Genomic DNA, 69,684 nt, shown 5'->3' on the forward strand with positions numbered 1-69,684 from the left:
GTGAAGCTAGTACTGGTTTTGGAACAAGTGAAAAAGCACAGCTTTATCCATCTCCCTGCTACCCAAAACTTCTCTGCAGAGAACCCAGCGGTTTCGTTCCCAGTTGAACCCAAACAACCCTTACAAGAAAAAGTTTGGGGACCCCTGCTATAGACCAACAGCTGTAGTAGTAATGCTGTTTTCTCCTTCTGGATGGAGTCATCCAGCAGTTTTCTGCTTGTGACGACATACTTTACCTGGATGTTGCATGTATGAGGCCCAGGTGAGTTAATTCTCAATTCAGTTCAAACATGGTTTTCAACAGGTACAGGACGGAAGAAGGGCTTTAACAATCAGGTGTCATCTTAAATGAGTTATGTATTTGTTTATATGCACTATGTTTATTTTCGGTACTTCCGTTTTTGTAAATATGTGTGTTTAATTTATTCATTTTCTGTTTTTGTAAATATTTATGTCTATATACAGTATGACAGAGATTATTAATTGTTATTTAAGTATTTGAAAAGGGGTAGATTTAAATAAACATATGCTTCACCCTGCTCCTTTTTGGACGTGTGGGAGTCATTGCTCTGACTATTGTTATTGTTGTTCTGTCTACTTTCAATGATCTTGTTTGTTTTGCTGTTCAGTCTATTTTGTTGTTTTTACTTCCACATGTAAAAAATAAAAAAGCAGTCTTTCAGATCTTTGTGAAAATCATGGGTAGAAGTGAAACAACGAATATCACAACAATCACAACAGGGACACACAATTACAAAACAGTCAAAAGTATGCAACAATTGAAAAAAACATAATAAGAACTCTTGGGAAAGAGAGAAAACACCACTATAAAGCAGAAATTGCAACGATCAAACATAAACATTAGCTATAAAACAGAAAACATGATGACCTGCAATTAACAAAGATCATCAATGATTATAGTGAGCTCTGACTGTCTTTTTAAGATATGTGTCATAACCTTCTACAAGTATTGTGCTCATCATTTTTTTGTTAATTTGATTTCAAATTTCTAGTTCTGTTTAGTGAATTGCTGTGGTGTTCTGTGAGTTTTTGTGTTAAGTTAGTTTAATTTTTGAGGTGTCCTATTTGTCTTTGTGATTTACTTTTCAGGACCACTGAATAAAACACATTCAGAACTTTGACTCCAGTGAAAAAGTGAATGTGAATGTTATTATTCAAAATGCAAATGATGCTTGTCTGTGACATTTTATGATATTTTAGCAGAATACAATTGCTTTTTCTTTAAGTTTTAAGCGCCATTTTAATGGTATGTGCTGGCAGAAAAGGGTTTTTACTTTATTATTAATATATTAATATAACTTTATTTTAAGACGACTGGGTCATTCAACCTGTAGCTAAAGCTATTGTTGTAGATTAAAAGGAGATGTTGTCTTTTAAATCAGTAGATATTAGATAAACTGCATAAATATGAGCTGTTAGATAATCCATAGTTAAATATAATTAACAAGTGTAGAAAAATACAAATGACAAGTGTGTGCAGTATTTGAGAACATCCTCCTACTTATTACAAATTCCACTATGACATAGTTAAAGAGCAAAATGAGTTGCCGTCAAAATCACTGAAGATAATGTTTCACCCGGTGTTGATGTCATGCCAGATCTCTAAAGACACGCAGGCAGAGCACGTTTGTGCCTAATAGGTTTATCCCACCACAGAGCTGGTCATCCATTGTTCCCAAGATTGGCAGCTCGATTCCTGCTCCCGCCCTGTCACCCCAGGTTGAGCACCACCATGGCACCCTTGAGCAAGGTGTTGTCCCCCTTTACAAGTTGCTCATTTGTTGCAGGAGCTGCTCGCCACTCTACCTCCCATTGCATGCTTACAGGCTCCTTGTGTGTGTGTGTGTGTGTGTGTGTGTGTGTGTGTGTGTGTGTGTGTGTGTGTGTGTGTGTGTGTGTGTGTGTTTGTGTGTGTGTGTGTGTGTGTGTGTGTGTGTGTGTGTGTGTGTGTGTGTTACAGGGGCCTGTACACAACATACATATGTATGTGTGTGACTTACTAACACTAGAGTGTACTCTTAATTTCCCCAAAGGGATCATTCCAGTATATAAAATGAAAGAAAATAAATAACGGACAAAGATTGATAAAAATCATTCAGAGGAACATGCAGTGGTCAGATCACATACTCACGATTGTCAAGTATCAGTAGCTCAGCATTCTGGTCCTTATGCAGGGAATATGGCCAAACATATTTTTATGATAAAATTAAAGATTTTTTCAATTCATTATACAACTCTTAATAAAAAATTTCCTTCATTGGTTTTGCCTTTATTTAATGGATGAAAGTGAGGTTAAAGGTATATGAACAGAGCTGATTGTCATTATTAGCACAAATGAAACTCTACAGTCATCACAAAATCTCATTTCATTCAATTCCATTTCAAAATATGAAAAGAAAAAAAAGACAAAGGTTTCATCTCTTTGCAGTTCAGCAGTACTGTAATTAAGCTAGTTGACTTCGTCTTTTAACTGAGAAGTTTCTCTTTTTCCCCAGTCACTCTCTCCCTGAAGGTTTAAAAAAGCCTTTGCAAATTCACAGTTATAATATTTCTTAACAAATGGATATGCATTTGTTCTGCTCAATTTCACAAAATAATAAAATTTGGTATTTTAGTATATCGGTGCCAAATGTGGACTAAATAGTGTGGGGAAATTAGCAGATAGAGAAAAAAAACATTTGAATAAACTACTGACCTGCATCAAAGGTTATTAATATAATTAAGGGTTTGGCGCAGTACATCACATTGTTCACAGAAACATTGAAAGTAATCTGTAGTAATTTTACAAATACAGACAGTAGACTTAATATATAAATTCTATGCATTATATTTCTCTGAAACAAACAGTGGCACAAATGCCCCACAGAGAAAGAAAGAGATTGAGAGATATGGAGAAAGAGAGAAATTTTTCATTTATTTTCATTTAGGGTTTTAAATGAATGTATTTAGGTAATGGCCCTCCTACACCTTCCTCAAGCTTTATCATCCCTCTGTCTGTTTCTCACGCACCCATAAACAAATCTCAATCTCACTGTCTCTCTTTCTTTCTCTGTAGTTTCAAAAAAGGACACAAATGCAGGTCAATCTGATCCAAAATAAATGAGAAAGGAAGATCCTAGTGATGGAAACATTTTTTCCAAAGACTGATTTCCAAGTGAGGCTTGGTTTGTGTGAAAATGTTTTTTGTTCTTTCTCTCTCTCAAATCAAAGCTTCTGCAGTCCTCAAGTTCATATTTAGTGTACTGTACGAAGGACTTCAGACAGTTGGACTTCAGATGGGCCAGTTCAATTTCCCCAGAGTGTTCATAACTCTAGTTAAGCAGGGAAAAGAACAAAGTGTCAGAGACTGCAAAGGAAATGGACAGCTGAAAGAGGTGGAGGAGGGACTTTGATTACCTATGAGCTCTGAGACATTAAGGACATGATGAGACTGTAAGATGGTTGTGAGAGTGTTGTGAGGTGTGATCTTGAAATGTATGTGCACACATTTGTGTACCCTATTAATTGCTAACTGCATGCTCAAGGCCTTAACTGACAATTGGACTTCAGATATAGGATGAGTGATGAAAACTTGTTGAATCAGAGCAGGAGTTTTGACTCTTTGCTGAGCCACTAGTTGCATGAGTCTGAACACACAACATATTTTCGTGGAACCATCGATATTTGAAATGCGTAATCTTCACACAGAATGGCCCAAAGGGATGTGGTGATGCATAAGCGAATGAATATCTAAAGTAACTGACCTTCGTGATCATCATCGTCATCATCGTCGTCATCATCATCGTCATCATCGTCGTCATCATCGTCATCATCATCGTCATCATCATCATCGTCGTCATCGTCGTCGTCATCGTCGTCATCATCGTCATCATCATCATCATCATCATCGTCGTCATCGTCGTCATCATCATCATCGTCATCATCATCATCATCGTCGTCGTCATCATCATCGTCATCATCGTCGTCATCGTCGTCATCATCGTCGTCATCATCATCGTCATCATCGTCATCATCGTCGTCATCGTCATCGTCATCATCGTCATCATCGTCATCATCGTCGTCATCATCGTCATCATCGTCGTCATCATCGTCATCATCATCATCATCATCATCATCATCATCATCATCATCATCGTCATCGTCGTCGTCGTCGTCATCATCATCGTCATCGTCATCGTCATCATCATCGTCATCATCATCATCATCATCATCATCATCATCAGCCACAAGACCTTGCTCGGAATGGAATGGCAGATCCTGTGCCTTGGCAGTGGGAGCCAATGGGGTATGGAAGGAGCAGAGCAGCGCCAGCAAAAGCCCAAGAATTAAACTTCTCAGCGATGCCATGTTGACAGTCAGGAGCACCCAGCTAATGAGGAATTAACCTGGAGTCACTGCAGGAGTCCAGCACTGCAGGTTTTTGCCTATTTGTCCCTCACACAACTTACAAATTCAAAAAGAAACTAAAGACGCTTTAGTTAGCTATTACTGACAATTATAATGGGATCCAATAGCCAAGGTCCAGTGCAGAGAAGATATTCCAAGCTAAGATCCAGATAATTGCTCCCAAGCCTGGTAAAAATGATCCTTAAAAAAGCATGTAACCCTCCCTTTGAATTTCAGACCACAAAAACTTGCAGTCCAGCGTAAGATTTGTGTGATCAGTTAAGACTGCAATAAGAAGCTGGGAGGAGAGCCGTCAGTAACTGGTCAACACTGGAGACACAGACCTGACTAATGGGCAAGCGACAGAAAAAGAGTTTGATCAACCTATGGGGTAAGCTAAGAGGAAGCGGGGGGGCAGTCAGGTTGAATGACAGGGGCAAATGCTGGTGGGTAGGCCTGCACTATGCATAAGCTATTCAGAACAGGGGAGTGATTAGAGAGTGGTATATGGAATGAGTGGAGCATATTTGCTTTTCCAACATCATCAAATGTTCATGTTTAACTTTAGATCAAGGGTTCAACGTTTAAGTGTGGAGAGGACCACAGTAAAAAGATGAGCATTCTCTGTACATTCATATGTACGTACTCAGAAAGGTGGAGAACTGCTTGGTGTAAGGCTGGACACTTTGTATGCAGTGGTACCCTGTACAAATTATATTTGTTACATCTAATTTTTGGAGCAAATATTCAAATGTGCTTTTTGTACAAATATTTTTGTCATTAGCAGCAACGCCCAGTGATCATAAAGTTGGTTGAAGTTAGGTTCCTGGTTTACCAGACGCTGTGTAAGGTATCTCACTGAGACCATGACATGTGGTATGCATATTTGTGCTCACAGAGGATGATTATTAATTATTTTAATAATAATTTTCTTCTTGAGGATATCTACGCAAGCTTTTCTTAGATCAGCCCTCTAATCCAAGGTGATGTCTCCTGGAACACTTCTGGATTTTGAAACATTTCCATGAATAGTCAGTGTTGAAAATATTTATTTATGTGAAATTAAGACTAATATGTTTGGTGATCACTGATTTTTACACCATGGTGTTGTAGAATGAGCACCTTCAATATCTCAGTCATTCAAATAATGACAGCCTACTTATATTATCAGATGGGCTCCAAATTATAATATACACTCCAGACAAGACGACCACTTACCTAAAAAATTCTTTTCCATAAAAGCCACAAAAATATTTGGGTAATAGAAAAGTCAAAATGTCGGTTAAGGTGTGATTCATGAACGGTGAAGCATTATGATGTTAAAGAGGATGTACAATGTCAACAATTTTTTTTCATAATTCTATCAGAATAAATTCTGAAGATATGGTCAGTATTGTAAGTAACAGTTAGGTATGGTCAGTAACAATAACCTTTGGACTGTAATTTTGAAAGGAGCTCATCCTAATGTCTAAGTGCAAATTTTATGGCAGATAAGATATCATATATCACCCAAGTCTAATTGGTTCGTCGTTGAGTCTAAGTGACACACTCAATGTAAAAAATATTCCCGTCTATATACATGGAGCATCGAATTAGGAGAGACACAAGTCATGGTGATCACCATGTGGAGGTAAAGAACAGTTCTTCAAAGGGTGCTCCTTTTCCTCATCCATCTTCTAACACCTGGCAGATTTTCAGTTTAGGAAAGTGGTGCAAATTATTGGAGATAGAACTGGGCCTTCTGCCCTCTGGTGGCCCCCCGGAATGTTTTTGTGTATTGTCTGCCAATGTGAACAAAGACTGTCTACTTTACATGAAGGTTCCGCTAGGTCCTCAAGGCATCAGTAATATCATCATCATCATCATCATCATCATCATCATCATCATCCTCATCATCAAAATGGAACTAAACTGAGATATTATCTGAAATTTACTGGGCCCTAATGGTCACAAAATGATGAATTTTCAATGATACTGGGAATTTTGCAGCCCACTGTTTAAACATTTGTACCACTGGGCATTTCTTGATCATTATTTGAGAGTAAAGGGCATATCGGCATGTTTGGGGCCAGCTTGGGTCTTTATAATCAGTATATCTGATGCCAGTTGTATATTTGAATAAACATGGTTACCCAAATTATTACTTATCCAGCTCCTATATAACCCATTGCTGAGTATTTGCACACTATGGTACAAACAAACCCAGCTACTGACCTCAAGCCCATCTTCTTGTCTGTTCAGCCCCCTACACACTCCACCCAAAATAGACAGATTTGTGCAGTGAGGAGTTGACATGCCCTCTATTTAAAGCTTCACACTGCCAGAGTCAGTGTAATAGGAGCTTCTCTGCTCTTTCTGTGTGGGACTGCACACACAGTCAGTTTAATTATGTGCACACTGCAGTAATGCTAGTGATAGTGTTCTCCTTCCATTGACCTCATTTTATACATGCAAAATGATGCTTGAGACTGTTCAAGCCAAATAAATGCCGTGTTTGAATGTTTATAGATTTTTTGAGTCCCATTTTGGTTACATAAATAGTTTTGGTCAGTCGAACATCTACGTTATGTAGGACTCACTAATCTTACTTTTAAAAATAGTCATGTTTGATTGACTTTTATGTGGAGCGCCATGTCAATACATCATTTGTACTTGCTTGTATCTTTACATTTCCAGTCAGCCCAGACACAAGAACATAAGAATAAAGTGAAACCTTCTGAGTCACCTGAGATTATTCTTAAATGAAATAAAACTTTAGACTACAGTTTATCTTTGATTCATCAGAATGGGATTTAGAATAAGTTTATAATGAAGTTTAAAATGTCATTGAACTAATGGTAGTAAAGAAACAGCTGAGTGGGAGAGACCAAAGTACAGAATGAAGGAAGAGATCTGATCAAGATGAAGACTGCGAAGTGGCTGAAAGTGGAGATGAACTAAGACATGCCAAAGACATATCTTGTCTCTTAGTTTGGACCACTGACTGCCTCCATTGACCCACTTGACCCAGTTAGCTAACTACAGCTACTTTTTTTATTCCTCTTCTCTATGTATTATTAAAGGAGACATGCTTGTTATTAGTGTAGAATATCAGATGATTCATGTGTCATTTGTGTGTCTGCTTTCTTTTAGGGCAGACCTTAACACAGGCCCTCACTGAAACCCATTTTGTCAGGGTAAAAATAAAAGGAATGTATGTTATTTAAACTATTGAACAGAGTATTGTGGGGTGAAAAGATGACAGCAAATGTGCTGCATCAGCCGATTCATCAACTGGATTTGACATTTGCCAGCAGGATTCATTTGCCTTCTTGAATATGATACTGCATTGCAACCAACCCCAGCTCTTTCCATGTAAGGGCAGGCTAAAGTGGGAAATCACTTTCCATGATAAAGTTGCCTACAGGGACTGATGTGTAAGTGACTTTGAAGATTTCATTTAAAGGTATAACATTGTCTTGGTTGTTCTTTGTTTCATCCTAGTGAGTACATTTTTTCCTTATTAAAAATGAGATGTGGTGGGGTTCTTTTTTTAAAAATTTATAGATTGAAATTGCCCGCAGTGTGTGAGTGTGAGCGTGCATGGTTGTCTGTCTTTGTATGGCTCTCTGGTGCACTGGCGTCGTGCCCGGAGTTTGCCCCCACCTCACGCCCTAGGACAGCTTGGAAAGGTTCCAGCTACCTGTGACCCACTACGCCGGATGAAGTGGTTATGAAGATGAATGAATGAAGGACAAGTGAATTGAATTGAATGCGGAGCTACAGCCCAGGCAGTTGTGAACTAAGAGGGACACCCTTGGAAAGGGTTAACATTTTCACTATTACTCCAGAGAGTACAGCCAAGATCACCTCTCCAGCCTTTCCACCTATTAATTTGTGGAAATCATTATTTCAGAAATTATGGGTTTGGGTTATGGGTACGGGGGATTCCAGTCAATCTCTCTGGGAAAAGTCACCGAGGTAGTTAAACAACTTCACGGTGGCAAAGCCCCGGGTATTGATGAGATTTGCCTGGAAATGCTGAAGGCTCTGGGTGTTGAGGGGCTGTCATGGATGACATTGCGTGGAAGTCTGGGACAGTGCTGAAAGAGTGGCAGACTAGGGTGGTGGTTCCTCTTTTTAAAAAGGGGGACCAGAGGGTGTGTGCCAACTACAGGGGCATCACACTGCTCAGCCTCCCTAAGAAAGTTTACTCCAAGGTGCTGGAAAGGAGGGTCCGGCTGATTGTCGAACCTCAGATTGAGGAGTGACAATGTGGATTCTGTCCTGGTCGTAGAACAACGGACCAGCTTTTCGCTCTCACATGGATCCTAGAGGGGGCATGGGTATATGCCCATCCAGTCTACATGTGTTTTGTCTACTTGGACAAGGCATATGATCGGGTCCCCAGGGATATATTGTGGGAGGTACTGCGGGAGTATGGGGTGAGGGGGCCTCTCCTCAGGGCCATCCAATCCCTGTACGCCCAAAGTGAAAGCTGCGTTCGGGTTCTCGGCAGTAAGTCGGACTTTTTCCGAGTGGCTGTTGGCCATCGCCAGGGCTGCGCTTTATCACCAATTCTGTTTGTGATTTTCATGGACAGGATATCGAGGCATAGTCGTGGTGAAGAGGGGTTACATTACAGTGGGCTGAGGATTGCATCGCTGCTTTTTGCAGATGATGTGGTCCTCTTTGCGTCATCGGCCTGTGAACTGCAGTGCTCACTGGTCCAGTTTGCAGCTGACTGTGAAGCGGCGGGGATGAGGATCAGCACCTCCAAATCTGAGGTCATGGTCCTCAGCAGGAAGCCGGTGTACTGCCTTCTCCAAGTGGGGAATGAGGTCTTTACACAAGTGAAGGAGTTTAAGTATCTTGGGGTCCTGTTAACGAGTGAGGGAACAATGGAGCGTGAGATTGGACGGACAATTGGGGCAGCAGGAGCGGTATTGCAGTCGCTTTACCGCACTGTTGTCACAAAGAGGGAGCTAAGCCGAGAGGCAAAGCTCTCCATCTACCATTCAATCTTCATTCCTACCCTCACCTATGGTCATGTGCGATGGGTCATGACCAAAAGAACAACATTGTAGATACAAGCGGCGAAAATGGGCTTTCTCGGGTGAATAGCTGATGTCTCCCATAGAGATAAGGTGAGACACACTGCTGTTCACAAGGGGCTCAGAATAGAGCCGCTGCTCCTTAGTGTGGAAAGGAGTCAGCTGAGATGGTTTGGGCATCTGGTGCAGACGCTTTCGGGGCGCCACCCTAGGGAGGTTTTCCTGGCATGTCACACTGGGAGGAGACCTCAGGGCAGACCCAGGACCACGTGGAGGGACTATATTTTAACACTGGCCTAGGAACGCCTTGGGATCACCCAGTCAGAACTGGTGGATGTGGCCGGGGAAAGGGAAGTTAGGGGCTCCTTGTTGAAGCTGCTGCCCAGCAACCCGATTCCGGATAAGCGGTGGAAGATGGATGGATGGACAGATAAAATAGTTTTTTTTGTACTAACGCGGAATTTGCTAATCGCGTGTGGTTCCTGGAATGCATTACTCGCGAGGAACGAGGGCACACTATAACCATTTTCCAAATCTACATACTAAATACACATATACAGTAATGTTTTCATTTTATTTTTTTATATGTCTGGTTGGTTAGCCAGGAGCTGTTTGTCAGTCTGGAAGCTGGAGTCCCACAAGATATGGGTCTGCAACCTGTGGCTCTGGAGATGCATGCGGCTCTTTAGTGGCTCCCTAGAGATTAATCACAAAATTAAAAAATAATACTTAACAGAAAACAATAGAAAGATATTCTACTTATTGCTAAAACATTTAAAAAACAAAACTTATTGTTGTAAATTTTCTGCGCTTTATTATGTTATCATCGATATCGTGTTGTTTAAAAATTTAGTCAGGCTCCTTTTAGGACAGCTCAGATGCACTCTGGGGTCCTAAGCTGTTGTTGCCCTGTCTTTAGAAAGCAGTGGTGATGGTTGGCAGCACAGTGGGTGGGTGGTGAGTGATGTGACATGAGTCCTGACCAATCGGGTGAGACTCCCGGTGTCTCTGGCCACCTGAGGGTGGATCTACCCGGGTCTAGTCCTTGCCGTCAGCTGCAGCACTACCACTCTGTCCTGGAGGACTGCCGGACCATGTCAGGTTGAGAGAGAGTCACGAGGATTCCACATTGTATTTAATAAAGGACAGCAGCGCTGCGGCCATTCAGTGGTGGGTGGAGGAGGGCCGCTGCTTGTCGGTACAGATACATGTGCATATATATGAGTTCATACAGATTAGACGGGAATTGAAAGTCACGCTAGCCACGCTAATCATGCTAGCCAGTTGCCAGAAATCAACTGTTCCCTGTGTGGTGCCTGCTCTCTGACCCAAGTTACCGCTGTGGATAAGGTGGTTCCAACACACAAACAGTCCCCCAGATTATATGTCCAATAGGTGGTGATTACATGAAGGACTCATTAAAATAATGAAAACAAAACAATACAGAAAGTTATACATGCTTCTCTCTGCAAAGACAGTGAAGGAAAGAAGATGCAATATCACCAGTCAGCAAATCCAGGACATTAATTCAACTCCAGCATTATCAATTAAATGTGATGAGTCGTGTGATGTGATCGAAATTGAACAGACAGCGCTGTTGTGTAGGTATGTAAACTCCAACAAGCCGAAAGAAGAAATGATAGTTAATAGCACTGCTTGTTTAGAACACGTACCTAAACATGCTCAATAAAAGTCTCCAGGAGCGGAAACACTGTCATTGGAGCTGAAGCTGACTATTCATCAGGGATGAACAGCAAGGCTTCCGCCCTCCCTCCCTGAAAAAGTCCAGAAACGTTCATCACCATAACACACTTGATATGTGAGCTGCATTTGGGAGCACATTTAACAAGTTCATCAATCCAACAAAACATAATACAGTAATATAGTAATGGAAGGTAAAGCACCAAATATGGTACAACAGAGTAGTCACATGGTGTGTCATTCCAGGATGCGCTGCATGGAAAATAATGAATCTGATGATGCATTAACTATGACTAGTTAATCAATTTGATAGTAGGCTAATATAGCTAATTTACTGTAGACACTTAGAGCTTTTGTTTTCCTTCATATATTTTTTAGCAGCTCCCGACAGGTTTGATTTTAGTTGTTTTGGTTCAATTTGGCTCTTTGATCATTTAAGGTTGCAGAGCCCTGTTCTAGTCCATACTGGGTACAGATGTTCTTGTACACTATCACTTCTACTTGGTTGTGTCTCTCCATGTATGCTGACTAGCATCTTAAACCCTGCTATCACATGCTAGATTGTCTCTGGGGCTTGTTTACATAGCCTGCACCTTGGGTCAGATCTGCTGTGGTAGATATTGGCCTCTATTGCTCTTGTACTTAGGGCCTGTTCATCGGCTGCCACGATCAGTGCCTCTGTGCTGTCTGTCAGTCCAGCTTTATTCAGCCATTGGTAGGTCTTCTTGATATCAGCCACTTCCTCTATCTGACGATGGTACATGCCATGCAGGGCTTGTCCCTCCATGTTGTCTCCTCCTCCTCCACTTCCTCCTCAAGTTTCTGCTGTCTAAGGCATTCACTAAGCAGTACATATTTTTGGGGCCATCTTCCTGATGTACTCTTGGATTTTCGATGTTTCATCCCGGACAGTGGCCCTGATGCTCACTAGTCCTTGGCCTCCCTCTTTCCGCTTAGTGTACAGCCTCAGGGTGCTGGACTTGGGGTGAAACCCTCCTTGCATGGTGAGGAGCTTTCTAGTCTTAATATCTGTGGCTTCTGTCTCCTCCTTTGGCCAGCTTATGATCCCAGCAGGGTATCTGATGACTGGCAGTGCATACATGTTGATGGCTTGGACCTTGTTCTTACCATTCAGCTGACTTCTGAGGACTTTCCTTAGTCTCTGGAGGTATTTGGCTGTCATTGACTTCCTTGCGGCCTCCTCATGATTACCATTAGCCTATGGGATTTCAAGGTCCTTGATGTCTTCTATCCTGCCCCCTGGTAGGTCAACCCTTTCAGTTCTGATCATCTTGCCTCTTCCTGATACCATCCGGCCACATTTGTCTAATCCCAATGACATCACTATGTTGTCGCTGTAGATCCTGGTGGTGTGGATCAGTGAGTCAATTTCTCGCTCATTCCTGGCACACAGCTTGATGTCATCCATGTAGAGGAGATGGCTGATGTTGATGTTGATGTTGATGTTAACTTGGGCAGTTGGCTTGGAGTTAGTCTCCAAGGTTGTCTTTCACATTCCCATTGAGTTCTTGAAGAAGGCTCTTAGTGTCCTGTTGATCTGATACAGTTCCAGACATTTCAGTATCCACATGTGTGGCATTGAATCGTAGGCTTTCTGGTAGTCTATCAAGGCGGTGCACAGGTTGGTCTGCCTGTTCTTACAGTCTTTGTGTACTGCTCTGTCCACCAGTAGCTGGTGTTTGGCTCCCCTGGTGTTACTACCAACTCCTTTCTGTGCCCTGCTCATATATTGATCCATGTGCCTACTCATCTTAGCCGCCAGGATGCCTGACAGGAGCTTCCATGTTGTACAGAGACAGGTTATTGGCTGGTAGTTGGGTGGGGTGGGTCCCTTCTGTTAGTCTTTCATGATCAGGACTGTCCTGTCTTCAGTCAACCATTCTGGGTGCTTCCCATCCCTTGGGAGCTGGTTCATCTGTGCTGCTAGACGCTCATGGAGTGCTGTCAGCTTCTTTAGTCAGTATGGATGGATCATATTGGGGCCTGGTGCTGACCAACTCTTCCTCTTTGACACTTTCTTGGATGCCTGCCATTGACATGGTGACTGATTCTTGTTCTGGGAGGGTGCTGTGGTGAGTACTCAGGTCCCCTAGCCACTGGGCATCGGTGTTGTGTGATTCTTCTCTTTCCCATATGCCCTTCCAGTATTTCTCCACCTCAGCTCTTGGTGGGTCTGATCGGCTGCTGTTATTTCCCTGACACACCTTTACTGGTTGAGTGGAGAAGATGTTGTTTATTCTCCTGGCCTATATCTCCTTGGTGTATCTCTTCAGTCGGGTAGCTAGAGCTGTAAGTCTCTGTTTGGTAATTTCGAGTGCTTCAGGTATGGAGACCTTGCTGTATTTCCTGGGTATGCCTTTATACCCCGGGGCGGCAGTGGCTCAGCGGTAGAGCAGATGTCTTGAAGACAGATCGCCCAGCCATCGGTGGATCGATTCCCGCTCCCGCCAGAACATCTCCGGAGTGTGAGCTGACGGTGGAAGGCGTCAGCTCACCTCCCAGCCACTGCCGAGGTGTCCTTGAGCGAGGCACCCTTGAGTGAGGCGCCCCTGAGCGAGGCACCCTTGAGCAAGGCGCCATCCCCCCTACGAGCTGCTCTATTGGGGAGCACTCCAGGAAGCTGCTGCCTGTCACTCTGCCTCCCGATGTACAGCTTGATGTTGTGTACTGTGTACTAACTGCATGGTTGTTTCAGGGGCCTGTGCATACGTACTGTGTGTGAAAAAACTAACACAAAAAATGTAACAAATGTACACCTTAGTGACAAATGTAATTTCCCCGAGGGGATTAATAAAGTATTTCTTCTTCTTCTTCTTCTTCTTCTTCACCATGTTCCCTTTCTGTAGCTCAGCTAGCTGGCTGACTTCTCTCCGTGTCACCCTTATCTTGGCCTCTAACCGTCTCTTCCATGGAGGGTATTGTTTGTTAAGCCCTGTGTTGATCTTATATCCCAGCATCTTGAGGATTACTATTGCTGTACTGTGAATCAGCTTGTTGGTCTCAGTTATGTTCCTTGTGGGGATGGTTCTTATCACAGCATTCACATCTTCTAACAGATCTTCTGAAGGTACTTGATAACTTAGCTTCGGCATTTGTCAGAGGCATCAGGTTTCAATTTGGGTCACGATCTTCCTTCTGAGGTCAGTAGCTCTTGTATTGAGGCTGTCTATGTCTCTTGGAGCTTGATACCCAATCTCGGACTGTGGGGGGGGGTGAAATCCCCACGCTGACCTGGCATCCTGGCTTCCCCTTGCCGTAGCATTGTTGTAGTATTTCATCGAACTCTAGTTGTGATAGCAGTTTTCGGTTATGGATGTTGGAACACTGAGCTCACACCTGTTTCTTTGTTGGCCTTGATTGTGGTTTTCAAAGCATCCATTTGTCCCACGTCCGCCCCATATATCCCCTCTCTCTGGGATTACTTGTATAGTAGCATTCCAACAATTCCGCCCTTATCCCTGTGTGTCTTGTTCCAGTAACCCATTTCTCATCAGATTGCCCTGGTTACCTAGCAACTGACGCTGACCTTGTTAACCCAGTTGATGTCCGAGCCGGTATGACTCTGTCTTCATTGTGTTCGCTCATGTCTGAGGTAGGCTGGTATAGCATTAAGGGTCTTGCCTAAGGACGCTTAATGGAGCTGCAGAAGAACCCACCGCCCGACACCAACCCCAACGGTCGCATCTTTTCCATCCAAGGCACCCCTTCAGTAGCTGGAAAAGGCCTGCTGGCTGATCAGTAAGAGGATTGGGGGCCCAGTAATGGGGGTGTCAAGGCTCGAACATGACTGGCAGCATTCCATGACTAGGACAAAATTCAAATTGTTTCTTTACCATGAAAATGGCTGCAACTGACCACTAGGTGGTGCTAAGTTGGCATCTTAACACTTTCTTTCCCAGAACATAAGAAAACTTAAGACCTCATCGTATGTATCAACACAAAAACAAAATGTCAACACAAATATTTTTGATCCAGAAAAAGCTTTTTACAAAGTTACTGACTCCTTCCTGTTCACTTTAGGGCACAAATCTGGAATTAGAGAGTCATTTATTCAGCAGATAACATCTGTGTATTACTCATTAAAGGCCACAGTAGCAACCAACAGAATCACACCAGTTTTATTTTAAGAAGAGGAACCACAAAAGGATGCCTACTATATATTTATTACCTTTATTATTTGTAATATTACTTGAATCACGGGCTGCATAAAACCTCAATAGCATAGGTATTCCTTCATGTATTTCAGAACACAAATTTAATTTGTATGTCAGTGACATACAGGTATAATTCTGCTAATGTCTTTTGGAGTTATAGTATTCCCTCGTTACTTGCAGTTAATGCGTTCCAGGACCACTTAGGGAAAATCAAATTCTGTGATATAGTGACCAACTATTTATTTTATTATTTATGGTAATTTACCGCGGTGCACTGGCGTCGTGCCCGGAGTTTCCCCTGTCTCACGCCCTGAGACTGCCGGGATAGGCGCCGGCTCCCCCACGACTTGCGTTTGCGGACTAAGCGGGTTAGAAGATGAATAAATGAATGGTAATTTAAACGTTTATGAACCCTCTCCATATTGTTATTAAACCACCTTAGAAATTGCTGCAAGTTTGCAAGCCATTGCAATGGTTTCACAAAGAAAAAATTCCACTTCACAAAGCAAATGTAAACTTGCAGGAGGAACTGTGAGTCTTGGAATGCAGTGCACACATGGATGCTGTCAGCCAATTGCATGCACGTACGGTATCATGTGATTACCTACTAAAAATCAACGATGCAGTGAAGCCATGCAACTTGAAGCGTGAATCAGCGAGGGATTACTGTATTTCGTTCTCGTTTATATGTTGATATGTAATGGTAAAATTGAAAAAATATTAGTTATTTTTTACTATGGCAAAATAAAAAGATGTCTTTTTATCTTGTTCAACCTTAAAAAAGGCATTTACTTTGTCATTCATTCATAAATAAAAGATTAACTAAGTGGGGTAAATATCGGCAAATTGTATTCGTGAATTTAGATGTTCTTTCTGTACTATCATAAAAATATTCATTTGTAATCTTAAAAATTTCACATTAACTGTATATTATTGAAAATACATTCAAAAATATACAGTTAATATATTATTGGTCAAAGAAGGAGAGGAGGAAAGTGTGTTCGTTGGAAGAGAGAGAAGAAGAACGCCAGGGGTATAGGACTGAGAGTAGGGATGTTGAATGTTTGAACTATGACAGGAAAAGGTAGAGAGTTGGTTGACATGATGCAGAGGAGGGAGGTAGCGTACTGCGTTTTCCCGGAGACCAGGTGGAAAGGTAGCAAGGTTAGAAGTTTAGGAGCAGGGTTCAAGTATTCTATCATGGTGTAGATAGGAAGAGAAATAGAGTAGGAGTTATGCAAATTAGTAGTAGGCGAGAGTGTAGCCAAACAGCATAGGATGGTGGCGTGTAGGATGACTATGGTGGTGAGGAAGATGAAGAGGACAAAGACAGAGCAGAGGACGAAATGGTGGAAGATGAAAAAGGAAGAGTGTTGCATGACTTTTAGGAAGGAGTTAAGACAGGCTCTGGGTGGTCAGGAGGTGCTTCCAGATGACTGGACAACTACAGCTAATGTGGTCAGGGAGACAGGTAGGAGAGTACTTTGTGTGTCATCTGGAAGGAAAGTAGATTAGGAGACTTGGTGGTGGAATGAGGAGGTACAGGAGTGTATACAGAGAAAGAGGTTAGCTAAGAAGAAGTGGGACACTGAGAGGACTGAGGAGAGGAGACAGGAGTACAGAGAGATGCAGCGTAAGTTGAAAGTAGAGGTGGCAAAGGCCAAAAAGGGGCTTATGATGACTTGTATGCTAAGTTGGACAGTAAGGAGGGAGAGACTGATCTATACAGGTTGGCAAGACAGATTAAGGATAGGGATGGAAGTCTATTGACAGCTGCCAATAGTGTGATGGGAAGAAGGAAAGAGAATTATGAAGAGTTGATGAGCGTAGAAAATGAGAGAGAACAAAGACAAGAAGATGTGGCTGTTGTGGACCAGGATGTAGCAAAGATTAGTCAGGGTGAAGTGAGGAGGGCATTGAAGAGGATGAAGAGTGGAAAGGCAGTCGGCCCTGATGATATACCTGTGGAGGTATGGAAGTGTCTAGGAGTATGGCAGTAGAGTTCCTGACTGGGTTATTCAACAGGATCTTAAATAGTGAGAAAATGCCTGAGGAATGGAGGAAAAAGTGTGCTGGTGCCCATTTTTAAGAACAAGGGACATGTGCAGAGTTGTGGCAATTATAGAGGAATAAAGCTGATGAGCCATACAATGAAGTTATGGGACAGACTAAGGGCAGAAGTGAACATTTGAGAGCAGCAGTATGGTTTTATGTCAATGAGTGTATGAACTTCATCAAAGCCACCAACATACCCATATCATTGTTCTCTTCAATTTTATACGGATTGGTTACATTATATTAGGAAAACAGGAAGCAGCAATTGAGGTACATATTTAGACAGAGGGTTTAAAATTATAAAAATAGCCTTCCACATGTAACATTGCTGGTAAATCCAGCCTATGAGCCAAAACATTTCGGACCTATGGTTCTTGAAGCAACAAGTCTTAACTACACAGAAACTGAAAACAAGAATATTTGGATTAGTAAAGATCAATCATTTGTTAAAATATTAATATCTGTGTGGGGATGGTCCCGACGCCAAGTGGTGGAAAATTTGACAGTTTGAAAAACAAACTTCTGAATATTGCATGGACACAGAGTTAATTATGGTGGATGCACTGCCACTTGCTCTCATGACATATCGATGTAGTGCTCACAGTGACCTGAAAATAACACGTATGAAGCTTTAACTTTGCCTGCTCCTATTTTTAAAACTGCTAAAGGGCCTATTCTGGATATTTTGACCAAGGACATGAAGTCAGATGTAAAACAAATGACCACCATCCACAGGAGCATTTCTGCTTGTGTTATTTCATTGCAGGCAAAAGTTGAATGTGAGGAGAAACCACTTCTAGTGACACCAGGAAATGTGGTGTTCAGAAGAAAGGTGTTCAGAAGAAAGTGGAACATCCCCGTTCAGAGGGTTCGTATTAGGTCGTAAGAGCCTCTTCTAATGCAGTACATATTAAAGGATCCCCCACGTGGTATCATTTAAAACATTTCATTAAAGCCCCAATTGACATTCTCAGCAACAAGGATGAAGGCCAGGGGAAGGATTCCCTGGAAAGGGAGATTCTCCTCCTTTTCCTCCTGGCTATGATGGAGATAATGATACAACAAAATTCCAGGTTATTCCATTTCCCAAGGAGGAGTGATTCCAGTAATAATGTTAATAATCCAAAGAGCACAGTTAGAAGGGATGTTGTCAGATGACCTGGAATTGAATGGATTGCTGTGTTTACTAATTAGAATTTTGAACCAGATAAGGTGTTGATTGCAGAAGATGAGATGGACAAGGAAAACAGTTGGATTTAGCTTGTATGTATTCTCATACATTCTGCAATGAGACGTTGGTGTTGGATAACATGGATTGGTGGGTGGTTTGGTAGAGTTTCCAGAGACTTATGGGGACAGCTTTCTTGTCCACTAATTGTAAGAGAGGCTAATGAGAAATGGGAAGTTATTGTGGGGTTTAACAAACCACATGGTGGAACTGACAAGAATAATTGTTTAGGCTGGGGTATGACCTATGATGATGTACTCTTCCAGGACTACCTTACCTTGAAGAGAATGTTACTAGATGTGCTAGGGTGCAAGTAGTGCAGGAATTAATAGTAATTCCTCCTGAAAATAAACCTGGTAAAGACCATAATGATGCCATTTATATTGTTGCAATAGGTAAACCCAGGGTATTCTTGACAAGTATTAAGCCAGAAATGAGGTCAAATCAGGTTTTGAGTCTCAATACCACCACAGATATCAAAAAGTCTAGAGAAACCATTTAATAACAGACTGGATAAATTCAAAACAAAGTATAACATGCTTAATAGCAGCCAGTATGGTTTCAGGAAGAATCATTCCACTGCTTTAGCACTAAAACAATCAATGGAAATGATCACCGACGCCATAGATCAAAAGATGCCACAGGAATCTTTTTTGACCTCAAAAAAGCTTTTGACACAATTGAACGTGGAATTCTAACTGAGATATTGGAAAGATTAGGAATTAGGAGTACAGTACTAGATTAGTTGAAGAGCTACTTACATTAGAGATTGCAATGTGTCACATTGGGAGCGAGTGCATCACCAAGTATATACATTGTATGTGGGGTCCCACAGGATCCAAAACTGTTTATACATATATAAATGACATGCAAGGCTTCAAGTGTCCTAAAAGTGATACTTTTTTGCAGATGACAAAACTATTTCATGCACAGGAGATGATCTGCATCAATTAGTGCACACGGTTAGGGAAGAATTGTGCAAGCTGCAAATATGGTTCAACATAAATAAATTATTGCTTAATCTGACTAAAACCAAATACATGTTATTTGGGAAAAGAAGCTGCAAACAAAGTATAAATATCACGATGAACAAGATAAGTATAGAACGGATTACTGAATACCATGTGCAAGGTTAATCATTGATGAGATGCTAACCTGGAAGCCTCATAGAAGACAATTGCAAAATAAACTAGCCAGAATTGTGTCCATAGGAAAATCCAGAAACAATTATATTAGTCCTGTCCTATATGAGCTACTGCGCTGAGGTGTGTGTCATGATCACTCCATTCCTGCAGTCTGCTCCACAGTTTCCACTGTCCCACCTCCCAGCCTGACCACACCTCCCGCTGATCACCCACACCTACAGCCCATCTGAAATCAGTCCGGTATTTAAACCCGTGTCACACTCAGTCTCTGCCAGATTGTATTTGACCCACGTCCTGCTCTCCAGCGTTCTACGCCGGATTGCCTGCCCGATCACGACCTGTTTCGTCCCTGGACTCTGCCTCGCGTCTGCCTCCCAGCCAACCTACCTGCCCTTAGTCCACGGATTCTGCCTTGTCTCTCTGTGCCGGTAAACCTGACCCTTGCCTGTCCAACGACTCTGCCTCCTGTTCCAGCCCCGGTAAATTGACTAGCCTTCCATCCCTTGACCTCATCTCCTGCCTGCTCCCTTTCTCTGGAGTGATCCATTGTGTCTCCAGCGTGCTCCGCTGGCCTTATCGGTTACCTGCCTGCCTGCCGCCTGGGAGACCCAGGTTCGACTCCCACTCCGCCCGGCCTGAAAATAAACACTGTTGAACTTAACTCCTGTCTTGTCTCTGTGCTGCACTTGGATCCTGTTCGCACCCCGTGACAGTACAATCTGGCCAGTAATGGACCCAGCACACAATCCCACTTCCATGAGTCACACAGGCAGTGCGAGCTCCCTTTCCCCAGAGGTGTCCGGCCACACTGCAGTCACTGACGTCCTCCGAGAGCATGAGGTCCGTTTCTCCACCCTGGAGAGCAAGCTCGAAGCTGTCTTCACAAACATCTTGGCCCGTCTGGATGTCATGGGGGTCGGCACCGGGTCACCACCACCACCGGAGGGTATAGCAGCACAGAAAGTTCCCAGTCCCTTCTCCTCTGGGGTCCGCCCTTCCAAAGCCGACACATTTGCTCCTGAACCCCGGGTGGGAACGCCAGAACGGTATGGAGGAGATCCTGAGACCTGTAGTCCTTTTTTGACTAACTGTTCCCTGCTGTTCTCCCTTCAGCCCCACACCTTTGCTTCTGAACAAGCCAAGGTGGCTTTCACCATCAACCACCTGACGGGGCGGGCACGACTGTGGGGCACTGCTGAGTGGGAGAGGCAGTCTCCCCTCTGTGCCTCCTTCCAACTCTTTTCGGAGGAGTTGCGCAAGGTTTTTGGCTTGGGGTCTTCCAGGTCAGAGACAGATCGGGGACTACTGGGCATGCACCAAGGGAACAAGACGGTGGCAGGTTACTCCACAGATTTCCGCACCAATGCCAGTCAGAGTGGCTGGAACTCTACGGCCCTGGTTGACACTTTTCTTCACGGCCTGGCAGGTTACATCAAGGATGAACTGGTTTCTCACAAGGTCCCTACTTCACTGGATGGGGTCATTGAGCTGGTGACCCGTATTGATCGTCGCATCCAGGTCCGGAGGCGGGAGAGGCGCCAGGAAGCCGTCCAACATCAGTCATCAGCTTCATTCGGCCGGAACTCCCCCAGCTCAAACTCCCTTGACAGGCCGGCCGTCGGAGGAGTCGGAGCCAATGGAGTTGGGTCGCACCTCCCTCGCCCCAGAGGAATGCCAACGTATGTCTTCGCTCCAGGCTATGTCTGTATTGTGGGGAGGGAGGCCACATGGTAGCCACATGTTCAGCAAAAAAGCCGAGCTCACCCGTAATCAGGGAGATACTGGTGAGCTCAACCAAGATACAGTTCCCCCCTGACCAGAAACCGCTGCTCCAGGTCCGTCTTCTCCTGCCAGAGGGATCCCACTCCTTAGTTGCCCTGATAGACTCTGGTGCCCAGGCCTGCATTATCAGCGAAGAGTTGGCTAAGCAACTGAAGCTTAAATGGGTCCCTCTACCTCAGCCAGTTCCTGCACGAGCCTTGAATGGACACAAACTGGGCACCATCAGACACCAGACCTCCCCAGCTCCCATGTTACTTTCAGGCAACCACCATGAACTCATTCAGTTCCACATCCTGGATCATCCTGGTCTGCCTCTCGTCCTGGGCTTCCCGTGGCTCTGGCGTCACAACCCCACGTCGATTGGGAGGCTGGAACCATCCTGGAGTGGGGGGTTTCCTGTCACCTCCCGGCACCTCAGTTGTCTCCATCACCCGCCACGACCCTCCTGACCTGACCGGGGTTCCCCCGGAATATCACGACTTCCGGCAGGTCTTCAGCAAGGCCAAGGCGTTGTCCTTGCCTCCTCACCGGCCGTACAACTGCGCCATGGACCTGCTCCCAGGCACCTCCCCTCCCAAGGGAAGGTTGTACTCCCTCTCTCAGCCAGAGCGACCGGCCATGGAGGAGTACATCAACGCCTCGTTAGCAGCCGGGATCATCCGTCCTCCCTCCACCCCCGCCAGGGCTGGGTTCTTCTTCGTGGGGAAGGAGGACAAGTTCCTGTGCCCCTGCATTGATTACCGGGGTCTGAACGACATCACGGTAAAGAACCGGTACCCATTGCCTCTAATGACCTCTGCATTTGAACTCCTGCAAGGGGCCTGGGTATTCACCAAGCTAGACCTCCGCAACGCCTACCATCTGGTCCGCTTTCATGAGGGGGACGAGTGGAAAACAGCCTTCAATACTCCTGTGGGACATATGAGTATTTGGTGATGCCTTTTGGGCTCACGAATGCCCCCGCCGTATTACGGACGCTGGTAAACGATATACTCCGGGACATGCTTAACAGATTGTTTTTGTCTACCTTGACGACATTTAGATTTTTTCCCAGTCTGCCCAGTAGCATGTTCAGCATGTCAAGGCAGTCCTTAAGAGACTCCTGGAGAACTCCCTGTTTGCCAAGGCTGAGAAATGTGAGTTTCATGCTTCATCGATCTCCTTCCTGGGTTACAGTATCTCCCCAGGGAAGATCCAGATGGACCTGTTTAAGTTCTCTGCCGTCACCGAGTGGCCCACGCCAGACTCCCGAAAGCAGCTGCAACGATTCCTGGGGTTTGCCAACTTTTACCGGCGATTCATCCGCAACTACAGCTCGGTGGCGGCTCCCCTCACTGCGCTCACCAGTTCAAAGATCTCGTTCTCCTGGACACCCAAGGCCGCCACCGCCTTCCGCACCCTCAAGGAAGGGTTCACCACAGCCCCCATTCTTCGGATGCCGGACCCAGACCGGCAGTTCGTCGTGGAGGTGGATGCCTCGGATGTCGGGGTTGGGGCCGTCCTCTCCCAGAGGGCAATCTCCAACCAGAAGCTCCACCCCTGCGCCTACTTCTCCCGCCGCCTCTCCTGTGCCGAGCAAAACTATGACATTGGTAATCGTGAACTGTTAGCTGTTAAGCTGGTGTTGGAGGAGTGGCGGCACTGGTTGGAGGGGGCAAAACAGCCGTTTCTGGTTTGGACCGACCACAAGAACCTGGAATATATCAGCACAGCAAAACGCCTGAACTCTCGCCAGGCCCGGTGGGCCTTGTTCTTTACCTGTTTTAACTTTTCCCTTTCTTATCGCCCCGGCTCTAGAAATGTCAAACCTGATGCCCTGTCCCGGCAGTTCCAGAAAGGTGAGGAGGCCACGGCGGAACCAGGGACCATTCTTCCTTCTCCCTGCATGGTTGCCACCCTCACCTGGGGCATTGAGGAAAGAGTCCGGGCCGCCACTGAGGGCCAGCCGGGACCCAGTGCCTGTCCCAATAACCGCCTGTTGTCCCAGCTGACCTCCGCACTGAGGTTTTGGAGTGGGGTCATTCATCCAAACTGGCGTGCCATCCAGGGGCTCTCAGGACCCGGGACCTTCTTCACCAGTGCTTCTGGTGGCCGTCTCTGGAGAAGGACGTCAGGGACTTTGTTAAGGCCTGCCAGGTCTGCAACCGACATAAGGTGTCCCACCAGGCTCCCGCTGGTCTCCTGCAGCCTCTGCCCGTACCTCAGTGCCCCTGGTCTCACATCTCACTTGATTTTGTCACCGGCTTGCCAGTCTCCAAAGGTAACACTGTCATCTGCACCACTGTAGTTAGGTTCAGCAAAATGGCTCATTTTGTTCCTTTGCCGAAGCTTCCCTCTGCCAAGGAGACCGCTCAACTGATAACACAGCATATCTTTCGTATTCATGGACTGCCCCTGGATGTGGTGTCAGACCGTGGTCCCCAGTTTGCCTCTGCATTCTGGAGGGAGTTCTTTTGCTCAATTGGTGCCACCGCGAGCCTGTCCTTGGGTTTTCACCCACAAACCAACGGTCAGACAGAACGAATGAACCAGGACCTGGAGGTCGCTCTGCGCTGCATGGTCTCTTGGGAGCCTGCCTCTTGGGCTTCCCATTTGGTGTGGGTTGAGTATGCCCACAATTTGCTGACCAGCTCCGCCACCGGTCTCTCACCCTTTCACTATGTTTACGGTTACCAACCGCCTCTGTTTCCTGCCCTGGACGCCGAGGTCTCCTGCCCCTCTGCCTCTGCTCACGTCCGCTGCTGTTGTCAGGTGTGGTCCAGGGCCCGCAACACCCTACTCCACACCGGGGAGCGCTATGCCACCGCTGCTAACCGCCGCCGGACTCCTGCACCCAAATATAAGGTGGGCCAGAAGGTGTGGCTCTCCACCTGAGACCTTCCCCTGCGTGTAGAGTCCAAAAAGCTGGCCCCCAGGTTTGTGGGCCCATTTCCGGTCTCTAAGATAATCAGCCCGACAGCAGTAAGATTACTACTACCTCGCACTATGCGGGTTCACCCCACTTTCCATTTGTCAAAACTCAAACCTGTGCATGAGAGCCCTCTGTCCCCAGCTCATCCCCCTCCGCCTCCTGCCATCCAAGTGGAAGGAGGACCAGTCCGTCGCATCATTCATTCCCGCCACCGGGGTCACGGACTGCAGTACCTGGTGGACTGGGAGGGGTATGGTTCGGAGGAGAGGTCTTGGGTCCCGGGTCGCCACATTGTGGACCCCCTGATGGTGCATGATTTCCACCACCAACACCCGGAGCAACCAGCACCTCGGACACGTGGGCGGCCTCGTCGAGAGGAGTCCAAGGGGGACAGGCCTGCATCCAAGGGGGAGGCGCTTGACCCCGGGGGCATGGAGTCCTCGGGGTCCCAAGAATTCTAGCCCACCTTCCTGTTTTCCCCCGCCTCCCGCCCCGGGTCGGTTTTTGGGACGTCAAGGGCCGTCCCTTGAGGAGGGGGGGGGTCCTGTCATGATCACTCCGTTCCTGAAGTCTGCTCCACAGTTTCCACTGTCCCACCTCCCAGCCTGACCACACCTCTCACTGATCACCCACACCTACAGCCCATCTGAAATCAGTCTGGTATTTAAACCCACATCTCACACTCAGTCTCTGCCAGATTGTATTTGACCCATGTCCTACTCTCCAGCGTTCTACTCCGGATTGCCTGCCCAATCACGACCTGTTTCGTCGCTGGAATCTGCCTCGCGTCTGCCTCCCAGCCAACCTACTTGCCCTTCGTCCACGGATTGTGCCTTGTCTCTCTGTGCCAGTAAACCTGACCCTCGCCTGTCCAACGACTCTGCCTCCTTTTCCAGCCCCGGTAAATTGACTAGCCTTTCGTCCCTTGACCTCGTCTCCTGCCTGCTCCCTTTCTCTGGAGTGATCCATTGTGTCTCCAGCATGCTCCGCTGGCCTTATCGGTTACCTGCCTGCATGCCGCCTGGGAGACCCAGGTTCGACTCCCACTCCGCCCTGCCTGAAAATAAACACTGTTGAACTTAACTCCTGTCTTGTCTCTTTGTGCTGCACTTGGATCCTGTTCGCACCCCGTGACAGTGTGGGGGAACCACATAGTAGTTTACCTAATATTGTCTTACTACAGAAAATAGCCATAAGAATTCTTTGTAATGCCCATTACATTATTCATTACATCAAAAATATTTAAGTTACAGAAACTCATGAGCCATAGGACTGTTCAAATCATGTACAAGGCACCCAAAAAATGCTTACGACAAAATTTTTAAGAACACTTTCAGAATAATGAGTGCAACTATCAATTGACACAAAACACAGTATTTTTACAGAAGAAAGCAAGAACTACATGAAAACATTTTCAATTTCTTTCGTGGTATCAAACTATGGAACAATTTGAACAAGTAAGTTAGGAGTCTAGGAACTCTGTCCATTAAAAAAGCGTATAAAGAATTGACATTACAAGGTTACAGAATGGATAGAAATTGTTAGTTCTTGATATAGTTATTGGATAATATGATCATAACATTGTTGTACAGTAACTGTAACAACTCTGGCAAGATCATCTTCCTGTTTTGACCATCTATAACATTGACAAAACTTGCTGTTTCTTTGAAGAATGTCAATGTAACCAAGCTCTGGGTCACCTAGGAGCTACTAAAGGTCACTAACCAACATGCATTCACTAAAGTAACAGACATACATGTGTGAAAACATATATGTCTTTTGGGACTGAATGGACGGTTTGAAACAGCAATGTGCCACAATGACTGTCAAAATTAATATTAATTTAATTTGATTTAATTTTTAATTTTAATTTTATTAACTATTAATCCTCGGAGTGAAATTGGGAGTCCACTCTAAACACTGGTTAGTAGTTGCATGCATCTATCCATCTATCCGTAACACACACACACACACACACACACACACACACACAAGGGTCCTGTGGGCATGCAGGTGTGTGTGTGTGGGGGGGGGGGGTAGAGAGGCAGGCAGCTTCTTCATGCTCCAATGAGCAACTTGTAAAGGTGACGCCACCTTGCTCAAGGGCGCCTTGGCAGTGCTCAGGAGGTGAGCTGACGCCTCCCTCAGTCAGCTCACACTCTGAAGTGACTGGGCGGGAGTGGGAATCAAACTGCTGATTTTGGAACATTGGATGACCCGCTCTACAACTGAATCACTGCCGCAATTCATACAACTGTATTTATTGTATAAATTTATTGACAACATATTGAAATAAGAGGTGTTTCGGGAACCAAACAAGCCAAATGGCTTCCATCCATCAGCCCTTTTTTCGGATGTTGTTGATGACATGTTTGAAAAAAAAAATAAAAAAAAATAGCAGTTCATTTCCACCCACTGCTCTGTGGCTTTTGCCTGTTTAAATGTACAGTCTAGAGATTGATGCTAGCTTTCTGTAATGTCTACAGTGCTACACAAATGAGTATGATGAAATGGTGAAATGAGGAATTTTTTTTCATTCAATGCTCTGCCGTGTGCAATTTTAGCTTTTCTTGCTGAGTCATGGCAACAGCAAGAAAATTCAGCACACACAAAACGTCTCTCCAACCTGTTGGGGGCTGCAACCACCTCCCCCAAGGACTGACTCTATACAACCGCCCCTGATATGCAGCGTAAAAGTAAGCAGCTTCTAAAAGACGCGCCCACCTTTCAGTCACTCCCTTCAGTAAAACTACTGAGTTCCTTCACCCAGTCAACCTGCAAACTCTGTGTTGACTGCCCAGAGTCCACAGACACGGCCCAGCAACTCTCACTACCAAAAGTAAGTAGCAACCTCAGCCTACCCATATATACTTGACCAAAACAATATATTTATCAATGCCAGTGGTCCATACATCTTATGAAGCTGCAGATATTCTAACCTCTACTGAGTATTGTATCTCATTGATATTTCTGTGCTTACCGCTGTTTGATCATGCAGAGTAGAAACAGTATAGCAGCAAAACTAATGTATTGACTGTCTTTTATAGTTGAGAGTGTAGCTTGTTTATTCATTCCAACTTGGTATTGAAAATTGGTATTGGAAAGTGGCTTTGCCCCTGTCCTATGATGAAGACATGTTTTTTTCAAAATCTTAACTTACTTCTGCCAGTCTAGATTAGGTTAGGAGAGGGCTACACTTGAAGTATGTTTGTACAATATGCACCACACCTAATTAGAGTGTGCTCTTATCTTACGAAGTAATCCTGGTTGTTACTGTCAAAGACCAATGTCCAGAAAAATTCTTACCATAAAGACAACAAACTGGACTTTTCATGTCTTTTGAAGCATTTTTTCTTGACATGTCTTATTGTCCTCCCTGATCTCATCCTGGGACATACAGCACATCTTCAGACCAGTTGCTGCAACAGCTACATTCCAACAGCCTCTCCCTGTCCTGTTCAAACATGTCGCTTTACAGTTTCGGTCTGGAGCCAATCTCCTGCCACACCTGGAACAAAGACAGGACTCGTAAGTGATGCAACAAACGTACTGATCTGCAGGGTGCACTTTGTCAAATAAAGGGGGGGGGGGGGTAAATCATGAAAAAATAAGCAATGGACAGTCCCGAATGGAACGTTAACATCCCATAGTGTTATTATATTAAGCTTCAAAACCAAGGAGTGGACCCAAAACTGGAGCAGAGACCATAAAAAAATGAAACAATGATCTTAATTGAAAATCAGGAAGCCGTGAAAGGTGGGAATGCAGGAAATCCAGATGCAGGGAAATCCCAAAGTCCGTGAACTGAGGTTCTAAGAGTGAGTGTGAAATGAACGTGAGGCTGGGCACTGGCGGCAGGAGAGTTTGATAGGGAGGCACACGTGTAGAACTCTACTGTATAACAGCCATCAGGCATAGGTAATGATGTCCACTTGGACACGGTGCTCCAAAACATGCCCTAGACTCGGTAGTGGGTTTTTTCTGAACCACTGCTTCGAAGCCTGCTTCAAACATGGAACCATATGACTGATGACATTTGAAACACTGAAGTGTTTCATTCACATTCAAAACACTTAAATGCTTTATTCACCAGGTGGGCGAGAATTTGAAGCACCGGCTGGTCCCAAATGTGTTAAAATAGATGCGCTGCCTATCATGTCAATACCTTCTGGATTGATTAGATTAGCGTTCGGATTGCTAACGGTTTGCTTTCTAATTGCCAGAAAGAGATCTCAAGTCTGGGAACATTTAGTGCTGGTGGTGCCAAACAACATATATTTTAGTTTCTAAGGAACTTATTTTCTAGCATGTATAGAAGAATAAAGCACACACGTCATTTTTAATTTGCAGGCGAAGTGTTTCCTTAGTCCCAGCACCTGGCAAACAGTAAGAACACATCGTCAACGATGAGACGTTACTGAGCGAGACATGAGAATGAAGCCGGTGATGCTACTGTGATGACGTATCTGAATTCCAGCTTTTATCTCACAACATAGACCTTGTTGTCATCCAGTTGCCCTAATCCTCCTATGTAACTCACGCACACAAACACACATGTATGTATTTATATTACATAGACATGCATGAACATGTAATCTATATCTCTTATTGCTATATTAAACCATGAGGCTGTACACTAAGTGGAAAGGGGGATCAGGGCCAGCATCAGGGCCACTCCAGAATGAAGCATCAAAAATCCAAGAGTACATCAGGAAGATGGCCCCAAAAGATGAAATGCTCCATGAATGCCTTAGACAGCAGAAACCTGATGAGAGAGAGAAGAGGATACAACATGGATGGACAAGCCCCTACACAGCATGTACCACCATCAGATAGAGGAAGTGGCTGATATCAAGAAGACCTACCAATGGCTGGATAAAGCTGGACTGACAGACAGCACAGAGGCACTGATCATGGCAGCCCAATAACAGGCCATAAGTACAAGAGCAATTGAAGCCAAAATCTACCACAGTAGCTCTGAACCAAGGTGTAGGCTATGTAAAGAAGTCCCAGAGTCAGTCCAGCATGTTGTAGCAGGGTGTAAGACGCTAGCTGGGTCAGCATACACGGAGAGGCACAAACAGTAGCTGTGATAGTGTACAGGAACATCTGCACCCAGTATGGACTAGAAATACCCAAATCCCAATGGGACATACCACCGAAGGTGGTTGAGAACAACAAGACTAAGATCCTGTGGGACTTCAGCTTCCAGACTGACAAACAGCTGCTGGCTAACAAACCGGACATAGTGGTGATGGACAAAGAGCAGAAGAGAGCAGTGGTGATAGATGTGGCGATTCAAGCTGACTCCAACATCAGGAAGAAGGAACACGAACAGCATATTTGGAAAAGCAGCTGGAACATATGTGTAAGATCAAGGTTAATGTGTTCCCCGTGGTAGTAGGAACACTTGGGGCAGTGACCCAAAACTGGAAGAGTGGCTCCAGCAGATTCCTGGAACAACATCTGAAGCCTCAGTCCAGAAGAGCAGTCCTAGGAACAGCTAAGATACTGTGCAGTACCCTCAGACTCCCAGGCCTCCCAGCTTGAGGATGACACACAGATACCACCCTACAAGGGTGAGAGGGACATTATATGTATATGCATATTATATTATTTATATTATGAAATTTCTCCCTCACCGGGTTCATAAACATTTAAATCACAGTAAATAATAAAATAATTGTTTGTGGCTGTATCGCGGAATCTTGTTTTTCACGGGTGGTACTGGAACGCATTTACTGCAAGTAGCAAGGGATCACTGTACAGTATATACAGTATATAAACTAAGGCTAAGTCCACTAGAAAAAAATTTGCATCGCCACAACATTGTTTTAAAAAAAATCTCCGTCAACACGTAACTGCATAAGTGCATTGATCAACACATTTATCAGCATAACAACTCTGTAACAACTCCAACAACAACAGAAGCGAGGACCAAGACGGGGAAATGCACGCCATTCCTCCTGGAAAACAACCTCCATCTCAAAGTTCTCCAACCAGCTGGCAGCGCGTCCTGGTCTGACCAAAAACTGGTGTCAGTGTGTTTGGTGAGGAACATGACTTAACTAATTAATTGTCATTGTACGTAAAAACAGGGTTCCATAAACAATGAGATGAGGACTGTCTCCCCAGTTGCATTTGTAGCAAAAGAAAATTTTAATCAGCAGAGGTTCAGATGTAAAAACCAGATAGGGGAGATGATCCTCCCCCATCCCCCCAAGCAAATCGCACCCCGCTGATCTGACTGCAGTTCTTGTTGCATACTTTGTCAGTTTGAATTCCTAATACCTTTATGTCATTATGATACGTAATATTTGTAAATATATATCCATAAAGAGATTGCAGCAAGTCCTAATAACAACGTGGTGAACATCTATGAGAAGAAAGGCAAAGACTGGATCAAAATCCATGAGCTGACAGAGCACAGCGGACGAATCACAGGTGCAGTAATCTTCATCAGCTAAATGTGACTGAAGTAGAGGTGGGAAGTGATGACAAAATACTGAAAGATGACAACCATAAATCGAGTGAGAAAATTATACAGTACGTACATGTAATCCAATATAAAAGGTATTAAACTGGAAAGCGTGCAAAGATATGTTGCAGCTTGATTTAGGTTTCCGAACAAGCCAAAACAAAAGCTCCTATTAAGTGTTCAGAGGTGTGTCGGTGAATTAAAAAACCCAGAACCAAGTTGACAACCTGACACTTGACCTCTGATAGAACCATTTATAGACCACTTACAGAGATTAAAAGATGCATTAAAAAATTAACATGAACATTTATCTTTCTTCCTATTTGTTGACACATCTGTGAAGCAAAGATTTTAGAATGTACAGTAAATGAACTGTGGTCTCCAGGATTTTAGCATTGTCGCCGCCACAGTTCTAGCTGCATTGATTTTGTCATTGTTGCTTGAAAGGTTGTTGGCATATATGCGCACTTCAAACAGCAAACTACATCAGACACAACAACATCTTTCCATGTGGAACATATTTTGAAATAATGAATGTTCAAATTTCATTGAGTTCATTGAGTAAACTTGCCAGGTTTTGAGATAAAATAACACATTCTGCTGCTTTAATCTAGTCAAACTTTTTAATTATAAATTTAAGTGGGTGGCATTACATCTACAGCTTAGTCCAATTTCTGATTTAATATATAAATTTCCGCGGTGCACTGGTGTCGCGCCCGAAGTTTGCCCCGCCTCACGCCCTATGTCAGCTGGGATAGGCTCCAGCTCCCCGTGATCCGCTACAGTGGATAAAGCGGGTAGGGAGTTGAATTAATGAATGAGTATATAAATTTGTGGTTCATAAGTTCTGGACAGGAGAGGTATCTAATTTTTATTTCCTACCATGATGTCATCATTTTAGACTTTAATAGACCTTCATAACTATACCCTTAGGCATTGACTGGGCCCCAGAGTCCAACCGCATTGTGACATGCGCCTCTGACCGCAATGCCTATGTGTGGAATTTGAAAGACGGTGTGTGGAAACCCACTCTGGTCCTGGTGCGCATCAACCGTGCAGCCACCTGTGTGAAGTGGTCACCAATGGAGAACAAGTTTGCCTTGGGCAGTGGAGCTCGCCTCATATGTGTCTGCTATTTTGAAAAGGAGAATGATTGGTGAGCAACACATGATTACATCATACCTGTTACAGTTTTGTATACAATGCAACTGATATTTGGTTTACAAATCAAGGTTCACCTCAGTGATGTCTGAGCATCAGGATGATGTCTTTCATTATATTAACAGACAAAATGACAAAGTGAAGTAGCAGTCTAGATACCTCTTATCTGATAAAAACATATCTAACAAACCTGGTCAGATATTCAACTATGGATTTTTTACCATTCCTCTTTCAGGTGGCTGAGTAAGCACATAAAGAAGTCTGTTTATTCCACAGTCCTCAGCCTGGACTGGCATCCAAATAACATCCTCCTGGCAGCTGGGTCTGCAGACCTCCATTGCAGGTAAAACCAGGGACAAACAAGCTCGGTATGTTAAAAAAACATACCAAGTTTGTTAAAAATATACTGTGTAAAAGAATTTCATTTGTAAGACCTCAAAGCAACCTTTTTTCATCCTTGTGTCTGTGTATTCTTACGGTTTTGCCCATAACGTGGAACGCATTTCTCTAACAAGCTTGTAGTGGCAAAATAAGTATTTTCAGTGCTGATTAAAGTCAGTATGTGTATCCTCCACCAGCCACCTTTGAAGATTGTAACTAATACATACTTCCCTTCAAAGACAGTGTGTCACCGAGGGTGACACAAATAAAGATAAACATGGGTGAAACAGTCGATCAGTGCTGCAGATTAGTTTAGCCCATACTGGATATAAAGTCCTCAGTGTCCTGGCACCACCAGGGTCAATCAAAGCCAGACAGTTCCACCACAAGTCAGGAGGTCGTTTTTGATGTGAATGAATGAATGAATCTGGAGATTTACCCTGAAAAAGCATGACTGGTATGCACAGAGACTTCTTCTTTTCCTTTCGGCTTTTCCCTTCAGGGGTTGCCACAGCGAATCAATTTCCTCCATCTAGCCCTGTCCTTTGAATCCTCTTCTCTCACACCAACTACCTTCATGTCCTCTTTCACTACATCCATAAACCTCCTCTTTGGTCTTCCTCTAGGCCTCCTGCCTGGCAGTTCAAAACTCAGCATCCTTCTACCAATATATTCACTATCTCTCCTCTGGACATGTCCAAACCATCTCAGTCTGGCCTCTCTGACTTTATCTCCAAAACCTCTAACATGTGCTGTCCCTCTGATGTACTCATTCCTGATCCTATCCTTCCTGGTCACTCCCAGAGAGAACCTCAGCATCTTCATCTCTGCTACCTCCAGCTCTGTCTCCTGTCTTTTCCTCAGTGACACTGTCTCTAGACCAAACAACATCGCTGGTCTCACCACAGTTTTGTACACCTTTCCTTTCATTTTATCTGAAACTCTTCTATCACACATCACACCTGACACTTTCCTCCACCCGTTCCATCCTGCCTGTACACGCTTCTTCACCTCTTTTCCACACTCTCCATTGCTCTGGACTGTTGAGCCTAAGTACTTAAAATCCTCCACCTTCTTGATCTCTTCTCCCTGTAACCTCACTCTTCCACTTGGGTCCCTCTCATTCACACACATGTACTCTGTCTTGCGGCTAACCTTCATTCCTCTCCTTTCCAGGACAAATCTCCACCTCTCTAGCTTCTCCTCCACCTGTTCCCTGCTCTCACTACAGATCACAATGTCATCTGCAAACATCACAGTCCATGGAGATTCCTGTCTAACCTCGTCTGTCAGCCTGTCCATCACCATAGCAACAAGAAGGGGCTCAGAGCTGATCCCTGATGCAGTCCCACCTCCACCTTGAACTCCTCTGTCACACCTACACACACCTCACCACTGTCTTACAGTCTTCATACATGTCCTGCACTGCTCTAACATACTTCTCTGTCACTCCAGACTTCCTCATACAATACCACAGTTCCTCTCTGGGCACCCTGTCATCAGCTTTCTCCAGATCTACAAAAACACAATGCAGCTCCCTCTGGCCTTCTCTGTACTTCTCTATCAACATCCTCAAAGCAAATACTGCATCTGTAGTACTCTTTTTTGGCATGAAACCATACTGCTGCTCACAAATGTTCACTTCTGCCTTTAGTCTAGCTTCCACTACTCTCTCCCATAACTTCATTGTGGCAGGGCCCAAATGGGCATACAGTATTATTGAATGTAGACCCAACAACATTAAATATTTTATAAATCTATCAATCCTGTTTTTGGCCCTATCCAATTTAATACTATTTAAATTTAAAATCTGTGCTGTTTTAGGATCCTACTTTTGTTTTTTAAGTTCACCAATCATAATGGACTACTGTTGTCAGTCTTGTCTACTGTTTGGTCTATTTTAGGTGTATTTCCTTTTTTTTTCTTTTAGTTTGAAGGACTCAACTAGTCAAAGGTACTGCAGGCATAGACTAATAGAATTACAGACCGGCAAAATCAGACTGGTACAATCATCAATTGAAGGCAAAACCAGATCAATAAGTGAAGTTCAAGATGTAAAAATACATTTCATAAATGTCATCTGTCCTTGGGTTGCATAGTGTTACTGTCAATTAACTGCATCAGCGACGTGCAGTGAGGTTCATGGCTGGTGAGGCACTGATTTCATCATCATTTGTTTCTTTCAGAATGGCAAGTGAGGCTGTGCCTCACCTGCCTCCCCTGACCGCACATCACTGCTGTGCATCAAATATCTGGTTCCCTCAGTTTGACATATTTTAATATAGAAGATTTAATGTCAGCTTGCTCACATTCACTTATGATAGAAGTTACAGTTCATCACATAACTGCTTATTGAGATTTGTCCTTTAGCAGGAGCATCACTTTCTTTTTACACATATTTATATACAGTATATTGTACTTGACAACACTGTGTTGACCACTACCAAAACTCGCCAACAGTCAGCCACACTAATCCTGTGTATCTCAGGGTTTTCTCAGCTTACATCAAGGACATCGAGGACAAGCCTGGACCCACTGCCTGGGGAGCAAAGATGCCCTTTGGGGAGTTGCTGCTGGACCATAAAGACTGTGGAGGTTGGGTGCACAGTGTCTCCTTCTCCCCATCTGGAGACCAGTTGGCCTGGGTGGCCCACAACAGCAGCATCACTGTGGCTGATGCTGCAAAGGGGAAGGAGTGAGTACTGCTGGAGAGCCACTTACTCCACCTCTGTGAATCAGCCATAATGGAGAAATATTCACTAGATTTTGAAACAGTGTTGGTGACACATTAATAGTAAGAACCCATATTGCGGTCATTGCTGAGGTGCACAGCATTGGTCCTCATTATGTATATAGTAGAATCAAAACCCCCACCAGTCAACCTCTACTTTATAAGTTGACAAGAGCATCAATGACACAAACTTTAAATTTGCTCTTGACATCATTATAAATGACTGTAATTCACTATGGGGACTTCTATTACCCACGTTAGATGTCATTCTCAAGGAAAGTTACTGAAGCATCTTTTACAAACAGATTAATTACAAAATATCTACCTGATGGTATCATTTCCAACGTTTTAGCAATTTACAGAATAGGATGTATGCTGTACATATACAAAGTAGGACATATAAGATAGACTCATATATATGAATTATAAATACATACGCATTGAATACATAAACGCACAATATAATTTCAGTCAAATCCGGTTCATGTCTGTTAGCATAAATGAATTTGTAGACTATGGGGGAATAGATTCATTGTAGTGTGGAATTTATTTTTTCATTAATCTTTTATGAACTGTTGAAGTGAAATTATTTATATTCTATAGTACTGTCATATAATTCTGGGAGGGTCATTGATCTTTCTAAGTTTACTTTGATTTATATCAGTGGTTGATATTTTAATTTTAGTGAGAAATGTGTCGTTGTCCAACCAACTGATGGGTTCGGAGTGAAATTTTATTTAAAGGCTGTACTGATTTCTGAATTGAATCATAAGTCGAGATGCAGACATGTTGTATGTTGGAGGGCCAGCAGCCAACTGGGTTTAGCACTGTATTCAGAAGGTGTGCCCTTTAATCTCAAAAATGTTTGTTCTACCTCCTCCGGGTAGTAATGATGTTGTGAGGTTCACTTTTGGTACAATTTTGGAAGGAAATTGACTGCATGTTATTTATCAGCGTCAGCAATATTTTCAGTCAAATATTTTCTGCATCCTTCTGCATTATTTGTTCTTTTAGGTGGAGTAAGAAATTATTTTTATCTCTTCTACAGCCTTCAAACTCATCCATGTATGAATTTATCTTCCGTCTTTCTAACATCTTTTCATCCAGGGTCACCCAGCATACTACCAAACATTTGCCACTTCTGAGCGTGCTCTATGTCAGCCCCACTGATGTTGTTGCCGCGGTAAATCCCTTGTGTTTGTGTGTGTTTGTATGTTTGTGTGTGTGTGTGTGTGTGTGTGTGTGTGTGTGTGTGTGTGTGTGTGTGTGTGTGTGTGTGTGTGTGTGTGTCCATAAACATTATTATTATTCATTACTGGCATGTAATTAAGTAGTCATCAATATTTTGATATTGACATGGATGAAATGAAATTCTCCAAGTTTTTTCTTCTATTCTCCAAGGGTCATGACTGTTGCCCCTACCAGTTCACCTACAAGGGTCCAGGGGATCTGCAGTTTGTGAAGAAACTGGACATCCCCAAGCAGGCCTCCAAGAACAGCATGTCAGCCATGCAACATTTCCTCAACTTGGACAAGAAAGCCACTGAGGAAGACACCAAGGAGCTGGACACCCTACACCAGAACAGCATAATGTAAGGGATAGAGATGCTTACCAAACACTGTACTTTTTGGGGGTATGGAAAAACACCATCTGCTCTACAGGGTACCGCAACATGTAAAGTCATCTTGAGGTTACTTTCTGTAACCATAGAGTGCATTTAAATGAGAAAATATCTCAGACTGTGACAAATGCAAAGATCAAATCAAAACATGAAAAACATTCTCAGCCAATATAGTTTAACATAAAACATTGAATAGCACACACACACACACACACACACACACACACACACACACACACACACACACACACACACACACACACACACACACACACACACACACACACACACACACACTCACACACACACAACCCCCTTGTCCCCATCCCTGCATTCTGTGAAGTCCTGTGGAGGGTTGTGCAACCTGGTTCTTCAGGGGAAGGAGTGATAGTGTTCATCAGGTGTAAGTATAGATGACTGGTGTTGGACCTGACTTTTGTGTGTGTGTGTGTGTGTGTGTGTGTGTGTGTGTGTGTGTGTGTGTGTGTGTGTGTGTGTGTGTGTGTGTGTGTATGTGTGTGTGTGTGTGTGTGTGTGTGTGTGTGTGTGTGTGTGTGTGTGTGTGTGTGTGTGTGTGTGTGCATGCGTGCGTGCGTGTGTGTGTGTTACTGCGTGTTGCATCCTGCAGACAGCTGTGTGTCGTATCTGGGGAGAGGGCCAAAGTGGAACGATTCAGCAGCGTGGGTCTGGATGGAGCGATGGTGATCTGGGACTTCAAGGGATAGACTCGACATCACAAACACAAAGCTCCAAGTCATCAACCTGCAGTCATTATTATAGGCGTTATGTACGCATTATTATAATCCTCATTTAAAAGATTTTAAATATATAATTATGGATCAATTTTATGCAAGTTATATTAATCCATATTGTATTATGTGCTGTTGATCTATGACATTAAAATAGCTAAAACTAGTGCTGGATGGCACATATACCAAAGATACACACCTGCTCAATATTTTGGAGTGATCTACTGCACAGTCATGAATCAGTATATGTAGCTCTTATGTTTTTAGCTGGCAGGGCCATTTCGACCTTTTTTTTTTCAAGATTTGTACTTAAAGTGTAAATGTTCTAATGCTTCAACATGACTGCAGTTTTGTTTTTTTTGTTTTTATTAAATGTTGAAAAGACAGTTGTAAGATGCCTGTGTGTGTTACACTCTGGAATCAGGGAGATTAAAATCTCCACATGCCTTGTTTCTTAATCGAGAGGTGTATATTTCATTAGTTTTTCATCCTTCCATCCACACAATGCTCGCGAACTTCTACATCCTTGTCTTCGCTCTTTTTTTTTGTTCTTTTTTCTACTAAACCCCGCTGGTTAGTCTGGTTGCAGACTAAACCAATCCATCTTCATTCCATAGATCCAGACATTCTTAGTCGACACAGAAATGACACATAACAGGTTTTCCAAATGCAAATGTCTCATAAATCAATGACTGATTTATGAGACAAAAAGTTTCCATGATATTTTCACATTTAGAATTAATCACTAAATACATTCAAAACCCTTTTTTTTTCATCGTGCTATAAATAATTGGTTATCACGTTTGCAGTTGAGTTTATGTTATTTTGTTGGTTCTATTGATATTTTTTTGATCAGTCTCTGGTTCTTAGCTTCATTTCATCTGTTGATATACACAGTTTTCCACCCAGGACATGACTGAGTTACATGAACCTGAAGTGTCCTTTGAGCTATGATTAAGAAATAAACTATTTTGATTCGGTGGACGCTGCATATCTTGAGGCGGCAGGGTGGGTGGGTAGCTCTGTTGCTGCAAAGTAAGGCCTTTCCAGGTTTGCGTCCGGCTCTGTGTGGAGTTTGCACGTTCTCCCCATGTCTGCATGGGTTCTCTCCAGGTTCTCAAGATTCCCCGCACCTCCAAAAACACACGTAGTCCAAATCCCAAAGTCACGTAATTTTGTAAAGCAAAATCCATAAATCAAACAAAGTCCAAAAATCTGAGTGACTTTACAACCTAAGGTAGAAGGAGACAGATAGAAGGAGACAAGGACAGGTAGGAGGATCGGACAAGTGAATTAGGTCGAAACCATCACTCACAGAGGAGGTAAAGAGAGACACACAAGTGGTACGACACAGGAAAACCAAAGTACAAGACTTGACACAAAAACTCTGTGACACAATAAACAAGAAATAGTCAAACACAGGGACATTTATATCTGAGATAAATCTGTCAATGATTCAAACATGTCAAATATTAACTACTGGTTAATATTGAAATGTCATCATCTGTTCAGTATTTTGAAATTAGTTGTAAAAGATGGATGTCTTTTACACATCCAGTAATATCTGGGGACACTCCAGTGGACATTTTAAAAAATGTGGAATATTAGAAAGTTTAACAAGACAATTACTGCAGATGGATGGATGGATGGATGGATGGATGGATGGATGGATGGATGGATGGATGGATGGATGGATGGATGGATGGATGGATGGATGGATGGATGGATGGATGGATAGATAGATAGATAGATAGATAGATAGATAGATAGATAGATAGATAGATAGATAGATAGATAGATAGATAGATAGATAGATAGAGATTTGCGTGCGCGCAGCGGTCAATAAAACCTCGCTACACTTCCGACCAATCACAAGAGACATCGTCGAAAACAACGATTCACCACGAGCCAATCACAGCAGGAGCAGGAGAAAGCGTGACGTAGGCCGTCAGCTGTTCTTGTTTATCTTCCGCTCGTCTTTCTTTGCCTCCACACCCGGCCCGGCCCGTAACTCCTCCACAGCCGACCCGAACCGGGAGGTTTCCGTCTCTGGACACGGTCTCCGGCTCTTCTACCCTCACGCCTCACGAAAGTCTTCTTTTCTCTCACGTTGGAGCCGTTTGACGCCGACATCGACCGAAGAGGCGCCTCCGATCCCAGGCCTCCATTCCAGGGTGGGGGGAGGAAAGGACGGCTCTGGGACTCGGGATGGAGGAGACGGGAGGCGCTGGCCTACTGGACGAACCCGGACTCCGGTTCGGCTGCGCCTCGTTCAACCAAGATTCCACGTAAGCAGGGAGGCAGATTCTAAGAATTATTAGTCCTGCTGAATCTTAAACATACATGTGTCTTATTTATTTAATCTATCTATCTATCTATCTATCTATCTATCTATCTATCTATCTATCTATCTATCTATCTATCTATCTATCTATCTATCTCTCTCTTTGTTTGTTTTCATGAAGGAATCGCATCCACTGAAAATTCTAACCAATTCAACAGGAAAATTATTTTAATTTAATTGGACACAGGACCATATGTGTTGGACAACAACACATATGGTTTCAGAACTATTATACACTTACAAAGGTCGAAGAAGGAGAGGAGGAAAGTGTGTTCGTAGGAAGAGAGAGAAGAGGAACACCAAGAGAATAGTACTGAGAGTAGGGATGTTGAATGTTGGAACTAAGACAGGAAAAAGTAGAGAGTTGGTTGACATGATGCAGAGGAGGAAGGTAGACATACTGTGTGTGCAGGAGACCAGGTGGAAAGGTAGTAAGTCCAGAAGTTTAGGAGCAGGGTTCAAGTTGTTCTATCATGGTGTAGATAGGAAGAGTTATGGAGTAGGAATTATCTTGAAGGGGGAGTTTGTTAGGAATGTCCTTGAGGTAGAGAGAGTGTTAGATAGAGTGATGAGTCTGAAGCTAGAAATCAAAGGTCTAACGTTCGATGTTGGTAGTGGTATGCTCCACAGGTAGGATGTGAGCTGGAGGAGAAGGAGAAATTCTGGTTGGACTTTGATGAAGTGATGCAGAGCAAACCTAGAAGTGAAAGAGTTGTCATTGGAGCAGACTTCAACGGACATGTTGGTGCAGGAAACAGAGATGAGGAGGTGGTGATGAGCAGGTTTGGTATCCAGGAGAGGAATGCAGAAGGACAGATGGTGGTTGACTTTGCAAAAAGGATGGAAATGTCTGTAGTGAATACTTTCTTCCAGAAGAGGCAGGAACATAGGGTGACCTATAAGAGTGGTGGTAGGAGCACACAGGTAAACTATCTCTTGTGTAGACGGTGTAACCTGAAAGAGATCAGTGACTGAAAAGTGGTGGTAGGTGAGAGTGTAGCCAAACAGCATAGGATGGTGGTTTGTAGGATGACTCTGGTGGTGAGGAAGATCAAGAGAACTAAGACAGAGCAGAGGACAAAATGGTGGAAGCCGAAAAAGGAAGAGTGTTGCATGACTTTCAGGAAGGAGTTAAGACAGGCTCTGGGTGGGCAGGAGGTGCTCCCAGGTGACTGGACAACTAAAGCTAATGTGATCAGAGAGACAGGTAGGAGAGTACTTGGTGTGTCATCTGGAAGGAAAGTAGATAAGGAGACTTGGTGGTGGAATGAGGAAGTACAGGAGTGTATACAGAGAAAGAGGTTAGCTAAGAAGAAGTGGGACACTGAGAGGACTGAGGAGAGTAGACAGGAGTACAGGGAGATGCAGCGTAAGGTGAAGGTAGAGGTAGCAAAGGCCAAACAAGTGGCTTATGATGACTTGTATGCTAGGTTGGACAGTAAGGAGGGAGAGACTGATCTATACAAGTTGGCAAGACAGAGAGACAGAGATGGGAAAGACGTGCAGCAGGTTAGGGTGATTAAGGACAGGGATGGAAGTCTATTGACAGGTGCTAGTAGTGTGATGGGAAGATGGAAAGAGTACTTTGAAGAGTTGATGAACGAGGAAAATGAGAGGAAACAAACACTAGAAGAGGTGACTGCTGTGGACCAAGAAATAGCAAAGATTAGTCAGGATGGAGTGAGGAGGGCATTGAAGAGGATGAAGCTGGAAAGGCATTCACTCCTGATGATATACCTGTGGAGGTATGGACGTGTCTAGGAGAGGTGGCAGTAGAGTTTCTGACTGGGTTGTTCAACAGGATCTTAGATAGTGAGAAGATGCCTCCCAAATAGAGGTTATCTTTGGGAGTGACCAGGAAGGATAGGATCAGGAATGAGTACATCAAAGGGACAGCACATGTTAGAGGTTTTGGAGATAAAGTCAGAGAGGCCAGACTGAGATGGTTTGGACATGTCCAGAGGAGAGATAGTGAATATATTGGTAGAAGAATGCTGAGTTTTGAACTGCCATGCAGGAGGCCTAGAGGAAGACCAAAGAGGAGGTTTATGGATGTAGTGAAAGAGGACATGAAGGTAGTTGGTGTGAGAGAAGAGGATGCAGAAGACAGGGTTAGATGGAGGCAACTTAAGGGAAAAGCCAAAGGGAAAAAAAAAAGATTCACTAACTAATAATTATATGTTAGACACCTCCCTCCCCCCATCACAGGCAAGGTGGACTGTAACAACTGAAGACAATATCATCCTCTCTGTCAATAAATAATTAAATAAACCAACTGCCACTAAAAACCACACTGGTGTGGGTGCCCATGGTGCCCGAGTGGTAATCCAGTTTTATTTACGTCAGAATATCCCACCATTACCTTTGAGAATGAAGAAATGTGGCAGCATTTGAGTAAACGTCAGAAGAAGCAACAACTGATCCTTCCATCCCTCCATCCTCTTGAAGAAGGTGCAGACCTAAATTGTCTCGTCTGCAGCCACTTATATGCCTTGTGGGTCACGGTTCTGCTGGAGTCTATCCCAGCTGGCTATGGGCGAAAGTTGGGGTACACCATGGATGAGACGCCAACTCATCGCATGGTTACATGAATCAAAACACTCATGCTCACACTCACACCTACAGACAATTTGGCGTGACCAGTTCAGGCAAACTGCATGTCTTGTTGGAGGTGGGAGGAAGCCAGAAATGACATGTGGATTAAGAAGCATAATTCTTCTTGTAATAGATACATAGAATAGCAAATTAATCTTAATATGTATTCAAATGTTGATTTTCAGCTTGTCTTGATGTGTATTTTTCCTGAACCTCCGAAGGGAGTTCGAGTTTCCTCGGCACATTGAGTCATTCTTTACTTCTGATCTTAAAACACATCCACTTGATAGTCTGTCCATCACAGCTGGTCAGATTGCATCAATGTGTAAGGACTGTTAATTATACTGTGTGCGTGTGTGTATTTCAGGTCACTGGCTTTGGGAACAAATACTGGCTACAAGCTCTTTTCTCTGACGACGGTGGACAAACTGGACTGTATTCATGAAAGTGGTCAGTATGAAGCCTTGTTGTCAGTTCATTCCTTCTTATCCATAGCTAACTGCTCCCCAGGAAACTAACAATCTCCATAACAGCCTAGATGACTATCAGAGTTTCCCCAAGTTCACCCCCGGAGGCAAGAACTGAAAGAGAATGTGCCCTGGCAACCAACTTTGACTTTTTAATTTCACGGGAATCTTTTCAAACAAAGTGATAACAATGGGAGGATGACTTAAGGAAGCGCTTTTATTGCAGAACCCCATACTTAACTTCACTGAAAGAAGCTACTGCAAATAAATAGTTAAAATACAGTAATCAAATAAATTAGGACAGTTTATTAATAAATAAATTCCGTATAAAAATGTATAGAATTATAGAATACTGCAGTCACTATTAATGACTACACAGTCGTGCAAAGTAGATTTAACACTTCAGAAACACAAAAAAAAAAATGAACATGCATACCTTCTCTGAGAGGGTAGAGTGCTGTGGGTCACTGTGTTCCTACAGTGGAGACCAGCACCTCATAGAACATCCACTGGACTCAGATACAGTATCTGTTCCGCTGCTTTCAACATACCCAGTTCACCTGAATATACTGTACAGCTTCATTCCTTAGTTCCTTTCATATGACCACACAACTGCTTTCTGTGGATCTTTTCACAGCAGCTCAGATTTAGACAATTAGTACTTAAATAGGTAAAGCAACAATAAAACTGTTTTCAAACTAGTTTAATTTAACATTTGCAACTTAAATGGATCACATGAGGCCTTGATTCTGAAGCGCAGTGCTATCCAAACACAGATCAACCATCGTCCATTACAGAACTAAATGACTGTGACAGCATGAGTCTGATACAACAGCATTGATGTCACTCTCGAAAATATTTGATATTATTAAATTACCATATCTTAAGTTAATTCATGATTGAACTCCTGACATTTTGACATGGGCTAATTGTAATTAATGTTCTGTGTTCTCTACGCACCCAGTCCAGGTTCATAAAGTGAAGTAGTTTGGAGAAAATCAGTTGTCCAGATAAATTCTAAAGTACATGACAAGCTGCAGCAAAGTGTCACTGTATGTACCAGTTTGTAAAGGGATGTAAGTTTAAAGTATTTGGATGATGCGAACTCCAATCAATACATCTTTAATATGTAAGAAACAGAATTAACTGTATAGTGGGTTATGACATGTGTTTGTGTTTTCTGTCAGTAATGCACCCTTTTAGCTCAAAATAACACAGTATAATGAAAAACAACTAAAAACAGTCATCAGAATTAAAAACAACTTAAAAATAGAGAGAAAACACAATAAAAAAAGAAGAGAAAAACAGCCCAAAAATAAGCATGTATAAACATCCCTCCTACCTGTGGCACTGAGCCCGGTCACATGTCTGCTGCCTGTTGTCCTCCAGCAGGGACTCCAGATATCTACATCATGGAACGTCTGTTTTCGAGCAGTCTCATCGTCATGGTGAGGACCAGTGTGCCACAGCGCATGAACATCTACCACTTCAAGAAGGGGACAGAAATCTGCAACTACAGCTACCCAGACAGGATTCTGGGTGTCAAGCTTAACAGACAGGTGAGCCCCCCTGTCTCACAGCCATTTAGAACTGAAGTCGTTAGACACAAATGCACTAAACATGCCCGTTGGGAATTACTTGTTTGATTTGCCTAAGCTTTCACTTGTTGTCTATTGGAAGCAGTTGGTCAGAAAATTTTCTAGCCATGGACCACGACGTCCAACGAACTGGTTGCAAATTTCTCATGCAACAGTCATACTTTTTTCTTGCATTATCAAGATTGAGGTAACTTAAGTCCCAGTCCCTGTTTCTGTCCCTGATTTTACTGTACAGACAAACAGATAGATAGATACTTTATTAATCCCGGAAGAAATTGCACATATCCGCTGCTCAGGCATTACATAATGAATAAATACTGGATAAACACCAGGAGAAAAAAAAACACTGACACCAAAGGACATACCACAAGACATACACTACACTAACAGACACATGTAGCATTAACAGGACATATACTAAACTATAACTAAAATCTAAACAGAACAAAATTAAATAAAATAAAATAACATAAATAAAAATAAAAAGTGCAAGTGAAAATTAGCAGGAGGCCCACATGGGGGGTAAGGTACACCCTTCTTACAATGTAAGGCGTCACTAATATCACAGCATCTATCTATCTATCTATCTATCTATCTATCTATCTATCTATCTATCTATCTATCTATCTATCTATCTATCTATCTATCTATCTATCTATCTATCTATCTATCTATCTAATATCACAACTATCTAATATCTATCTCACAATGGTCAAAAATATAAGGCGTCACTATCTAATATCACAACATCACAACACCTTGGCCCCACTACACTGCAGCACAGGCTGACATCCCATCCCCTCCATTCAACATTCAACCGCATGCTGACCTCGCCACCTCCCCCCCGCTCCTCCTGAGAGAGTCATTGTACCCCCTGATGGCACGAAGGAGGACCTCAGCCTCTCTGTGGAGGCGCTGTGTGACAGCAGTCTGCCGCTGAAGGTGCTCCTCTGCTGGGAGAAGGTGGTGTGTAGGGGGGGGGGCTGGTGTTGTTCATGATGGCCCTTACTTTGGACATGGTCCTGCTCTCCAGAAGCGTCTCCAGAGTCCAGGCTCAGTCCAACCACTGAGCCCGCTCTGCGGATGAGTCTGTTCAGATGGTCCATATCTCGTTTTCTGGCCCCCCTACCCCAACACACAATGGCGTATGACAGCACACTGAAGACTACAGACTGATTAAACATGAGAAGGAGCTTAGGACAGATGTTGAAGGAGGCCAGCCTCCTCAGGAAGTTCATCCTGCTCTGCCCCTTCTTGTACACACAGATCTGACTTTTGTGAGCTTCATTTATAAGCAACACTCAGAATGACTTACTTGTCAAACTCTTTTTGATATAGAGCCCAGCAGTACGCTAACATAGTCATGAAAGCATACGAGAAATAGATGAAATACGTAAATCTTAATATTTGGTCAGCACTGCCGAACATTACAGCTGATTGAACTTTTACTTCGACTCTGTCTGAAGGTACGACAGAGATTATCATCTCATTAATGTCAGAAATAAACAATTCATTAAAATATAGTTCTATTAAAAACATAATGCAAGACATGCAAGTTATGTCACAACAAGATGGTTGGTCAGCTCAGCCTAATTTTAAAGCTTTACTCAAAGTTCTGTGAGCTTTGACTGAATTCACTGATGTGAATCAGAGGAGACGTTAGTTGGGGTTTGTTGACCTTACTTAAAGGACCAATAATCTGCCTTTTCTTGTAGAGGCTTGTCGTGTGCCTTGAAGAGTCCATTTATATCCACAACATCAAGGACATGAAGCTGCTCAAGACTCTCCTCAACACTCCATCCAACCCCTCAGGTAAGATATTATTATATAGCTCTGAAGTAGTTTTAATTAGGAGTGGTCCAGGACAGCTAAATTCCTATATGATGTTATTTATTATATGTACTGTATATACAAATGTCATGTGACAAACTTGAAACGTCTGTCCATTTTCTAGAAGACGAGGCGACCGTATTCACATTCTCTATTGGTCAGATGCTGCTTTCACCACCCCTTTTATTTACACTTGCTTGTATGTACACTGTGAAACTGGGATGATTTATGAGTTGATAGTTACATGCATGTCACCACTGGTATGATTGCATTTGTAAGATGAGGTCAAGCCAGGTAACGGAAGATAGAGTCGGTGTTTGAGTTTGTGAAGATTCCCAGTCATCCAGGTCATGGTAGATCTGTGTTCACTGAACTGGACTTAGTGGCTGAAGACATTTGGCTACGTTTGAGTTCTTAAAGTCTGGTTGATTTTATTAAAAAGAAAAATGTTGTGTGCTTAACTGAGAGTTGTAAATTGAGAAAATGCCAGGAAGGGGTCAAAGACCACTGACACTACCTGACCCTCAGAGAGAGCAAGTTTTTAAAAAAAATATTTTGCTTATGGGGAATAAAAAAATCAATGACATTGTTCAAACACAAAAATTGCACTGCCCCACTGATAGGAACACTGCCCCATTAAAAGAGCATGGGATTCAGCAATACTGTACTTCTTATATCAAAACACACCTATTAATACTGAAGGGATGAAGTACAGCCGTTTGTGCTTTGTGACTAACTTTACAGCTACATTGTGCTCTTCATTACACATCTAGCAAAATGGAGCTGACACCTATCAATAAACTATTAAATATAGCATTTAAATGAATGTCTCATTCATTTCAAAAGTTAGACTCAAATGCAGAGAAAACCATCAGTCGAGGGCAGGGAAGTGCAGTTCAGTAATTCAATGGGAAAAAAATACACAAGAAAAACAAAGTCCAACAGGTGCATGAACGAAGAAAAAACACAAGACTACATACAGCGAAAGTCCAGGATAGAATGGGGTAAAAGGCAGATCATAAAATATGTGATCAAACAGATGGACTGACAAGGAATCACAGACACTACAAGCACAAAGTGAGGAGACAATAACAGGGGGCACAGGGAGCAGACAACCACCACATGTGGCACAAGGAGCAGAGAGCTGCTCCAGGAAAACAAAACCCATCGGAAGAAAAGTCAATTACATGAACACAGATAAGGGGAAGCACAAGACGGCACAGAAGAATATTGCTATGAAATGAAACAGGAAGTAGACACTAAAATACAAAACCTCAACACCATTTAGCAGCAGTATATCAATGAGCAGTTTGGCACACAGAACAGTGGCACTTCATTGTCTGCACATTTTGCGTCATCTTTCTTGAATATCCAAGTGGTTTAGCAGGGTTAGTTTTATTAGGTAATTTTCCCTTTGTCTAACAATGCTTACAATTGTCTTCAAGTGTTCATGATGAAGTTGGTCGTTCTCTTCTGTCTCAGGTCTCTGTGCTCTGTCTATTAATCATTCCAACTCCTACCTGACCTACCCTGGCAGTGCCACCGTTGGGGAAATCATACTGTATGATGCTAACAGTTTGGTAAGAAAACATGTCATTACAGAACACTTTGAACTCTCTACTGTAATTTATTCAGTTATGTTAAAAATAATGGCAGTCTGTTTAAAAAATTTAGTAAAACCCAAAATCCTTATAATGGTTTTTATTTCCATGCATTGGGAACACTGCACATTATATTCTAAATCAAAACATGAAGAAAAAAGCAGAAATTCTTTCATTACTGTACAGAAAATGAAGAAAAATGAACATTGGGCTGTTCAAAAAAATAGCAGAGTCTGCATTTACTTTACAAATTCAAATATTTACTGTATAAACTGAAAAATATCCAGAATTCAGCATTCCTATGAATCACTAAACTAATATATAGTTGTATAGCCACTGTTTCTGAGAACCGCTTCACATCTGTGTTGCAAGGAGTCGACCAACTTCTGGCATCTGTGAACAGGTATTCTAGCCCAGGATGATTTGACAATGTTCCATAATTCCTCTGCATTTCTTGGTTTTGCCTCAGGAACAGCATTTTTAATGTCACCCCACAAGTTTTCTATCGGATTAAGGTCCGAGGATTGGGCTGGCCACTGCATGACTTTAATTTTGTTGGTCTGGAGCGAAGAAGCTGCTCGCTTACTGGTGTGTTTGGGGTCGTTGTCTTGTTGAAACACCCATTTCAAGGGCATTTCCTCTTCAGCATAAGGCAACATAACCTCTTCAAGTATTTTGATGCATCCAAACTGATCCATGATCCCTGGTATGCGATAAATAGGCCCGACACCATAGTAAGAGAAACATCCCCATACCATGATGCTTGCACCACCATGCTTCACTGTCTTCAGAGTGTACTGTGGCTTGAATTCAGTGTTTGGGGGTCGTCTGAAAAACTCTCTGCGGCTCTTAAACCCAAAGAGAACAATCTTACTCTCATCCATCCACAAAATGTTTCTCCATTTCTCTTTTGACCAGCCAATGTGTTCTTTGGCAAATTGTATCCTCTTCAGCACATGTCTTTTTTGTAACAGTGGGACTTTGCGGGGGCTTCTTGCTGATAGATTAGCTTCACACAGGCGTCTTCTAATTGTCACAGTACTCACAGGTGACTTCAGACTGTCTTTGATCATCCTGGAGTTGATCATTGGCTGAGTTTTCTATTCTTTAATCCATTCCAATGGTAGTCTTCTGTTTTCTTCCACGTCTCTCTGATTTTGCTTTCTATTTTAAAGCATTGGAGATCATTTTAGCCGAGCAGCCCATCATTTTCTGCACTTCTTTATACGTTTTCCCTTCACTAATCAACATTTTAATCAAAGTACATTTTTCTTCTGAACAACATCTGGAATGACCCATTATTCTCAAGTTTTCAGAGAGAAATGCATGAGCAACATGTGCTGGCTTCATCCTTAAATAAGGGCCACCTGATTGACACCTGTTTTTTCACAGATTGAATGACTTCACTAATTGAACTCCACAGTATTTTTTTAACATGCCCCTTCAATTCATTATTCAATTACACAGACTCGGGAGCATACATATCATGAATATTGGCTCTTTTGGTTTTCTATGACCCTACTACAGCAACTGGTAAATTATTTGCCATGCAGTAATATAATTTCTACCAAAAACAGGTTATTCATGTTGACTGCTATTATTTTGAACACAACTGTGTATATATATATATATATATATATATATATATATATATATATATATATATATATATACTATTTTCATCCCCTAAGGAAAATTAAGAGCACACTATAGTAATTAGTCAGTCAAATGCAATCATATATGTAAATCTCTTCATCCACTCATCCAGAGTTGGGTAGTGGGGGAAGCAGCTTCAACAGGGAGCCCCAAACTTCCCTTTCCCCGGCCACATCAGCCAGCTCTGTCTGGGGGATCATAAGGCGTTCCCAGGCCAATGTTGAGATATTATTCCTCCACCTGGTCCGGAGTCTGCCTCAAGGTCTCCTCCCTGCTGGACGTGGCAGGAACACCTCCCTAAGGAGGCGCCCTGTTGGCATCCGCACCAAATGCCCAAACCACCAACTGAATCCTTTCGACACAAAGGATCAGTGGCTCTACTCTGAACCTCTCATGAAAAGCATTTTTTCTCACCCTATCTCTAAGGGAGACACTGGGTAGGAACAAAGATTGAACAGTAAACTCTATCCAGAGTCTTCCATCGCCCAACTTATGACCCAACTAATGAGAATCCTTGTGTTCGAAAATCATGTTGTTATGGATGATCCATAACTACTACAGAAGTCAAATGACATAACGCTGCTGGGTTTAGATCACTGATCAGTGGTAGACCGGTCGGTAGGGTGGGTCGACCAATGTTTCAAGATTGGCGAGGCGCCCTTGAGCGAGGCACCGTCTCCCTGACAAGCTGCTCATTTGGGGCACACCAAAAAAGGAGCTTCCCACAACTTTACCTCCCAGTGCATCAGGGAGGCCATTCCTCCATCACTGCCAACGTATGCAATTAAGTCGACCAGGAACACAATGCAGTCCCCCTACAGGAATCCCTTTTAGGACCCCATGTAGGGACCCCAAGAAGGCTAAATACTCTGATTGCTATTTGGTGCATATGCACAAGCAATAGTCATACACCCCCCCCCCCCGCGCTCTCCCCCAGCCTTAAGACATAGGGACATAGGGAGATGACCCTTCCTTCCATCCACAGGGTAAACTCCAACACTGCTGTGCACAGCCGGGGGCTTGTGTGTATCCCCACACCTGCCCTGTGCCCTAAGTACCTGTATGACCCCAGAGCCCTTGTGCTACCAGTCATAACAACGATACCAGCAAATCATAAAATTACGTAGAATCATAGTAATATAGTAAGAAGGATAGATGAGAGGATGGGAAAGTGCTGAGCAATCGTCTGTGGTCACCAAATGCAAAACCATTCCATTTATTTTGGGTTTTCTTCCACTCAACTTCACCTTTTGCCATTTTTATACTGTAATGATCCCCATGGGGAACTTATTTTTCCACTTTTCTATTCCACAAACTGTAACGCACAAATGCATTCACACACACACACACACACACACACACACACACACACACACACACACACACACACACACACACACACACACACATTGGAAAAGAAAGACTTTTTGGTCCACACTGGTCTTGAACCAGACTGAGCTACTGCCAGTCTCATTTGCACCAGCAGGTGAAATTGATTCACAATTTTTTTTTATACCACTGCATATTTAGAATTGAGAAATTATTGCGATGTTTTTGTTTTCAATTATTTGAAATGCAATCTGACTAAATATATCACTCATAGTTTTTATAACATTGCCATACTCTCAGGTGACATAACTAAATACGTTTACTGTCTTCTTCTTTGTTCTTAAAGAATACAGTTCTGACGATCCCGGCTCATGACAGTCCTTTGGCAGCTCTCACCTTTAACACTTCAGCCACCAAACTTGCCAGTGCCTCTGAGAGGGTAAGAAACATATTTTCCAACTCTGACTCAGATCAAAGTTTTCATTTAGCTTCAGAAATGAGAGCAGTTAATCTCTGTAGCAATACCTTGAGAGTGATGATTATTTAGGTTTATTCTTGACCCTTAATGACACGATTAGATGAAGAAGTATGTTTATTTATGGGAACAAAATCAGAAGCTAGGGTTCAATTCTGATTCAATGTGTTTTTGATAGTCAAGGTCAATTCTTAGGATTAATTCTTGAAATATATTTTAAAGGTGGTGACCAATTGGCCAATAGTAACTATAGTTTAGACTAGGAAAAATAATAAGCCAAATGCTTTACTTGCAGGCCTGGCATTCTGTTTCAATGCTGAGATGCTTGTAGAGGTAGTAATAGGGGAAAAACAGGCATTGTAAAATGATGGTGTGTGGCCCACGTAGGAGTATAAACATAGCAAGAGCAACAAGTAGTCGATTATTTGAAGAACTATCACAGATGATGACCACTTACTGAGGAGATATACAAATGTGCAGACAGTCCTTTGGGTCTGTCTATATCCTTTGACTGCCTCAGGAGTCCCCTTTGAAGGCCTCCTTCTTCAGAATGTGTAATGAACGTACACACGAAGGCAGAATCTTAGGTTGATCCACATTCTACAAATCAAAGAGGTCAAAGAAAAAAAAATGTCTTGGGACAGTTGTGCAATGCCTGATTGAAATATGGTTTAAAAAACTAGCCATGACAAGTCAATACTTCAGGAAAGAAAGGACAAATTAATCACCTAATTTCTAAACTATCTAATAACGGTAATTGGGGGCGGCAGTGGCTCGGCGGTAGAGCAGAAGTCTTCAGACCAGACATCGCCCAGACATCGGCGGTTCGAATCCCACTCCCGCCAGACATCCTTGGAGCTTGAGCTGACAGTGGGAGGTGCCAGCTCACCTCCAGGCCACTGCCGAGGCGCCCTTGAGCAAGGCGCCATCTCCCCCCACAAGCTGCTCATTTGGGGCGCACCCCAAAGTCGCGACCCTTCACTCTGCCTCCCCATGTACTAACAATTGTACTAACTGCATGCCAACAGGCCCCTAGTGTGTTGTGTTTGTTCAGGGGCCTGTACACAACTTTGTATGCATGGTTTGACATATATATAGACATGTAAAGAGTGTAAAGATAATTTCCCCGTAGGGGATCAGTAAAAGTTGACTTCTTCTAATTAAAAGATTCTTCAACAATGTAAGATCACAAACAAAATAAGATCAGGAAAAAAAGGACCAGTCCCTCAGGGGTTTTCTTTCTATTTGGCTGACCTGGTCAGCTTGGACATCTAGGAAACCAAAAAATAACATGACCTGACTGCACTTGATGGAATTTGATCATGTTATTGACAGGTGGAGAGAAAACAGAATGGTAAGAGGTAGAAAAACAAATGATAAGCAAATCACAGCACCTGGAAATCGCAAGTGTGACTTTTCTTTTCTGAGTTCCAGCCAGGCTAACTTTATAGTTTTGCGAGGAACTTAGCCAGTAGCTGGTTTTTATCAATTTAAAGGCACTTCGTCTTTCAGCAGCAAATGAGCACCATTGCTTGGTGAGATGATGTAGCCTCATGCATGCTTACAAACAAACTAATGACACAGGCCTGGATGATGGATGGACATGGGTCTGATATGGCCTATAGGCAGTGAAAATACTCAACCACTGATATTAAAACAGAAAGTTGTTGGTCAATGTTTCTACGTAGTACTCAGCAAACAATGTGCTTGATGGGTGTAACTACACTTTTACCACTATAATATGAAATGCATTGGTTGGAGATCAACAATAACACATGCTGTGTGCCAGCTTGTGCCTGCAAGAGATAGAGCTAATGCCAAACCTCCACAGTTGTTTAAGAAACAGCTGTAAAGTTAGTGTGTGACCGACTACCTGTCTTTTACAGGGCACAGTAATACGAGTGTTTTCCATTCCTGAAGGCCAGCGGCTGTTTGAGTTTCGCAGAGGCATGAAGAGGTCAGAGATCAAACACATCTCATCAACTTCACACAGAGAACACAGCTGTTTTCTTCCAGTATTGTTTCTTTTCCTCTGTCTGTAGGTACGTGAATATAAGCTCCTTATCCTTCAGTCCTGATGGTCACTTCCTCTGTGCATCCAGCAACACAGAGACAGTGCATATCTTTAAACTTGAACAACTGGTACCAAGGTGCGCACACACACACACACACACACACGCGTGCGCATTGTCACCACAAGTAAAATTAGTTGCAAGTGGCATTAATTTGCTTGTTTTCTGACTGCAGTGGACAAGAGGATGCCACCTGGACATCCTATGTGAGCAAGATATTCTCAGCAGCCAGCAGCTACATTCCAACTCAAGTGTCCGGCATGATGAGCCAGGACCGGGCCTTTGCTACCGTTCACCTCCTCACATCTGGACAGAGGAACATCTGCACCCTGGCTATGTGAGGTTCTCTGACTTGAATAGTTATGTGTGTGTGACAGAAGACGTTTTGACTTTGACAGTCATATTCTTGGGCGGGACCACACTGAATGGTTTTGATTTATCCAAAATAACCGGTCTCACCCAATGTGGTGTTTCAGGATCCAGAAGCTTCCACGGCTCCTCGTGGCCACGGCTGATGGCCAGCTATTCATCTACAATGTGAATCCACTGGACGGAGGGGAATGCGTGCTGGCTCACAAACACAGGTGAGTACGACACGTTGATGTTTGCTGGGCTGTCGTGCTTGTATCATTTAGACAGTGATCGTTTCATCCCAAAACTTTAACCTTTGTAGTGTTTTTGCATTCCATGTACGGCAGAAAATACTTTTCAGAAACTGAAACTGCAAACTTTTGAAATGGCTTGAAATGCACGCACGCACACACACACACACACACACAGACAGAGAGAAAGTTAATACCACTCTCAAACCAAAAAATGATAAACAGCCACTTAATGGAAAGCCAGCAACAGATAGTCAAGAATAAAAGAGATATTCACAACTCAATCAGTTTTTAGCACAAATCAATAAGTACATTTATCTTGTTTTACAAAGGTCACAAAAAGTTGTGACTCACTATAATTTTTCTTTGTTTTGCCTCATGTGTCGTAGGTAGCAGCTGAGCACTGTGTGCACGGTTATAGTCAGGGTGAACTCACAAAAAGACTACAACTCAAGTACATTCAATTATCTGTTTTTATACACATTTTTACGTATCTTTGTGATTCTCTCTAAGGCTTTTTAATGTTGATGACTTCATGGGTTCAGAAGGCTCAGAGACCACAGGGCCACAGACTTGCCCATCCTATGCTGCAACTGCTGCTTTACCATCCTCTGGCCCTGTCAGTGCGACCCTCACAGGTTTGTTGCCCCAGGTTTTTAATTATATCTGCATTTAGCAGGAAGAGTTTGACACTGGACCACCAAAGACATGGCTAATACCCAGTCTGAATAAGATCATAGCACTTGTTGTATCATCAGTTTTTTTTAATATTCTTTTCTAATAAATGGAATTTGGTGACAAATTCCTGAAAGAGTTACCGTACCATTCCATGAAACCGTATGAAACAGTCATCCATACGCGAAGTAGATATGCTTCAAATGTTTGCCTTGCATGTTCATATGGAACGCACTCAAGACTTGAGCTGTGTAAAAAAGTTGTCTTGTATATTCTAACATGTCTGTCTGCTGGTCTGTAGAAAAGAAAATGTTTTGTCACCTGTTTTTGTTTTTTGTTTTTTTACACAGGCTACTCTGAAGATGTTGGGGCAAAGAAGGGCGAAGTCATTCCAGAGCATGAGTTTGCTGCTGGACCTGTGTGTCTTGCCGATGAAAATGAGTTTCCTCCTGTGAGCATCCACAAGAGCTAACTGTCAGTTTACATATACAGTATTTTATTAGGGGTACTTAGGCAAAAACTCTTATGCTATACAAGTGTACCAGGCGATGTCTGAGCCGGTGTGACTATAACGTCACCTGGGGCAGCCAAGCTGTTCGGGAACACGGGAAGTTTAATTAGAAATGGGCTGCTGGAGCATGAAATAAATGAACAAGGGTGGAAAAGCCATAAACTTGTTGGAATGTTATAGATGTTATCATCCTAGAAAGGCGATATATTCGAAGAATGTCAGCCTTATGGAGGCTTTGAAGAACCCTGCAAAGAAACAGCTCAGTGTTCAAACATCCGTAACCCAACAATGCATCCACAAGTATCGATTGATGAGTACAATAACAAGGCTGTAGCCAGGGGGAGCCTAGTGGACCTGACAACTGGTCACAGCAATCATGGTGACTAAGATGACTAGGCAAATCGTTCACTGCAAGAGCAGGGCACAGAAAGGAATTGGCATTAACGCCAGAGAAGCAAAGTACCAGCTCCTGGTCAGCAGAGCGGGACAGACAGTCTGTCAATGCCACACATGGATACTGAAATGTCTGGAACTGTATAAGATCAACAGGACACTAAGAGCCTTCATCAAGAATTCAATGGGAATGTGGAAGACAAACATAAAGGCCGACTTGAGCCAATTACTGAACTTACTGTCAAATGTTTTATATAACAAGAAGGTTCTGCCTGACCACCTCAGACAGATCATCATGAAGAGTGGCAACATCAAAACTGATAACAGTTGAATAAATATCCTTAATTTTTACTAATGTGTTGCAAACACTGGGTGATACACAAAGAAAATCAACCTATAGCAAACTATTTCATTATAAAAATCATGCTGTGTCTTTATCCTTAAAGGTAAATACCAGCATACAACACACAAACATCCTTCTACAAAAGCTAGTGAATGCCCAATTTTCACAAATGGGACAATCTGATGGGCTTGTGAATGCAATACTAATATTTTTGTCTGTCTTGCCCAGATTATTTTTCACCATCTCCTAAGGACAGGAATTTATGAATTTAATTAAAAGAAATGTCAGATAGTTTAGTTATCTATTTAGAGTTGCTTCCTGGACCAACTCCTGAAACATTTTGGTTGATTTCTGTGTTGTACTGAAATTTCTATTCAGACTGTGTGTATTACATCTGTAATCTGAGATTTGACAAACTGTGTATACGATGGACACACAATTAATGAGGTTCTTCATGTCTTTTGGTAGATTAATTGGTGCCGCGATGGGACCGGAGGTGGAAAGGCAAGATGCTCGTGAGGGAGTAGAAGGACAACTGGATGGACGGACACACCGATGAGTGATGGCAAATGAGATAAAGTAAAAAAGTTACAATTCCATTTTCAAATATTTCATATTAACAAACTCAGACTGTTGTGATAAAGAATTGGAAACCAAATAGTAATAACAATTTTTTTTAATGACATTTAGTTTAAAGTTCTCTACTCATTTTGTCACATCACAAGTTGTACCTTTAAAATTCCACAAAACTTACTGGTGCATTTCAAAACATCAGCTATGAACTTATTTATACTATAAAAATTGGAAATGCTGTTGACAAAAAAAATCAAATATCTCATGTTATTTTATTCATTTTTTACAATGATGCAGAACTGAATCATTTTAAATATTGTATAATACTTAATGGAAATAAATATTTCTGTATATGCCTCCTGGATAAATTTTGGAAGGTGACCATGTACTGTATGCTTGTTGGTACCTCATCATGTGTAAGAGTAAAGCAGGTTGCTCTTTGCAGAAGACTAAAACAAGTGAAAGAAACAAATAAACATGCAGGGGAGAAGCTATGCAAAGCAAAGAGTGTGTCCCATTTTATTTGACATATTTCATAATTAATTTGTTAGAAGTGTTGATAGATAAGGTTGGAATAATCAACATGTCAATGCATATGTGTAAAAGCCAAATGTTTAATGTGCCAGAGTCACATATTTAAATCAATTATTAAAAATGTATTACAAATCATCCTTCCATCTTCTTCCACTTATCCGTAGTCGGGTCGCGGTGGCAGCAGCTTCAACAGGGAGCCCCAAACTTCCCTTTTCCCAGCGGCATCCACCAGCTCTGACTGGGGGATCCCAAGGAATTCCCAGGCCAGTGTTGAGATGGTGGTGCCAGGAACACCTCCCTAGGGAGGCGCCCTGGAGGCATCCGCACCAGATACCCAAACCACCTCAGCTGACTCCACACAAAGGAGCAGTGGCTTTACTTCATAAGCCAGTGTTTATCACCCTATCTCCAGGGAGACACCAGCTGCCCACCTGAGAAAACCCATTCCGGCCGCTTGTATCCACAAACTAGTTCATTCAGTCATGATCCATCACTCATGATCACAGGTGAGGGTAGGAACACAGACTGAACGGTAGATGGAGACCTCTTTGTTGCAACAGTGCGGTCTCACGTTCCATTATTCCCTCACTTGTGGGAAGCCAGTGAGTGTCGCTGCCAAACCAAACTAATGGTAAATACAGTTCATGAATATGTACTGTAGTTCATGTAATTATATTGAATATCCCATTATCATTTTACTGACTATGTAATCTGAACCATTTACAAATAGAAACTTTGTCATTTTTTATTGGAAAAAATATGACTGTCTTTTCAAACCTGCTTGTTTAAATGAATTTGCTTAATAATACGTCCACTAGAATAGGCCAAAATGACCAAAACTGAATGAGAATCGTGTATAAAAAACATGTGAATGTCAATATTTCTAAAGTGTTATTATGATCCGTATCTATATTCATAACTATTTATTTTGATCTACCTTACTCTGATAGTTCAAAAGAAATATTAACATTTTTGAATGATTGTTGGTGAAGATATATTGCTGCAGTTTTTTAATCAGAACAGTAGCGCTCTTTCATTTGGCCTGTATCTGTCTGGAAACTATTGTGCTTAACCCTAAACCCTAACCTTCCCCTCCACAATGGAGTGGGTGGGTTAGGTAGATAGGGGCAAGTGGTATGGCTTAAGGCAGAGTTGGGATTGGGCCTAAATCCTGGAAGGACGTCCCCAAAAACCATCTTCTGCATTAACAATCACTGTAGGCTAAATTGAATTCCACACAGTTGCTTTCATAGTGTGAAATAAGTACAATCACTGTCAAACCACCAACATGGCATTTTTATGCCAGTAAAAGAAGCAGTACTGTATTGGTTCCAATCATTCTACTTATGGTCCATTCAAAGAAGAATCATAAAACCATTCATTTTTCAGATGTTTTTCTGTATTAATACTAGAAGCAAAGGGAGAAACCAAGACAGAGCTATTCTTATGTGTGTTGACTGATCGATAACAAACTTTCTGGTGTTAGAAAGCAGCAAAAACATTTCTGGACTTCATAAACCTCCTGGATTAGAGGTGGAACATTTTCAGATGTCTTTGAGCCTCAGCAGGATGAGAATGTTTCTGAAAATATTTTAGGTATAGAACAGAGAGTGAAAAACCTCACAATTATTGTAATTGGTATACCTTGAAGAACTGTAGGCTTTCTTTGACTTAAAGTCTAAAAGTCCTGTGTCTTTATGGATTGGATGTCCTCATTTCTGCTGATGCCATTCAAATGTAAACTATTGCATCCTGAAATATTTGGAATCAGTTTTGTAATGAAACCCGTGTAGACCAACAATCACTCCTAAAGCTTTTTATTCCATCATTTCATTACAGTATGTGTTTCCTTCATCAGTTCGGCCCTGAAGCTGCTTCAAACATTACACAACACAAGATATAGCAAAACCATTATTACCAGATGTAAGTTCACACCCAGACCCATCCAGAGTGTACCCCACCTCTCCCCCGTAGCCAGCTGGGATGGCTTCCAGCCTAACCCACTACCCGTATGTTGGAAAGCAGATAAAGACGAGGCAGTTGCGGCCATCTCGTCTTCAAGATAACTGAATGAATTAGTTGTCGATCTCTCACTATTAACCTGATAAATGACACAAACATCTCATATAATAACTGTTTTTTTTGACAAGTCACACGTTCAATCTTTGTGTTGTGAATCAAAAAAACATCCAAAAATGAAATTGGTATTTAAAAGAGACTGATGGACAATCATTGTAGTTTTAGTTAGTACTCACTGTCACACTGACATTCATTTGCATTACTTGCAGACTTTACACACCTCTTACACAATGACCTTAGGACAATGTTACATCATTATCAGAAAGTACACAGAAAACAGTGTTTGATAGGAATAGGATAGATGAGGAACACCTACATATGGAACACCAAACCTCATCAATTGTCATTTCATTTCCTTTGTTTTATCAATAGTTAAGCAAAAAGAAAATATTGTGGCATGAAAATAAAAAATGAAAAGATTTTAAAAAAAAAAATCTTGCTGAGGAATAAAAATAAATCCACCTCTACAGAACAGGACAGGTTGTGATCAAGAAGACAGAACAGAATAATCAGCATTATAGTGATAATGCTGATTATTTTTAAAAAATTCCTTATTCTAGTTTTTTTTAATTATGTCACTTGCAGGATGGCAAGTTATACGTAAACTTTCCCCAAAGCTTTAACACAGCCTACAATTCACTAGAATGTGCAGTTTTCCAGCGAATCCCAGGGTGTCCAATCAGATTTCAGGGCTGGACCATCCCTCACCCACCTCACACGACCGGCATTAAAATGAAATGCATTCCAATTCCAGCAGTCGGAGCACTCAAAGGGAAGACAGTCGAAGCCAGGTGAGTCATTTCTGATGTGTACAGCTAAAAAGTTATTCTTCAGCATACTTGAACATCGTTTTCAAGTTGTAAACACTTAGCTACACTTTTATAGCTTTAACATCTTAAAATGAATAATTTTCTTTATTAAGGAATTTTGATCAGATTCCAAAATGTATAAGTAAATTTATAAATATTTTAAGAGTGCTGTACATAAAACTTTAATGTCATCGAAAATATGACAACAAAGATTCACATTCTTTAATCTTTGTTGTCATATTTCTGTGACAACACATTCTTCAATTGAGAGACATTTAAATCATTAAATGATTTGGCTCCCGGGTTCCTGGTGTTCTCTCCTTTCACCAGTGGGAGTTGATCCCCTAACATAAACCTCTCCTCAATTGGAACAAACCTCGTATTTGCTCCGGTAAGATTAAATGCCACATACAGTTATAGATAGCACAATGGAGCAAAATTTGTGCTGTGCCTCTGTCCCATCCCAGAAGACCAGTTCGCAGCCATTTCAGCACCTGGGGAGACGCAATCCCATTGCATGCTTTGAGTCATGCTCAGACATACTGGATCTGCACTCCAGTCCAACAGCAAAGTAGGCAGGAGTTAAACGGAATCACATTTCTGACAAACATCTTGAAACACACAAAATGCAGTTATTTACAAATATTGTATGTTTTGCAAATAAAAAGCCTTGTTAAGAAACCAATATATTCTAATTAATTGTTCATATAAAGCACAGTTAACAAACATGCATTTTATGCTTATGAAGCATGTTACTGTACATAACATACAGTTTGCTGGATTACATCATGCGTTAGACACAAGTATAACATCTTTAAACTGCGAAAAGAACTTATACTACAAAACAATAATTATTCAAAATAAAGAAAATGATTATTATTACAATTTTTTTGCTGAGAGATGCACTTATATTTGGACTTGAAAATGTTCTTAGATTTTCAGACACAAGCTGAGTAGTTCTCTAAAACAGCAGGTGTCAATATGACTTTATTTGAAAGTCCCAAACTGTCACTGCTTGATAAGGCTGCAGAGGAGAGAAGGGTGAGCATGGTTGTGTTAAAGTCTAAAGGTCCTGTGTCTTTATGGACTGTATGTCCTGATTTCTGCTGCTTCTTTCAAATGCAAACCTTTGCATCCTCCGATATCTTGAGTCAGTTATATAATGAGACCTGTGTACAACCATCACTCCTAAAGCTTTTGTTCTTTCGTTTCATTACAGCATGTTTACTTTATCAGTACAACCTTGAACTGTTACACAACACTAGATGTAGCAAAGCCATTACTGTCTTACCAAATGTAAGTTCACACCCACATGGATACGTAATGCTGACGGGGGGGCAACTATAAAAAGTAAATGATCCCAAGGGAATGACAAGAAGTGGAAGAGAGGGAGACAAATGATTGACAACAATTCCTTACAGCACATTTAAAAGACAGGACAGAGCACAGGTCTGGGGTGATGGGTAAATGTAAGAAATCCGATTGGATCAGTTTTTTGTTTTTTTTGTTGTGGATCCATATTTCTCTATATTAATTTCTTAAATTACACCAACATCTTATATAATAATACTTTCTAAGACAGAACTTGGAACCAGAACCAGACAGTGAGACAGGCTGATGCCCAGCAGGACACAGAAAGTGAGAAAAATTACAATGTTCTATAATTTCTACAGTGTACTGTATGTGCAAAGATATACTTCAGCTTAATGTGCCTTTGCAATTTTTCCAGTTTTTTTGGATGATAAAGATCTAGTCAAAAATTTGGACTTTGTAGTACATGATATTTACTGTCTGATGTTAAACTCCAACTCCAGGATCATCATTTCATGACATTTTATAAATTGATTTAGCTTCAATTCAGGTGGTTGAACAAAATGATTGCATTAAAAAGCATGATGAACTAATTTTTTTTTAAAAACAACCCTTTCCTTTCAGTCTTCTTCTTCTCCTTTCAGCTTTTCCCTTCAGGGGTCGCCACAGCGAATCAGTGTCCTCCATCTAATCCTGTCTTCTGCATCCTCTTCTTTCACACCAACTACCTTCATGTCCTCCTTCACTACATCCATAAACCTCCTCTTTGGTTTTCCTCTAGACCTCCTGCCTTGCAGTTCAAAACTCAGCATCCTTCTACCAATATATTCACAATCTCAAGCACTTTTTTCAGTCATGTGACAAATAACAAAGTTAATACTTGGTTGAAAGCCCTTTGCTGGCAGCAACTGCCTGAAGTCTTGAAGTCAGATGCTAGGTTTCCTCCCTTTTGATGCTCTTCCAGGCTTTTACTGCAGGGATTTTCAGTTGTTGTATATGGGTCTGAAGTTTATGAACGGGTGAAATGAATGCTCAATTGGGTTGAGAGAAGATACCTGACTTGGCCATTCAAGGATAGTCCTCTTCCTTGCTATAATTAAGTTCCGGATTGCTTTTGCTGAACGTTTTAGGTCACTGTTGATCTGTATTACAAAACCCTATCCATTCAATTTGGCTGCATTTGGCTTGATTTGAGCCAACTGTGTCCCGGACCACCTCTGAATTCATCTGTCCTGTGTCACATCATAAATTAACACCAGTGACCCAGCGCCACTGGCAGACATGCATGTCCAAGCCATCACACTTCCCCCACCATGTTTTACAGATGATGTGGTGTGCTTTGGACCTTCAGTTGTCTTTCATGTTTTTTCTTGTCATCGTTCTGGTAGAGGTTGATCATCTTTTCATCTATCCAAAGAATATTCTTCCAAAACTGCTAGTTTGTCTGTTTGTTTTAGTAAAGTTCAGTCCAGCCTTTCCATTCTTTTATTATGCCGTGAATCATATTTATTTTATTTCATGCAATCTTCTGTTCATGGTAGACTTGGACATGACAAGCCTTCCTCTTGGAGAGTGTTTGGAACTTGGTTGGTTGATGTTAAGAGGTTTTTCATCACCATGGGAAAGATTCTGAGATCATCCACCACTGTAATCTTCAGTGGACATCCAGGTCTTCCAAAGTTCACTAGTCGTTTCTTTTGTCTTGTGGTGCTCCAAACTAGATTTTCCTATTTTTGTCTTTCTGAAGCTTAAGGATGGCTTCTTTCACCTGCATGGAGAGCTCCTTTGACCACCTTTGTCTTCACAGCAAAATGTTCTAATTTCTTTTATATGTTTAATTAGAAATATAACATAATGAAGGAATTGCCCACTGTTGCCCAAGACATGGCCTTTGAGTCATTTGTCCAAATAGTTTTGATCCATTTTACAATAGAGTAGGACATGTTAAGGAGCTGACACTCCTAAACCCTTCATCCAATTGTGGATACCATAAAATGAAAGCTGAGAGTCCATCATATTATGTCCATCATACTGAAATCTATTTCATTAAAGGGCAAAACAAAAAATTGTGTCCAAATACACATGGATCTAAATGTGTTGGACTTTACTAGCCTGATAGTAGTACAACAAATTTAGTGCATCTATAAGCTTAATTTTCTGAAAGGTTGCGGGACTGATTGTAGCTTTTTGTCTTGACACTAGAGGTTCATGAAGGCCAAATCCAGAGATTAGAAGCAGTTTGATGTGGATATGAATTGAATAAATGAATAATATTGAATTGAAAAATAGAAAACAGAGAATTCATTTTATAATTTTCATTTTGACATTGATCATATAGACCTCAATAGAGGGATGGGGAAATTTTCCAGTTCTTCTGTTGTCTGCTGGTCTGATCCACGCATGGCTTGGAGTCAAGTGAAATACCTCAGACAAGTTGAGAGAGAATTTATACCCTGGTATTTGATATTCTGTAGGAAATGAGTAGTAATGATTTTTGTCTGAAGAATTCCATGACCTATCTATACTGGCAGTATTGTTGTGTTTGATCAGTTAATAGTTACTGCAATGACTGTGTGGGTTGTTGTAGTTAGAGTAGTACAGGTAAGCCTCACCCTACATCATTAATCAGTTCCAGGAGACACAAATTTAAAAAAGCATATGTCAAATTAACTTATATCCAGACCAAAGCAAAACTAACTATATTTTAAATTCTGTACTGTACTTCATTTATGAATGTATTTTCAATAATATACAGTTAATACTGTATGACTATTTTAAGCTTACAAATAATTATTTTTACAATAGTACAGAAAGAACATTTAAATTCACAAATACAGTTTGGCAATATTTACTGCACATAACGAGTCTTATTTATGAATGAAAGTAAATTCCTTTTTTAAGATTAAACAAGGTAAAATGACATCTTTTTATTTTGCCATAGTAAAAAATAATATTTTTTCAATTTTACCAATACGTATCGAAGTATAATCGAGAACGAAATACAGTAATCCCTCGCTGATTCACCTTCAAGTTGCGCAGCTTCACTGCATCATTGATTTTTAGTAGGTAATCACGTGATACCGTGCGTGCATGCTATTGGCTGAAACCAATTGTGTGTGCACTGTGTTCCAAGACTCACAGTTCCTCCTGCAAGTTTACTTTTGCTTTGTGAAGTGGATTTTTTTTTTTGTGAAACCACTGCAATGGCTACCAAACATGCTGCAACGTCTAAGGTTGTTAATAACAATATGGGGATGGTTAATAAATTTTTAAATTACTATAAATAATAAAATATATAATCGGTTGCAATATCGCAGAATTTCATTTTTCACGGGTAGTCCTGGAATGGATTAACCGCGAGTAACGAGGGAATACTGTAACTCCAAAAGACATTAGCAAAAGTATACCTGTATATATCACTGACATAAAAATTAATTTTGTGTTCTGAAATACATGAAGGAATACCTATGCTACTGAGGTTTTATGCAGCTCGTGGTTCAAGTAATATTACAAATAATACTTGAATAATAATAATAATAATAATAATAATAATAATAATAATAAAAGTAATAAATATATAGTAGGCATCCTTATGTGGTTCCTCTTCTTTAAAAAAAACTGTCTGGTGTGATCCTGTTGGTTGTTACTGTGGCCTTTAATGAGTAATACACAGATGTTATCTGCTGAATAAATGACTCCAAATCAAGATTTGTGCCCTAAAATGAAGAGACAGGAATCAGTAACTCTGTAAAAAGCTTTTTCTGATCCAACAACATTTGTGTAGCCATTGTGTTGTTGTGTTGATACATATTGATGAGTGTTGTGTCCAAGTGGGGAACACGTATACATACAAGGAGGCAGAGAGTGAAGTGCTGAACATTAAAACTACATTTATTTTTATTTACCGCATCCGGTACACCAGGTTGGCAATCTGCATATCTGTCATTACCTGAAGCGCGTGTATAGAGGAGCGCTAACATTATACAGCCCCCGCCTAAACACAAGACATTATGGGAAGGGTAGTTTTTAATATCTATATACAACATTCCTCCCCGGAAACCTTTAACCTCATCCTTTTTTTCTTTAAATCAAACCCATTGTGTTTACTTACACTTACAAATAATGGTCAGTCCATCTTAACCCATAACAAAAAAATCATCTGTATCTTTTACAGGATAACCTCATTCACTCATTACATTTCAATAGGTTAAACGTTCAGGAGCTCGCCTGACTCTCTGTGGTCGCGTACTGACTGGTTCATTCACAATTTCATTAAATTCCTCTCCTTCCAGTTCAAGATTGGGTACAATCTCTGTTTCAGGAGGGTCATACAATTGTTCTGCCCTCACTTCATCATTCTCAGTGTTGCATTCACCAGAAATGCATCTAGCAATCAGTTGATCAATGTGCTTTTTGTTCATTTGTCCATCTATTTTAACCAGATAAGTAAGAGGACCCAGCACTCGTTCAATTATACCATGTTTCCATTTCTTTCCTTCTCCTCCCCGGAAATGTTTAACCAGCACTGCTTGATTTGGCTGTAAGACTCTCACACGAGTTTGATTGCTTTTCACTTTTTCTTGTTTGTCTTGCATTTGTACAAAAAGCTTTGGTGTCACTTGTGACAACCTGGTTCTGACCTTTCTCTTTAGGAACAGCTGAGAAGATGTTTTCCCTGTAGAGGAACATGGTGTGTTTCGATAACTGAATACAAAACTATCTATACAGTGTTGCAATGATCGCCCAGAATCTTTCTGTTTATCCAGTGACTGCTTAAACGTTTGGACCAACCTCTCAACTAATCCATTGGAAGCTGGATTGTATGGGGCAGACTTGATATGTTTCACTCCATTAGCTTCCAAAAATGTTTCGAACTCTTTTGAAACCAACTGTGGGCCATTATCTGAAACAACCACTTGGGGGAAGTCCATAAGCTGCAAACAGACTCCTCATAGCTTCAACAGTAGCTGTAGCAGTAGTACTTGTCATTAATTTCACCTCTGGCCAACGTGAATATGCATCACTAACCAACAAAAATTGGTGCTTCCCTTTTTCTGCTAAATCTACGTGAATTCGCTCCCATGGCAGCTCTGGCCATTTCCATGGGTGCACTGGTGCTTTGTTAGGTGCATGCCTGTTGTTCTGACAAGTAGGACAGCTTTCTACCATGGCTTCAATTTCATTATCCAAGCTTGGCCACCAAAAATGGCTTCTAGCTAAAGCCTTTGTCCTAACAATGCCCAAATGCTCTTCATGTAGTTCTTTCAACATTTTAGGTCTCAGTGCTGTAGGTATTATTACTTTCAACCCCCACAAAACACAATCTGCTTCCACAGTAAGTTCATTACGTCTGTTCCAGTATGGTTTTAAGTCACCTTCACTCACATGTTTTGGCCATCCGGTTTTGTGTTAGATGTCTCACCTTAGTAAGTATTTTGTCTTTGTCTGTCTCTTTCTGTATGTCTTTTGCTGACACAGGGATAGATTCTAGCCAAGACACTCTAAATTTTGGGTTGCTTTGTGGCGCTTCTTTCAGTAGCGGTAATCGGGATAACCCATCAGCATTTGCATGTTGTGCAGAGGCTTTGTAGACTATGTCATACTGATAAGCTGACAGCAATAAAGCCCATCTCTGTAGACGCGCAGCAGCTAATGCTGGTACTCCTGTCTATGGTCCGTGACCAATACAAATTTCCGGCCATAGAGATAATCCCTGAATTTTTGTACGCCAAAAATGATGCCTTGCGCTTCCTTCTCAATTTGTGAGTAGTTAATTTCAGTTTTACTCAAGGTATGTGAGGCGTATGCTATTGGTCGCTCACTACCGTCTGTCATTTTGTGTGATATCACAGCTCCTAACCCATAGGCACTACCATCACAAGCCAGTAAGATTGGCAATTGTGGATCGAAGTGTGTGAGAACACTAGACGATGCCAACTGTGATTTTGTCTTCTCAAATGCTGCTTGACATCGGGTGGACCAGTTCCACTGACTGTCCTTCATTAGCAACACGGTCATTGGTTTGATCATGGTTGAGAGATTCTCAAGAAATTTTCCATAGTAAGTCAATAAGGCTAAAAATGCCCTAAGCTCTGTGACATTTTTAGGAACTGAAGCGTTGACTATTGCTTCGACTTTCTCGGGTACAGGGTGTAACCCTTCACTGTCAATTTTGTGCCCCAAGTAGGTTACACTTGGCTGGCTGAAGCTAAATTTGTCTCTGTTCACCCGTATGCCTCTGTCTTGTAAGCGCTGTAACACCAGCTCGACATTTTCCCAGTGTTTGGCTTCAGTTGCTCCTATAATCAGTATGTCGTCAAGGTAGCATACAACTTTTGGTAAGCCCAGAAGAATCTGATCCATAATACGTTGGAATATTGCCGGTGAACTAGCTATACCATAGGGTAACCTATTCATTTGGTAAAGCCCCTTTGGTGTATTGATGGTCAAGTATTGTTTGGATTTGTCATCTAGCTCCACCTGCTGGTAAGCTTGGGTAAGATCTAGCTTCGTGAAATATTTTCCCCCAGCTAATTTGGCAAACAGATCCTGTGTTTTAGGAAGAGGGTATTTGTCTACCTCTAACCACAGATTTACGGTTACCTTGTAGTCACCACAAATTCTGACATCACCATTTGTTTTTGGAATGCACACAATTGGAGTTGCCCATTCACTATACTCCACTGGAGTGCAAACTCCCATTTCCTGCAGTTTGGCTAACTGTTGATCCACTGCGGCACTCAGTGCATAAGGCACTGATCTAGCCTTGCAGAATTTTGGATTGGCATTTTCCATCACTCTAAGTTTTGCTTGTACACCTGAAATGACCCCATGATCTGCATTGAACACAGGAGAGTATTTCTCATACATCTCTGATAGAGGATCAGTAACCAGTAAGTGATTCACTCTAGACCAGTCTAAACGCAGGTGCTGAATCCAATTTCTGCCCGTGAGTGTTGGACCACTTCCTTTTGCCACTAACAGTGTCAGCTGTTTTGTTTGCTTACCACACTGCACTTTAACTTTGATTTGACCCATAAGTACAATTGGCTCTGAGGCAGTTTACACTTTTTAAACCGCTTTGTGAACAGCTTTTCTGACATTACACTCATTGCTGCACCTGTGTCCACTTCCATCTTAATCTTAACACCATTGCATCTGACCATAACCATATATGGCTTCACATATTCACTGTCACCTTTCACTGTAAACAGTTCATAGTCTTTTTTGACTCCTGGTACTTCAGTGTCTGTACAGCTCCCAGCTTCTGGAGGCTGTCCTGGCGCATATGTGGCTCCCTCCGGGAGCAATGCTGACCATTGACTCCGCTCAGCACCTGTCCCCTTGTCCGGTGGCTCTCTCACGACGTAGAGGGTGTCTCGCTCGGCTGGGGCACTCCTCGCTGACGCTCACTGACCACCGCTGTGCTTGTCGGATCCCTTCGTTCTGCATGCTTGCTCCAGATGTCCTTTCTTGTTGCACGCTCTGCACTGGAAATCTTTGTATTTGCAGTTGGCAGGCGAATGTCCTTCTCTCTGGCAACGGTAGCACTGGTTGACTCCGCCACTGGCGTTTTGCTTTGGTTTCTTCTCTGAATCTTTTGGGCGTGCATGAGCCTTTCCCTTGTTGTAGCTGCTCACGCTGTCGGTTCTAAGCGCTGTTTGCTGAATTGTTTTCAGACTGCTCGTGGTGGACTCGAAATTATGAACAATGTCCATGACTTTTGCACACTTCAGTTTTTCTCCATACGCAGCACTTAAAGGCTTGCTTCGTAGCTCTTTGCTGCTAATTCCATAAACTAGCTGGTCCCTCAGCTGCTCATCCAATCTGTCACCGAACTCACAAGTTGATGAAAGTCCTTTTAACGCAGCCACATATTCCGCTACAGTCTCTCCATTTTGCTGTTTTCGAACACGGAATGTGTAACGTTCACTTAACACATTTTTCTTCGACACAAAGAATTATCTCATTGCTTTTAACAATTAATCCAACTTTTTCGGTGCTAGCAAGTCTGTCAGTAATGAGAAAGTCTTTGCACCTACCACGGATAAGGAAACAGCTCGTTGTTTCCCTTGCTCTATTCCGTTGGCTTCCACAAACTGTGTGAATCTTTGCTCATACGTCATTGAAACTTTCATCGCTTTCATTGAAGCACAAGCCCGTCTCGCTGCTGTAAACTGCCATCATTCTGCTAGCTTCTTCTGCTAACTTCACTGTCATTCTGGCATCTTCGTTCTGCTTCCAAAGTCGTGGTTAACAATCCGATCCTCGTCGCCAGTATGTTGTGTCCGAGTGGGGAACACGTATACATACAAGGAGGTGGAGAGT

General features: G+C 42.3%; 3 protein-coding genes across 5 annotated transcripts in view; 2 read left to right on the forward strand and 1 right to left on the reverse strand.

The window, feature by feature from the left end:
• The window catches only part of LOC137609483 (protein starmaker-like), a 9,774-nt gene extending 5,038 nt beyond the window's left edge, over positions 1–4,736 (reverse strand). Inside the window, exon 1 of the mRNA XM_068336534.1 lies at positions 3,765–4,736. Within this exon, the coding sequence (XP_068192635.1) occupies positions 3,765–4,368 (604 nt within the window). The 5' untranslated portion in view covers positions 4,369–4,736. The remainder of the gene's footprint in view (positions 1–3,764) is intronic.
• A 22,393-nt stretch (positions 4,737–27,129) lies between these two features.
• Positions 27,130–38,537, forward strand: zgc:86896 (uncharacterized protein LOC415190 homolog). Its single transcript, XM_068336533.1, has 9 exons — positions 27,130–27,276; positions 27,838–27,965; positions 30,777–30,881; positions 31,849–32,071; positions 32,312–32,419; positions 34,946–35,152; positions 36,296–36,371; positions 36,590–36,780; positions 37,439–38,537. Exons 2-9 carry the CDS (start codon positions 27,902–27,904, stop codon positions 37,533–37,535), a joined length of 1,071 nt encoding a protein of 356 aa, XP_068192634.1. The 5' UTR covers positions 27,130–27,276; positions 27,838–27,901; the 3' UTR covers positions 37,536–38,537.
• A 971-nt stretch (positions 38,538–39,508) lies between these two features.
• On the forward strand, positions 39,509–57,292 carry wipi1 (WD repeat domain, phosphoinositide interacting 1). 3 transcript variants are annotated; one of them, XM_068337659.1, is made up of 13 exons: positions 39,509–39,847; positions 42,866–42,948; positions 44,358–44,524; positions 46,279–46,375; positions 47,876–47,973; positions 51,326–51,418; positions 53,341–53,411; positions 53,497–53,604; positions 53,702–53,863; positions 54,003–54,110; positions 54,642–54,766; positions 55,154–55,254; positions 56,519–57,292. In XM_068337659.1, exons 1-13 carry the CDS (start codon positions 39,768–39,770, stop codon positions 56,567–56,569), a joined length of 1,344 nt encoding a protein of 447 aa, XP_068193760.1. In that variant the 5' UTR covers positions 39,509–39,767; the 3' UTR covers positions 56,570–57,292. The 3 variants fall into 3 exon arrangements, with proteins under 3 accessions (XP_068193760.1, XP_068193761.1, XP_068193758.1); XM_068337660.1 differs by having other exon boundaries at positions 39,510–39,847; positions 44,355–44,524; positions 55,154–55,277; XM_068337657.1 differs by having other exon boundaries at positions 39,510–39,847; positions 44,355–44,524.
• The last annotated feature ends 12,392 nt before the right edge of the window (positions 57,293–69,684 follow it).

This window comes from Antennarius striatus, chromosome 16 (genome assembly GCF_040054535.1).
Source record: "Antennarius striatus isolate MH-2024 chromosome 16, ASM4005453v1, whole genome shotgun sequence".
NCBI classification, from domain to species: domain Eukaryota; kingdom Metazoa; phylum Chordata; class Actinopteri; order Lophiiformes; family Antennariidae; genus Antennarius; species Antennarius striatus.

Coding starts and splice junctions, on each gene's coding strand:
- zgc:86896 (XM_068336533.1), top strand. CDS start 27,902: ATGTCGCTTTACAGTTTCGGTCTGGAGCCAATCTCCTGCCACACCTGG. Junction 30,882..31,848: donor GCACAGCGGACGAATCACAG/GTGCAGTAATCT, acceptor CTATACCCTTAG/GCATTGACTGGGCCCCAGAG. Junction 32,420..34,945: donor TCTGCAGACCTCCATTGCAG/GTAAAACCAGGG, acceptor TGTGTATCTCAG/GGTTTTCTCAGCTTACATCA.
- wipi1 (XM_068337657.1), top strand. CDS start 39,768: ATGGAGGAGACGGGAGGCGCTGGCCTACTGGACGAACCCGGACTCCGG. Junction 47,974..51,325: donor TGTATGATGCTAACAGTTTG/GTAAGAAAACAT, acceptor TTGTTCTTAAAG/AATACAGTTCTGACGATCCC. Junction 55,255..56,518: donor ATGAAAATGAGTTTCCTCCT/GTGAGCATCCAC, acceptor GTCTTTTGGTAG/ATTAATTGGTGCCGCGATGG.